The 72089-nt window shown below is 43.4% G+C and overlaps 1 protein-coding gene across 2 annotated transcripts; it reads left to right on the forward strand.

Moving 5' to 3' along the window:
* Positions 1–4732: 4732 nt before the first annotated feature.
* SMYD1 (SET and MYND domain containing 1) lies at positions 4733–56598 on the forward strand. 2 transcript variants are annotated; one of them, XM_044294338.1, is made up of 10 exons: positions 4733–5003; positions 23096–23272; positions 24192–24405; positions 25542–25672; positions 29812–29850; positions 44206–44398; positions 47023–47115; positions 53357–53520; positions 53666–53834; positions 56233–56598. In XM_044294338.1, exons 1-10 carry the CDS (start codon positions 4882–4884, stop codon positions 56389–56391), a joined length of 1461 nt encoding a protein of 486 aa, XP_044150273.1. In that variant the 5' UTR covers positions 4733–4881; the 3' UTR covers positions 56392–56598. The 2 variants fall into 2 exon arrangements, with proteins under 2 accessions (XP_044150273.1, XP_044150280.1); XM_044294345.1 differs by lacking the exon at positions 29812–29850.
* The last annotated feature ends 15491 nt before the right edge of the window (positions 56599–72089 follow it).

Here is a 72089-nt window from a genome sequence, read left to right on the forward strand (position 1 = left end):
GTTGCTTTTCCAGCAGCTTTCAGTCTCAGGGATGAAGGTTCCCTGGACTAGGCCTAGTTGTGAGCAGTTCACGCATACATGTCCTCACTCTAGGAATGCTCACCAAAGAACCAGGGGAGGGGGTGGGGCCAGTCCATCACCCTGGCAACTGCACTAAAAAGCTGGCAGTTAACTATTTGCTTCCTATACATCACCGTTTGGGATTTACAGTGCTCAAGAAAAAGAATACTTTAACCAAATGAGAAACTTCCATGCTTTGGAAATAAATCACAATATTAAAGAGGACCTTTCACAGGGTTTTTGTTTTTTACTAACCTCCTGTTGTTTTAGTGATGCTGCAGATTTTTTTTTAAAGGCCCCTCGGTTGCCCCGCTATCATCCTGTGAACTTTTGGCGCCCCATATGTAAATGTATAGCGTTGGTGCAGGGAGGAGAAAGACCTCAGCTCTCTTCAGTGGGCGTCTTCTTCTCCTTGGCTGTGACGCTGTCCAATCCGCAACCAGGGAGAAGACGGGCTGGGGAGATTTGATATTTACCAAATCTCACGAGAGTAGGCAATGTAAGAAAGTACAGTTCTTGATGTGAAATTTACCAAATCTCACTAGAACAGCACGTCTTCTCCCTGGCTGATGTCACAGCCAAGGAGGGTACACTAGAACAACAGGAGGTTAGTTAAAAAAAAAAATATGAAAAATCATCTTTAACTCTTTGGCAGTGATCCACTGGGTCACTGCAGGTCCTGTGCCCACCTATATGAATAAAGCAGAGCTTGGGCATGCGTGATGCTGCTCCATTCATCTCTATGGGACTGACAGATACGGGGAAAAGTTTAGCTCATGGAATAACCCCTTTAAGCAAACTTTTTGTCAGGGCATCATCAAGGTAATCAGCAGGGAAGTAGCACCAGTTGCTCTCTGATGATTTGCTACAATGTATCAGTGCAATCAAAATGTATTGGTCTGTAGTCCAGGCTGTTTAGTTCACAGAGGATAGTCTACATTGGATACAATTGTACCAACCTTCATCTGTATAGGTTTGTGCTCTCTTTTCCCCAAAATCAGGATTTAGCTATGTAAAATATTCAACATTTTCCAAACTAGCAAATGGATCTGAACACTTTAGTAATTGCATGTACTTAAAAATGTAGCATAGCCACTGAGTTATTCAATACAATCTATCCGAATAGCGCCACCTGCTGTTTGTTCTTTTCCTTACTCTATGTCCACCTCAGTGAGGTGGTTGCACATGCTCAGTTCCATCCTTCAACTGCCACCAACCCTATCTTCTGTTAGAAGCTGTGACAGTTATATGAAGAGAGCTGCAGCAGAAAGGACACAACCCCTGAGCTGTGATAGGAAGAGAGCTGCAGCAGAAAGGACACAGCTTCTGAGCTGTGATATGGGAGAGAGCTACAGCAGAAAGGACACAGCTTCTGAGCTGTGATAGGAAGAGAGCTGCAGCAGAAAGGACACAACCCCTGAGCTGTGATATGGGAGAGAGTTGACGCAGAAAGCACACACCCCCTGTGCTGTGATAAGGAGAGAGCTGCAGCAGAAAGGATACATCCCCTGAGCTGTGATAGGAAGAGAGCTGCAGCAGAAAGGACACACCCCCTGAGCTGCAAGCTTGAAATAAATCTAGCAGGAAATTGGAGCAATGAATGTGGAGATCTCTGGACCCATGTGAGGTACAGGGCTGGTTCTAGTTTTGTTAGAAAGAGCTTGTCACGTACTATATGATGTCTGAGCTGTGATAGGAAGAGAGCTGCAGCAGAAAGGACACACCATCTGACAACGCACACGCCCCCTGAGATTCCAGCTTGAAATAAATCTAGGAGAGCAAATGGAGCAGTGAATGGGGAGATCTCTGGATCCATGGGAGGTCCAGAGCTGGTTCTGGCTTTGGTAGAAAGAGATTGGCATGTCCTATGTGATGTCTGATTTTCATTTTTTTTATTAAATCAATCATGGGATAAATTATTTTTACAAGCTACGTGAAGGACTTCACACACGAGTGCAAAAGTATCGCCTATGATTTCAGGTTTAAAATAACTCTGCCGGTGTTTACTTTCCCATCGGCCTCTGCACTGGATCAGAAATGACTTGTGACAATGGCAGGACGTTAACACAAGACACTTAAGGGGCAGTATGTCTACACAGAGAATGGATCCAACTCTATTATGTCAATCTGGTGCCTGGCAGCTGACTCCGGACACCATGGAATGATATTTTGTATCCAGCGATTATGTAATTTCTGTGGTTTTGCCATCTACCGTATTTTTCGCTCTATAAGACGCACTTTTTTTCCACCCAAAGTGGGGGGAAATTGTCACTGTGTCTTATGGGGCAAATACTAATAATCGCTTCCATTATGGAAGGGCTTATTAGTACAGGATGATCGGGAAGTGGTCCTCAGCCGCTCACTGTGCTGTGACTGCGCACAGCGTGGGGACGTCGGCCCGCTGTGACCTCGCGCTGTGCGCGGCAGGCTGAACTAGAAGAATCTAGATGTGAGGAGAAGAGGCAGTGTCCGGAGCAGGAGAGATAAGTTCTCTGTGCGGCGATCTCTGAGCCGGAGCTTGTGTGCGGCAGCCCCTCTCATAGTGTATGACAGGAGGCTGCTGCCCAGTGCTTCCTATGGAGCCCTTGACTGTAATAGGGCTCCATAGGACATTAGTAAAATTATCATAGACTCCAATACTAAGTGTAAAAAAAAAAAGATTAATAAAGTTTTTACAAATAAAAATATATAAAAGTTCCCCAAAATGAGAATAAAAAATGTAAAAAAAAATATAATACACATCATGGGTATTGCCACGTGTGTAAACGCCCCTACCATCAAAATATAAAAGTATTTATCCCATACAGAAAAAGGCGAAATGAAAAAAAAGCGTCAAAAAGTTGTACAGTACAGATAACCCTCAAAAATAACCCTCATACACATAACTACAAAAAAGTTATAGGGGTCAGAAAATGACAGAAATAAATATATTTTTTTATTTTATTTTTTTCAGCATCAAAACGCAAGGAAAAGTATACATATGCCGGATTCATAGTGACCTAGAGAATGAAGATCACTAGTCAGTTTTACCGCATAATGAACGCCGTAAAACTGTGGCAAAATTGTGTTTTTTTTACAATTCCACCACCTTTGGAATTTTTTCCCCCACCACATTCTATGCAATATTAAATGGTGGTATTAGAAAGTACAACTAAGCCCTCATGCAACTATGTAAATGGAAAATAAAAAAGTTATGGCTCTGGGAAGGCGGGGAGCAAAAAACGAAAAAGCAAAGTCAAAAAAACCTGTGGGGTAGAAGGAGTTAATATATTCAACTGAGCCTCTAGGAGCAACGGGGGCGTTGCTGTTACACCTAGAGCAGGCATCCTCAAACTGCGGCCCTCCAGCTGTTGTAAAACTACAAATCCCACAATGCCCTGCTGTAGGCTGATACCTGTAGGCTGTTCGGGCATGCTGGGAGTTGTAGTTTTGCAACAGCTGGAGGGCCGCAGTTTGAGGATGCCTGACCTAGAGGCTCTGCTCTCTCATCTGCTGCGTCCTCTGCACTTTGAGTGACAGGATCAGGCAGTGTGAATGTGATCGCGCCCGGCCCTGACTTCTCCTAAAGTCAATCAAAGTGCAGACGGCGCAGCAGTTACAAAGAAATCGGAGCCTTTGTATGTAACGACAAGACCTCGTTGCCCCTAAAGGCTCATTTGCACATATTACCTTTGCATGTTCTCGGACATATATTAAAGCATAATTTTTCTCAGCAGTGCGGGCACATATGAACATGGGACCAACACAGATGCCTTCAGCTGCCGAGTGGACATGTAACAGGTCAGCCAGTGTCATAGGTACAAAACTGCTGACAGATGCCCTTTAAAAGTACCGATACCCTCAGAGTACATGTTTATGGTGGAAGCTCAACTTTATCATTGCTTTATCTTCCATTTTAACCAATACATAGCACCCTCAACATCAGTTGGATTGGTGCCTCTAGATACAATATTCTGGTAACTTTTATCTCTTCCTTGAACTTGAAATGAATGTGAATGCAAATTCCCGACTTCCGAGATTTCCCGTTTCCCACAGGTGCAACTTGTACTATGGAGACCTGACTGAGATCGGTCCAGAATCATCTTGTAGTCCTGGCCGGGCACAACGAGTCACACTAACCTAGTGTGGAGATTTGTGCAGAAAGCTGGAGAACCTTCCCGAACGCCTTAAATACCTCCTGACGGTTCCTCCAGGATATTCTGTTACACACGTGGCTATTTTAAGCATTATTACATTGCATGGACTTTGCTGGATGCTCCTCGATACGTTTCTGGTGCTCCTACTACTACCGCTGCTGGGTTACACGATCCTGCCAATAAAACAGCTGCCGCAATAAAAAAATTTCCCTTCTATTATTCAATTAAAAGATCAGAGTAGGACCCAAGAGGGAGACAGACAGGACCTACCCTCTGCACGTTGTGACAGCTGCTGTCTCTTGATGTGGCTGGGCAACTGGTCTCCAGAAATAGACCACAGAGAAGAAAGGTTTCATGGAGCTTTTGTATAAGCAGAATATTGCATTATATCATGAGCTTTGGCAGAGGATACATTATATGAAACAGTGTCCAGGCTCTTTGGAAGGTATTTCAGCCATGTTGAAGGGTGAGGGCTTTTGGGACAAAGCCCTGAGAGAGTCTACAGCCACCTCTGAGCTGTGGGACAGGCAGAGAAGGAGGGGAGGGGGGATGTTCCTTTTATAGGACTGTTCTTTGGGAATGTGAAGGTGCTGAAATAACAGACGTGACTGAAGATTGGGGTAGTCATTCGCACAGCCAGGCTGACTTCACTTGTGTTCAGCTCTGGCTTGTGACACTTGCAAGGATGGAGAACGTAGAAGTGTTTAACTCTGAAGGCAAAGGACGGGGTCTCAAAGCCACAAGGGAATTTTGGGCTGGAGATGTCATCTTTGCAGAGCCGGCTTATGCTGCTGTAGTGTTTGACAAGTAAGTCGTTAGACGGACATTTCTCATGTTTTTCTGCATGATTTTGGTTCTCAACCACATGGACATCCAGCATGGCGGCCAGTTAAACAGAGATATAATTTCCTAGCAAAATATGTCTCTTTGATACGGCTTTCCAAGTTGATGTACAGTCATGGTTGTTGAATTCATGGAGGGGTCAAACATTTTTATTTTAGCTAAGTCAAGTTATTTTTATTATTTTCCTTTCTGATTATAGAGAAGATTTTTATGTGTAACTTCTGCACCATGGAGTAATTTTTTTTAGTGTTTTTTTAATTATATAGCACCAACATATTCTGCTATGCTGTACGGAGATTGACTGTTATAACTTAGTTCAGTAGTGGTCCTCAGAAGGACTCCCATACTAATCTTCCTATGTGTAATACACAGTAGAGCCAATTTCATAGGAAATTAACCTATCAGTATGCCTCTGGACTGTGGAGGGAAACCAGAGGAAACCCACCGGGCATGAGAAAAACATACAAACCCCATATAGGTACTATGAGAAATAGGTGATGAATGTATATATTTTTTCCAAATGAAGGTGATCTACCCTAAAACAATGATTTCGAGTTTCAAAATGGTTGTAATAGATTTGTAATAGACTTGCAGTAAATCTAGGGTGATGAATGGGTTCATTGTAAATGATGGGCGTAAAGGGACAACAAAGGGGTTCATTTTACATTCCCTAGTATAGGTTGTTTTGGGAGGTTCTGTCCTTGAGAACATCATAGGAGATGAGGGCCCTAGGTAGTTGCCCAGTGTGCCATCCTCTAAAACCGTCTCGATGGATCAATAACTGGCTATTGACATTTAAAGTCTAAATGTAAATCTGCTGTTAATTGTGTGATGAGCACCAAAGCCATTATATTATCAGCAGAGCTCACCAAACTTGGCTGGATCTGCCCTAAATATTTCATATCCATCAGCTTTAGGACAAGACTCCAATTACCTTTTTAGTATGACGAAACACATGCATAGAAAAAACAGCATTGTTCACCAATAATGAGCTGTCTGAACCACATAGAAGTGCCAATTGAAAGGATCATATCATTAGGACAACCACTTTTTCTAAAAGCGACAGGTCAAGTTGCTGGAAGCCTCAGCAGTCAGTGGCAGATGAAGCTGCTGGAACATACAGTGCTTTCAAAAAGCCTTTAGATCTTTTCACATTTTTCCCTCTTAGTTATGTTGCGGCCTTGTGCTACAATAAAAAATGTCAAGTTTTCCCCCATAATATACGCCATATAATGAGACAGTGAAAACAAAATTTTAGAAATGGTTGCAAATTTATTGAAATAAATACTTAACATTGTGCATGGACATAAGTATTCAGACCCTTTCCTATGACACTTGAAATTCAGCTCTGGGGCCTCCCGATTTTCGTCATCATATTTGAAATGTTTCTACATCTTGATTAGAGTCCACCTGTTGAAAGTTCAGCTGATTGGACATGATTTGGAAAGACACAGCCCTGTCTATATACTGTCTCACAGCTAACAATGAATATCAGAGCAAAAACCAAGCCATCAGGAGGAAACAACTGCCTGTGGAGCTCAGAGACAGGATTGTGTAGAGGCATGGATCTGGAGAAGAGTACAAAAACATTCCTGCTGCACAGAAAGTTCCCAAGAGCACAGTGGCCTCCATAATTCTTAAATGGAAGAAGTTTGGAACAACCAGGACTCTATCTAGAGCTGGCGGCCCCACAAAACTAAGTAATGGGGGGAGGGGGGGCTTTGTAAGAGTGGTCATTCTGACTAAACTGCAAAGAGTCTGTGTGCAGATGAGAAAAACTTCCAGAAGGTCAACCATCACATTACCAATCTGGACTTGGCAGAGTGGCTAGAAAGAAGTCTCTCCTCAGTAGAAGACACATGAGAGTTTGCAAAAAAAGCATCTAAAGGACTTTCTTAGAGTTTGAGAAACATGATTATCTGGTCTAATAAACCAAGATTAAACTTTTGACCTTAATTCTAAGGTTTTGGAGGAAACCAGGCACTGATCATCACCTTTTTTATACCTTCCCTACAGTGAAGCATGGTGGTAGCAGCATCTTGCTGTGGGGGTGTTTTTCAGCCATTGGGGCAGGAAGACTGGTCAGGGATGAGAGAAAGCTGACTTGACCAAAGTACAAAGTTCTGATTGAGTGCTCTGGACCCCAGACTGGGCCAAAAGTGCACCTTCCAACAAGACAATAACCCTAAGCACACAGCCAGGACAACACAGGACACCTCTGGGAATGTTCTTAAGTAGCCCAGCCAGAGTTCCGACTTGAACCAAATTGAACATCTCTGGAGAGACCTGAAAATGTCTGTCCACCGACAGTCCCCATCCAATCTGACAGAGCTTGAGAGGCTCTGCAGAAAAGAATGGCCCCAAATCCAGGTGTGCAAACCTTGTGGCATCATACCCAAGGAGACTGGAGGCTGTAATCAGGGGCAAACCGACAGGGGGGGTCCAGTGGGTCTGGAGCCCCCCAGCACAATTCATATATATATATATATATATTTTTTATCCCTCAGGACCGCACCGCCAATCGCCACAGGGCTCATCTTCATATTCATCTCAGGACAGCGATACAGATGGCTGTGCTGCGGCGGGGCAGGAGAGGGAGAGGCGTCTTCCTTCCCCGTTCTTCTTATAGGCTCTAGTGCCTGCAGCCTATCAGAGGCTGGCTCAGGCGGAGCAATGACGTCATTATCATCGCGCCGCCTGTGCAAGGCAGCACACAGCAGGAGACACAGGCCAGAAGAGGCCTGCAGCGCATCGCTGCCAGCCTCATGAAGGTAAGTATTAGTGTTTTTTTTTAATATAGATTGCACATTATAGGGGGCACCTGGTGACACTAAGGCATTTCTTACTGGCCCATTTTTTTTCTTTTTGGGGGGGGGGGGGGAATTATGGGGGGCATTTCTTACTGCCCCATTTTGGGGGGGCGCTATGGGGCATCTGGTGGCACTATAGGGGCAATATTTGGGGGCACTATGGGGGAGTGGAGCACTATGGGGGCACCTGGGGGCTCTAAAGGGGCCTTTTTTATTGGCATATTATGGGGGCACTATGGGGGCATTTTTTATTGGCACATTATGTGAGGCACTATAGGGCATCTGGTGGCACTATAGGGGCAAAATTTGGGGGCACTATGGGGCAGTGGAGCACTATGGGGGCATCTGGTGGCTCTAAAGGGGCATTTTTTTTACTGGCACATTATAGAGGCACTATGGCATCTGGTACTAAGGGGGCATTTTTTACTGGCACATGGGAGGCACTATAGGGGAGAGAAGCACTATGGGGCATCTGGTAGCACTAAGAAAGGGCTTTTTTAACTGGCACATTATGGGGGCACTATGGGGAAGAGGAGCACTATGGCGGCATCTAGTGGCACTAATAAGGGGTATTTTTTTTACTGCCATATTATGGGGGCATCTGGTAGCACTAAGAAGGGCGATTTTTTTTTACTGCCACATTATGGGGGGATCTGGTAGCACTAAGAAGGGGGATTTTTTTACTACCATATTATGGGGGCATCTGGTAGCACTAAGAAGGGCGATTTTTTTACTGCCATATTATGGGGGCATCTGGTAGCACTAAGAAGGGGGATTTTTTTGCTGACACATTATAGGGGGCACTAAGAAGGGGCATTATTTACTGGCACATTATGGTGGAGAGGAGCACTATAGGGGCATCTGCTGGGGGCACTAAGAAGGGGCATTTTTTTTACTGGCATATTAATGGAGACACTATGGGGAAGGGGGGAGGAGCACAATGGAGGCATGTTCTGGGGGCGCTAAGAGGGGGTATTTTATACTGGCACATTATGGGGGCACTATGAGGAAGGGGGAGAGGAGCACTATGGGGGCATTTACTTCGGCACTATATAGGGATATTTTATACTAGCATACATTATGGGGACTCAACTGCAGGCACTAAGCTACTGACGGCCACCACAGAGGTACAGCTTTTGGGGCAATATATTGTGCTGCACTGTGGCATATGGTTCTCCTGAGACGGTATTTTGCTCTATGGTATTGCTGACCTTGCCTACTTGTGTTGCCCAGCCTTCTGTCAATTTGGACCCGCCTACAACATAGGGCCACTTTTAAGTTTTTTTCCAGGGCCTCTTGAAGTTCCCAGTCTACTCCTGCAGGTGGGAACTTAGGAATGGAGCATATTAGAGCAAAAGCTATGCAATGTATTTACAAAGTTACTCAAATAGTGTATATACCATTTAAAAGTAAAAGTAAGGTATTGATCGGTTCTCATAAGGTGACCCAGTGGTGCATGGAGACTTATTTTTCAGGAAGTGCAACATTAGAAAAATATTAAGCAAAAATAGCTTATGCTAGCCAAACTCTTCCATGAGGAAGTGACCCATCCATAGAAAGCTGTTTTGGGGTACTTTCCCCTCTTTTCTACAGAGCAGAGTACTGGTTGGCCAGATGAAATGCCTTAGATGCAGCTTAGGAGGATAGGGTTTGTTTTGGTTCTCATTGGAGAGACTCATTTTTCAGGCAATGCTCCATGGGGAAAATATAAGCAAAAGTAGTCATCCAAGAGAAAGAGTAACCCATCTATTGACAGCTGTTTTATGGTTCTTGTCCCTCGATTATTCTAGCCAAACTCTTCCAAGAGGAACACCCACCTACAGACAGCTGTTTTGGGGTTCTTGTCCCCTTATAGACAGCGTTTTTGGAGCTGTTTTCCCTCATTCATGCTAGCTAAACTATTTCAAGAGGAAGACCCATGTATAGACAGTTGTTTTGGGGTTCTTGCCCTTCTTTTTTACAGAGCACTTGTCCTTCTTTTCTACAGAGCAGAGTACTGGCTGGCTAGATGAGATACCTTAGATGCAGCGTAGGAGGAAGCGGTTTGTTCTGGTTTTCATTTAGGAGACTTTTTTGTTAGGCAATGCTCCATGGGAAAAATATAAGCAAAAGTAGTCTTCCAAGAGGAGGAGTAACCCATCTATCGACAGCTGTTTTGAGGTTTTTGTCCCTCGATTATTCTGGTCTAAACTCTTCCAAGAGGAACACCCACCTACAGACAGCTGTTTTTGGGTTCTCGGCCTTCTTCTGTACAGAGCAGGGTACTGGCTAGATGAGATGCTTTAGATGCAGCTTAGGAGGTGAGGGTTTGTTCTGGTTTTCATTGAGGCTAGTTTTTCAGGCAATTCTACATGGGAAAAATATCAGCAAAAGTAGTCTTATATACAAAGGATATAGGTTAGATGAGATGCCTTAGATGCAGTTTAGGAGGAGGTTTTTTTTCTAGTTTTCAGGTTATGCTCCATAGAAAAAATATATAAGCAAAAGTAATCTTCCAAGAGGATGTGTGACCCCTCTATAGATAGCTGTTTTGTGGTTCTTGTCCCTTCCTTATGCTGGCCAAATTTTTCCAAGAGGAAAACCTATCTATTAAAAGCTGTTTTTGGTTTTCTTGTCCCCCCTATAGACAGCCATCTTTGGGTTCTTGACCCTCTTCTGTACAGAGCAGGATACTTGCTAGATGAGATGCCTTAGATGCAGGCTAGGATGAGAGGGTTTGTTCTGGTTCTCATTGAAGAGGCTAATTTTCCAGGCAATGCTTCATGGGAAAAATAAGCAAATGTAGTCTTCCAGGAGGAAGCGTTACCCATCTGAGGGAGGTTCTTGTCCCTCATTTGTATAGAGCAGGATTCTGGTTGGTTAGATGAGATGCCTTAGATGCAGCTTAGGAGGAGGTCTTGTCCAGTTCATATAGAAGAGGCTTATTTTTTTAGGCTATGCTCCACGTGAAAAATGTATACAACGAGAGCAGACAATAGGCTACAAAGTCGTGTAATGTAGGATTATGGATCATTGTATGCCTGTATACCCTTTTATTGATCGCCATTGAGTGAAGTTTTACATTAGAGCTTTGTGAATGTATACAGGTCACATGGAACTGTAGTGACAGATATCAGCAGACAGAGCACAATGTTACTGAGTCGTCTGTCATGAGATACGTCCATTAATATCTATGCGGTGTAGCCCCAGTCAGTCATATGCCAGTATATTAGTTACATCTCCTGTGACCTTGTGCGGTGCTATGAGCATGACATAGAAACTGTATACCCGACACTTAGCTTTACTTACTGTATATATTATTATGTAAGGCAGACGGCATCACTGGATATCTTCCCAATGGGCCTTATAAAAGCACGCTTGGATAATTCATATAATTCATACTATCTCTAGCTCACCTATTTGTGCCAGTCTTAAAACAATCCAATGTCTGTCTTCACTTCTGGAGGTTTATCGATACAGGAGTTGGGTACCAAAGTCCTAGATGGGTGATTGCACTGACACGCAGAGATTTGTGGGCGCTCGTTTTTTATCATACCTGAAGAGCTACATTCCCAGTTTTGACAGCGGCCACGTATCAAAATCTACATGTTGATTAGTTGTATCATATGCATTATCTATATGTGTAAATGCAACCTTGAAGGGAGTCTGTCAGGAGTTTTAACCATGCTGAACTGCTGACAGCACTAGGTAAAGGCTGAGGAGAGCAGGACAATCATACGCTTCGTGAACTTATCTCATCACGAGCAGTGTGAATATATAAAATGTTATTCTTGAATTTTGGGAGCTTCACTTAAAGGGGTTGTCTCACTTCAGCAAATAACATTTATCATGTAGAGGAAGTTAATACCAGGCACTGACTAATGTATTGTGATTGTCCATATTGCTTTCTTTGCTGGCTGGATTAGTTTTTCCACCACTTTATACACTTCTCCTTTCCATGGTTACGACCACTCCGCAATCCTGCAGTGGTGGTCGTGGTTGCAGAGTATAGGAAAAGGCACCAGCCTATGGGCGCTCCCACGGTCTCGGCCACCAGAAAGGCTGGTACTTTTTCCTATAGTGTGCAAGCACGGCCACCGCTGCTGGATTGCAGGGTGGTCATAACCATGGAAATGAGCAGTGTGTAGTCTGATGGAAAAATGAATCCAGCCAGCAAAGGAAGCAATATAGATAATAACAATACATTAGTGTCTGGCTTCTATTAACTTTCTCTACATCATAAATGCCGCTGGCTGAAGCGAGACTACTCCTTTAAGGTGGCCATACACATTAGTCTAAAGTTGATCAAAGCGGACAATTTCAACCAAAACAGCCGTTCATCGGTTCCGAGGGGCGCTGATTTTGGAGCATTCTGCCTCAATCAGCTCCAAAATGCCTCAAAACAGCCTCCCATTCATTTCAATGGAAAGCCGCACTTGCTTTTTATTAAATTTCTTTACACAGCAGCATTTTTTATTTTTTGTCTCAGATCTTCTTCAAAAACTTCAAGCAGAAAATTCAGCTTTGTAAAGTGAACACCCATTGGTTTAAAAAAGCGTCAAACACATTCAAAAACACACACAAAAAAAGCGTGTTTTTTTATTTGTACTGACATAAAACTTGCGTATTCTGCGCTGATTTTTTTAAAGCATGCTTTTTAGAAATCAGTCAAGTGAACTGGCCCTGAATCGGGTAAAATTTAGCTGACCAATGACCGACCACTATTGGCTGAAAAGTAGTCAACTGTGTTTAATATTTACATTCAATAGTCAGACGAAAGATCTTTTGTTCAAGGAAAGATCATTCTTAGAGGAAAGTTCTTTCTTTGAAAGATGGTTCCCAGAAATATCTTTTGTCCATCGTTCAGTTTCTCCGAACATGTATGGTCAGTTTGAACAATATAGACTATAAAGTGTATGGCTCTGTCTGTGAGAGGAACGTTCACTACTAGATGATTGTTTGGTCAACTTCTGGTCAGCCATCAACCAACTGCTGTCTAATGTTTGTGGCCAGCTGAAGTGTCTAAAAAGTTTACTGAGTGTTTCAATAATAACCCGGAGAAATAAGACTGAAGCTCTAGAGCAAGGATCAACAACCTTCGGCACTCCAGGTGTGGTGAAACTACGACTCTCAGCATGCACGCCTGCTTGGCTGGTCTCAGAACTCCCACAGAAGCGAGTGGAGCATGGTGGGAGTTGAAGTTTCACAACAGCTGGAGTGGCGGAGGTTGCCGACCCCTGCTCTAGAGTAAAATACACTTGTACAGATCAGTACAAGATAATGAATGCACTGGATTTACAAGGTTAAAGGGGGGTTGTCTCACTTCAGTAAGTGGCATTTATCATGTAGAGAAAGTTAATACAAGCCACTTACTAATGTATTGTGATTGTCCATATTGCTTCCTTTGCTGGCTGGATTCATTTTTCTATCACATTATACACTGCTCGTTTCCATGTTTACGACCACCCTGCAATCCATCAGTGGTGGTCGTATTTGCACAATATAGGATAAAGCACTAGCCTATGTGCGCTCCCACGGTCCCGGCCACCAGAGAGGCAGATGCTTTTTCCTATAGTGTGCAAGTACGACTACTACTGATGGATTGCAGGATGGTCTGTAACCATGGAAACGACCTGTGTATAATGTGATGGAAAAATGAATCCAGCCAGCAAAGGAAGCAATATGGATAATCACAATACATTAGTAAGTGCCTTGTAATTATTTCCTTTACATAATAAATTACTAGAGTGAAACAACCCCTTTAAGCTGGATTTACATGGACCAGTGTTTGTGCCGATAATGGGGAAAGAAAGTTCCTATGAACGCTCGTTCCCGATAATCTGCCCAGATCACCTGATGAACGACCAAAATGCTTGTCCACTGGGTTAGATGATCTGAAGTTAAACACCTCAGTCATCGTTCCAGGGCAGCAGATCTTGCTGTCTAAACAGTACTCTGCTGCACAGGAACAATTATTTTTTATGGTGACGAGCGATAGCAGCAGCTGTCACTCGTCTTCATAGTGTAGAGGGGATCTCTGCATGTAGCCGTTCACTTCCACTTAAAGAGGCTCTGTCAGCATGATCAACCCTATTAAACCAGTCATACTGCCTGGTAGTATTTATCATACTGATTAATACGATACCTTTCTTTTGCCTGTATGCTGAACAGCTGAAGAGATATCTGTATAACAACCCCTGTGTTCTCCACAGTCCCCTCTCCTCTTGATTGACAGGGCTAGACATCATCATGCTGAATTCAGAGCTGTGTCCTAGCATGCACACATATCATATACAGTATACTACATACTGTAGCCTTACCACATTGAGATATGCTTAGAAAGCTAATATACATATTACTGCTTTATTCACAGGTGCAATATGCAATTATAAACACATCAGTAATATCTTTTTACTTTCTATGCATAAAAAAACATGATTCTCTACGTGGTAATGCTGCAGCTTAGTAGTAAGTAGGCAGTCTTGCATGTAGACATCCAGGTTTGAATCCTGGGAGAGAATTACAGATTGTTTTCTTCAAATATATTTTTTCCCTCATTTAACACGTAATAAAAGTCTATATCCTACTGATAATAATGTTTTTTATTCTTAGAAAGCTAATATATATTGCTCGTTTCTTTATAATAATATATTGTACTTGTGTATAAACCAGTAAAAGGTTTTAGGTTTCTAAGCATAAATCTTTTTTGGGGGGTCCTTTATTAAGACCCGCATTTCAGACGCAGGCCTCTACATAACTTCGGTGGATCCACCGCCGCTCCTAAATATATGCCAGCTCCCTTGCTAGGATAGATTTAGGCTATTTTCTATGCCTAAAACAGGCATAGAAAAGGGCCCGTCCTCTTTCGCCACCCACACCACACCCACTTTTGTAGACCTGGAGTGAGCGGGGAAAAGTTACAGATTGCAGCGCAAAGAACTTGCACCAGAAATGAGCCTAATTTAGACATATTTCTGTAAGTAAATGACCCCTTAGATTCTTAATATAGTAAAGCCTTTTATATTATTATTATTATTGTATATATTATTTATTATAGTATATCCTTTTATTATGGGTTAAATGAGAGAGAGAAAAAACTGAAAATATATATATAAGTCTCTCCTGGGACTTGGACTTAGAATCTCTACATCCAAGGCTGACCACTTATTACTAAGCTATAGGATTGCCATGTAGAGAAAGGTTTTCTATGCTTTGAAAGCTAATACAAATTACTGATGTCTTTATAATTGAATATTGTGCCTGTGAATAAAGCAGTAATTTGTATATTAGCTTTCTAAGCATATCTCAATGTTGTTAAGCTAGTGTATATGATAGGTACATACTAGGGCACAGCTCTTCCCTCAGCATATTGATATCTAGCCTTGTTAATCAAGGGGAGAGGGGAGTATGCAGTACACAGGTGCTACAAAGCAGTGCTCCAAGAATTTAGGCCAGCCCTCTGGTGCTCATCATTTGCAAATGAATAAAAATGCAGATATCTCTTCAGCTGTTTAGCATACAGACAAAAGAAAGGTATCTTTTTTAACCAGCATGATAAGCCCTACCAGGCAGTATGTCTCTGACAGTTGCTCCTTGCAGCATCTAAAGGAACAGGATAGAAAACAGCATAGAATGCTGGACCAGAGTCAGGCCCCACGCTAGATATAACATAGTCTATCTCTTTTGTATTGAGTGCTCCTCAGGTTATGGGAGATAAAGACAAGTGAATGTCCAACTATAAAAAAAAATCTGACTTGTGAAGGGGAAGAAGAAAGAGATGTGTTATGGAGATGGATAGAGAGTTTGCAGTAGCTGTCAGTGGGTCATTCACTATGAAGCCAGACTGTCTATGTTTGACTTCAGAAAAATTCAGGGAAGGAGTCGTCCAAGCCTTCTGTTCAGCATCCAAACATGAGCTAATTCCCTGTTGTGTCACGGGACGTGTTGCCAGACTGAACGTTACAGCTTATACTTCTAGATCTTTTTGCATACTGGTTATATATTGCATTAAAGCAATATTTCAAGTTACAGACCACATTGTTTTCAGATACCTCATTACAGAGGAATCCTCATTCAGGACCTCCATAAATTACATAGAGCGGCTACAACGAGCATCAGTCACTCTCCTGAGGACCTGGCATAATCAGTGCATTATCCTCACCGTCTATTGCAGGCATGGCCAGCGTGAGGCTCTCCAGCTGTTGTAAAACTACAACTCCCACCATGCCCTGCTGTAGGCTGATAGCTGTAGGTAGCCTGGGCATGCTGGGAGTTGTAGTTTTGCAACAGCTGGAGAGCCTCAGGTTGGCCAGCCCAGGTCTATTGAATGCAATGGAGTCCTGTAATGCTTCATTTCCCCTATGGAGGCGCTGTTTAGGAAGTGAACACTTGCTGCTTTCTTCCCCAACTTAGTTTCCCACAGCATAGTTTCCGGTGAGCATTCTTACCAGTAAGGATTTTCCCGAGTGAATGCCCTCTTTAACCCTTTCCTGCAGATGGAAATGCTGTCATCTGATTTGCTGGTGCTTTGCTGCAAATGGACGTCAAGTGGATAGCAGAGGTGCAAATGCTGAGCCCATGCCATCAGCACCGGGTGCAACAACTGGTCGGATCCCGCAGAGGGGCAAGCGCCGATGAATGTACTGATACCTTTCACTTAGCGATCTGTTGCTTCAGTCTGGCGAAAGAGTACTTTTTATCCATATGCAATGGACATCAATGATGATGGTGGTTATAGTACTCATCTTCTCTAAAGACACTTTGCAGTCTCTCAGCAGAATCTCAGGCATGCAATAAGGTTCTTGTTAAAGGGGTTTTGCCATCACATGCAATGGGGACATATCACTAGGATATGGCCCCATTGTCTGATAGGTGCGGGTATCACCTCTGGGACCCGCACTTACAACGAGAATGGAGTGAGGAAATTAATGGTGGGCGCACTAAGTGTCTAGTGATATGCCCCTATTGTCTGTGATGGGAATACCCCTTTAAGTCCTTGTGCAGTTCCCGGACTGAGGGGTGCAGGACTGAGAGATGGGTGGCCAATCCGTCTCAAAGTATTGAGGGTGCTTTTGCAATATTCCCTTTCCACTGCATCACTGATTAAGGTTCTCCGAACTTGAGCCTAGTTTTGAAGGGGGTTGAACAGACCTGCCTTTACTCCAGGCTGCTTCAAACTAGACTTTCTCAACACTAACTAGTCAGGGGGGCGGACTTAGTCAATCTCCTGACAACGCAACGCAATTTATAACACCAAAAATAAGAACACCACACAGTATACTCAAAATTCCAAAAAACATGATCTTTTTTAAAACAAGTTCAAATAAAAATGATAATCCATAATTCAAAACGAAGACAGATCCATACCCACACAGATCAGAAAACTTTGCGGATCCGCAAAACACGGATACCAGCCCTGTGCGTTACGCATTTTGCCCTATATAGAAATGCCTATTCTTGTCTGAATAGGACATGTTGTATATTTTTTGCAGGGCCATGGAACGGAACCACGATGTGTTGTCCCCATGAAATGAATGGGTCCGCACCCTTTCCGCAAAACTGTGGAACAGATGCGGGCCCATTCATACGGTCGTGTGAATGAAGCCTTAAGGTAATGCGTTATCCATGCTGCTCGGTGAACAGCGTGAATTGAAAGTGCAAATACAGTGGGACAGATATATAAATGTCACTGCGTCTGGAAGGTGCCCTGATTTGCGACCTAGTTTGTCACACACTCTTTCTGCACCAAATATATGAAGTGTTCGCGACACAAGTTTCTGACACGCTAGACAAAAGATTTTTTACACTTTTGCACCATATTTTTGTCTGTGCCTACTTTGCGCCTTGTTTGGGTGCAGACAGGCGGTTTTTGGTGCATGTTTTGGAAAAAAAACGATATTAAGAAATCCCCAGGTGCTATAAAAAGCGGTGTAACATTATGATATAAAGCCCTATGGTGCATTGTGTCACATCCTCCCTTCACCACTCCCTAAAACAGCATCATGCAAGAAAATGTGGTTTTGGTCCGCCTCCGATACGCAAAAGATACGGACAACACGCCCATGTGCTATCTGCATCAGCAAGTCCGTTCCGCAGCCTCTTGTCTGTTTTGCGGACAAGAAGAGATCTCGGCCGGTATCTGTGTTTTGCAGATTTGCCATGTAAAGGGGCCCGTAGACACATTTAACACTCCAAATCATAAATATGGCACAAATGAAACGGGACAGGCACAATATTCTGGTGCAAAATAAATCTTTCTTAATATATCTGCCCATTGTTTTTTTTTCTCTGCACCCCCTATAGGTATTCCTGCGACTATATCTCCCAGCATGCTCTGTAAGCTGCAGGACATGCTGGAAGATGTACACTGAGCAAAAATATAAACGCGACACTTTCGGTTTTGCTCCCATTTTGCATGAGCTGAACTCAAAGATCTGAAACATTTTCTACATACACAAAAGACCTATTACTCTCAAATATTGTTCACAAATGTGAGCACTTCTCCTTTGCCGAGATAATCCATCCCACCTCACAGGTGTGGCATATCAAGGTGCTGATTAGACAGCATGAATATAGCACAGGTGATCCTTAGACTGCCCACAATAAAAGGCCACTCTGAAATGTGCACAGTTTTGCCTTACTGGGGGGGGGGGGGTCAGAAAACCAGTCAGTATCTGGTGAGGTCACCATTTGCCTCACGCAGTGCAACACATCTCCATCGCATAGAGTTGATCAGGTTGTTGATTGTGGCCTGTAGAACGTTGGTCCACTCCTCTTCAATAGCTGTGCGAAGTTGCAGAATATTGGCAGGAACTGGAACACAGTGTCGTATACGCCGATCCAGAGCATCCCAAACATGCTCAATGGGTGACATGTCCGGTGAGTATGGTGGCCATGCAAGAACTGGGATGTTTTCAGCTTCCAGGAATTATGTACAGATCCTTGCAATATGGGGCCGTGCATTATCATGCTGCAACATGAGGTGATGGTCGTGGATGAATGGCACAACAATGGGCCTCAGGATCTCGTCACGGTATCTCCGTGCACCAGTGGTTGTTGTCCATAACATACGCCTTCCCATACCATAACCCCACCGCCACCATGGGCCACTCGATCTACAACGTTGACGTCAGAAAACCGCTCACCCACACGCTGTCTGCCATCTGCCCTGATCAGTGAAAGCCGGGACTCATCCGTGAACAGAATGCCTCTCCAACCTGCCAGACGCCATTGAATGTGAGCCTTTGCCCACTCAAGTCGATTACAACGACAATGAACTGCAGTCAGGTCCAGACCCCGATGAGGACAACGAGCAGATGAGCTTCCCTGAGACGGTTTCTGACAGTTTGTGCAGAAATTCCTTGGTTATGCAAACCGATTGTTGCTGCAGCTGTCCGGGTGGCTGGTCTCAGTCGATCATGGAGGTGAACATGCTGGTTGTGGAGGTCCTGGGCTGATGTGGTTACACGTGGTCTGCGGTTGTGAGGCCGGTTGGATGTACTGCCAAATTCTCTGAAACGCCTTTGGACACGGCTTATGGTAGAGAAATGAACATTCATTGCATTGGCATCAGCTCTGGTAGAACTTCCTGCAGTCAGCATGCCAATTGCACGCCACCTCAAATGTTGCAACATCTGTGGCATTGTGCTGTGTGATCAAACTGCACATTTCAGAGTGGCCTTTTATTGTGGGCAGTCTAAGGCACACCTGGGCAATATTCATGCTGTCTAATCAGCACCTTGATATACCACACCTGTGAGGTGGGATGGATTAAGTGCTCACTAACACAGATCTAGACATATTTGTGAACAATATTTGAGAGTAATGCGTCTTTTGTGTATGTAGAAAATGTTTCAGATCTTTGAGTTTAGCTCATGCAAAATGGGAGCAAAACCGACAGTGTTGCGTTTATATGTTTGTTCAGTGTATGTTTGTGGATTGTAGATGTTTTGAGTGATTCTTTTTTGCTGTGCGTATTTGAGGCAGTGGGGTGACAGCGTTTTTTTTAGCTCTGACCATGTAAGGACATTCCTGGAGCTCATGTAATCCACCTTCTGCTGATTGTTTTATTGTCTTATCTACTGATAACACTTATCTGTGTCTTGAATTTATATTAGTGAAAGTGACAACCAGCAAGGGTCCCAGTTAATAGCCATGCATGGAGGACCCTTTATCTGAATTAGAGCTGCTCCAAAGTAGACAATCCCTTTAAAGGGCGCCGGTTATGTAGAAATGTCCCATAGGCAGGGCAGGTAATAAAGCCCCACCACACACACTTCTTGGATAGTTTTGCTTGCAAAAATCTACTCATACAGGGCAAATAATATATAATTTAGCTACTTTCACACTAGCTTTTTTGCGTATCTGTCATGGATCTGCAAAAACGCTTCCATTACAATAATAGAACCGTATGCATCCGTCTTTAACCGGTTGTATTATGTCTTCTATCGCCATGACGGATCCGTTGAAAGTCAATGGGGGATGTATCAGTTTTCTATTGTGCCAGAGAAAACTGATCCGTCCCCATTGACTTACATTGTGTTCCAGGACAGATCCGTTTCCTCTGGCACAATGGAAAACGGATCCATCCCCCAAAATTATTTGTGGGCTGAAAACAAAAATGCAATTCTGCCATTGTATGTTTGGGTTTTGCTTTTTTCGTTCATTATTCAGTAACAATGGGTCAGTACGATTGCAGCTATAGGAACTTTATGTAGATTTTATTATGTTTTATATCTACTTAAAAAAAAATTAAAACTCTTTCCAAAAATATTTCCATATTCTAACCGCCATAACTTTTTTTTTTCCTTCAAAGGAGGTGTGTGAGGGCTCTTCTTTTTTTTTTTGGGGGGGGGGGGGGGGCTATAGTTTTCATCTGTATTACTTTGGGGTACATGCAATTTTATAATATTTTTTTATTTCATTTTTTAGGGAGGCAAGGTGATCAAAAATTGTATATATATTTTTTTTAATGGCATTTATTGCACATGACAAATAAGATAATATTTTAATATGATGGGAGTGGTAGTGGCCCTGATGAGATGTTGTGGCACAGTGTACTCCATCAGACCAGAAGGAAACGTATAAAAGTCTTTCTTTAAGTAATGCTAAATATAACTTGTGGTACATCCAGCAGTATTGAATGAAGTGCAGTTTCTCTGGCACCAGGTGATGAGGTACGGTGGCTGGTTGGATGGCAATTTAATGGCACTTGTGGATGTAGGTGTCCATTGTGATACAGGCTTGATGTTGATCAGTAGTGATGGGTGTCTGAGCAGTAGTCCCTAACCTTACAGCAGTGTTTGTAAAGCTGTGGTTTCGCTGATCACTCTGCTGTCTTTTTACCATGTAGCTTCTTGACTCTGATGATCTCTCTGGAGTGACAATCTCACAGAAGTAATACGATTTCTTGGAGTAGGAGCTACCTATGTCTTTGCTGTATACTAAGGAACTCTCTTTCCTGGCAGGAAGTCGGATCAGCCAACTCCTAGCAAGAGAGGAGGAACAGGGTGGTTAGCCCTGTTTCTGCCAACCATTGCCAACCACACCTTCTCTGCTGGAATAAACAGCATAAACATATACAGTGAATATAAAAAGTCTACACACCCCTGTTAAAATTGAATAACCAACGGTCTCAATTAAATGGTACACTCCCAAAGCATATGATGTATCACAACAAGAAAGGAGTGCATAACACACCAAGTATCGGTAATAAAATATCAAGTTTATTAATATTGTTTAAAAATGAACATTACTTCACAGTACATATATGTAAATCAGTGGGGACTAACCACAGATGCTCATCACCTTGCTGATAACCCCAAGACAATGGTAATAGGCAATAGTACAAAAAATGACCAAATAGATGTTATAAATAGGTCCCAGGATGGGTACAACAGGTCATAGGTTTTATAACAGGTCATAGATTTTTAAGTATGAGTGCCAAAATACATATGCCCAAAGAACAAAAAATGGTCAAAGCGACACAACCATAGCCAAGATTAGCCAAGTCTATTAGCCATGAGGTGCAAGTAACATGTAAGGCAACATACCGGAAAAAGCTGGGGCTGACAGCTGGGTGAACGCGCTATGCGCTTCCTGTTCCGTTCCGCCGGGACCGGAGAGTGCAGGAGCTGTGTGAGGTCTTTCAGAGACCTCGATCAGCCCTGCACTGAGGCTGTACAGCGCAGTATTGCGCTGTACAGCCTCTCTGGGGGGGGGGGGGGGGGTGTATCTCTCCTGTAACTGGGGCTACTATGTCAGCCCCAGTTACAGGAGAAATCAACAGTGAAAAAATAAAATAAAATGAAGTTTGGCTGTTAACTATCGATGTGTTAAAGAAAAAATTAGATTAAAATGGAAAATCTGCCCAAAAAGTGAAATTTTAAAATTTGTTCTCCATTTTTCTTTAATTCTTGTGGAACGCCTAAAGGGTTAACAAAGTTTGTAAAATCGGTTTTAAGTAACTTGAGGGGTTTAGTTTCTGCAATGGGGTCATTTATGGGGGTATCCACTATGTAGGCCCCACAAAGTGACTTTAGACCTGAACTGGTCCTTAAAAAGTGGGTTTTGGCAATTTTCTTAAAAATTTGAAGAATTGCTTCTAAGCCTTCTAACGTTCTAAAAAAAAAAAAAAATTTCCAAATTGATGTCAACATAAAGTAGACATATGGGGAATGTTAAGTAATACATATTTTATGAGGTATCACTTTCTGTTTTAAAAGCTGAGAAATTGAAATTGAGAAAATTGCTAATTTTTCTACATTTTTGGTAAATTTGGGATTTTTTCATAAATAAAGGTGAAATATATTGACTCAAATTTATGACTATCACGAAGTACAATGTGTCACAAGAAAACAATCTCTGAATGACTTGGATAAGTAAAGGCGTTCCAAAGTTATTACCACATAAAGTGAGATATGTCAGATTTGCAAAATTAGGCCTGGTCAGGAAGGGGGCAAATGTCCCGGATGGGAAGTGGTTAAATGAGTTTTTGGTGATTGAGAACGATCCATTACCAAATGAGTACTGTTCACTTGGGCCTTCCGTAATAACACATGAAAGTGAGAGATATAATTTACTTCTCCTTTTGCAGATGACTCCATGAAGCTTTTACATGATAGTTGAGATACAAGTAACATTCAAGGAGCAAAGTAATAGAGGACATGTCAAGGAAAGAGGAGAGTTAAAGACAAGTAGCTGTTGAAGAACGTGTTGATGGCATTGTGGGTATATATAGTATATGTCATGCTATAATTGTCTTTCCAGCCTTACACATTGTGTGTGCCATTCATGCTTCAAGAGGCAAGAAAAGCTCCAACGTTGTGGACAATGTAAATTTGCTCATTACTGCGACCGCACCTGTCAGAAGGACTCCTGGGTAAACCACAAACATGAATGTGCAGCCATCAAGAAACTTGGCAAAGCTCCTAATGACAACATCAGGTAAGAACTGTGGGGGGGGGGGATTATTTACTATCCAGAAATACGCCTATTTATCATTTTCTACGTCTGTTTTAGACATAGAAAATGGTCTAAATGTAAGCCAGCATGGAAGCTGGCTGACATTTAGACCGGCGCTGGATACACAGAAGTTATGTAGAGGCCGGCAACTTTTCATAATTTCGGCACTTCCAGTGCCAGTCTTAATAAATGACCTCCTGTGTTTTTATTGCAAACTCCTTGTAGATCCTGATTAGCTTGTGGTCCACCATGCTTATATGTACTCATTTAGGTTTCTTAAGGCCTCTTCTGTAGATTTCTTGATGTTTGCTATTCATGGGCCAATCCTGCTCCCTGAATCAAGGATTCAATATCAAACATAAGGTCTAGAGTCAGATCTCCTTCAGCTTCACTATTACTTGTCAATGTGGTCTGACCTGGACCTACCACATAGAGATTGTTGGGATACTTTGACTCTATTCCTGGAAAAATGTTGTGACCTATATGTATGAGAGAGTTGGAAGGGAGTCAGGAGATAGTTGTCGGTGGAACATGTGTCTGTGTATATCCAGCTTTGAGGTGACCAAACAATTTATATTCCTGCCTAACAAGCTATTGCAAGTGGCAAAATCCATAGCAGGCCCAGGGCAAGTCCTTGTCCAAATTTTCATGTAAGATGTGTATTTTGCTATGGATTTGTCTGTGTCATAAAGTTATGCCACATGCAAACCCATCTTAAGGAGTACTTTTATGGATGCACCTTATATGTCTGAAGTTTTTTGTTAATTTCCATAAACCGTTGATCTACAATGTAGGGTCAGTAAACAGTAAAGCCATGAATACCTGGCACAGTGAAAATGTATGGGTATTGCACATTAACTTACCTGCCCTAAATAATAAATAATATCTGTGGCATAACCAGGCTGGCGGCTAGGATCCTGTGGAGAATAGAGAGAGAAGGAGGTGGCCTGACAGAAGGATGCTTAGTCTCCGTTGATGACCTACAAAACCACATTGACGACTTTGATTCGGTGGAGAAGGATGGACTGATGGAAGATGTTCAGACGTTTCTCGATTATTGGCGCAGCCCGAGTAAACAGTATGGCATGCAGTATATCTCACACATCTTTGGAGTGGTAAGTCTTCATTGTAGAACCAAAGGTATTGTTTATCTAAAGGATGAATTGGACCAAACAGTGGAAGGTACATCATCCAGAAGACCTCTTTCACTGTAGAAGCTAATTTGCTGAAATATAGATATAGCAAGCATCAAATCAGGACTTGGGGCACTTCTCAGTATGGGCATCTATGAGTTAGGACTTGTCTTAAGTCTCATGCACACAACCATATTATACATTTGTGTGCTACAGATTCTTAGTCTTCCATGGACTCATAGGGGGTAATTTATCATGTGATTTGTGCCAAAAAGAGGATAAATTTTACACTTTTGGTGCACATCATTTTTGCACAAACGTTTGCACCTTTTTGAGATTTTGCATGGCGATAGCCGCTTGGAAGTCAAGTGGATATGGTTAGCTATATTAATTAGGTACATACTAGATTTATCAACTGTAACTCCAGTAGGGCAGGGTGGCATACAAGACTGAAGTAACTGCCCTATACAAAAGTGTTATGCTTAAAGATGTGCAAAATTTATCAAATAATATGCAGCGGTCCAAATTGTCCAAATTATGGCATTACAGACTTAAGAAAAACGGACTTTAAAAATTCCTGTTATGATAAATTACCCTCCATAAATGACCCCATTGTGTATGTCAGATTTTATGGAAGGCTCAAAGAGATTACCGTATTTTTCTAATGAAGTCTTTAAAAAACTGTTATAGAAAATGTGGCTTGACCCATCAAATGCCATATTAATTGAAGTATACCCCCTTAGAAGCAATGCTTGGTGGACGGTGATTCATGGTGGCACCATATGGTTTTACATAGAGTGGTTTTTGTGGACAAGTAGGCACTGCCATTGGATTGTAAAAATAAATTAAAATCACTACATATAAAACTAACCTATGGTGATTATAACACAGTTTGGGCTACTAGAATGTTATCAGGAGCTCAACACGAAGGAGTATAAGTTCATTTCAGTGTTGGCTGTTTGGCAGTTGCAGTAATTTTTTAGGCCGGACGGTGGGTATGTTGTTCAGCTTAGACTTTTTTTTTATTGGCCACAATAAAGTATCAGGTCACACATTTACTCACGGACGTTTCCCTTTTGTGTCTTCTTATCTCCCCCCTGGTGTTTTTACATGGAAAGATAAGCTGTAACGGATTTACTTTAAGTGATCAAAGAGGCCTTCAAGCTGTTGGGGTTGGAATATTCCCAAATCTCTGCCTCGTTAACCATAACTGCTGGCCAAACTGCACTGTGATATTCAACAATGGCAAGTAAGTGGAAGATTTCCTGGTGTTATCCATGTTGTAGATGTGCCTCTGTATCTTATCCCAAAAAAATTCACAAACATTTACTAAAAGTAGGGGCAATCCCTTTAACTACAAAATGAAAATTAGGCACTCTCTATGTCTCCATGAGCCACCATATTGGTTGCTTGTAGAGATGAATATCCCTGTACTGTATAATTGGAGGCACAGAGTAGTACAGATCTGTACAGCATTGACCCATAATCTGGTCATCTTTCTTTTCCCCCAATGACAGATGTTGAGGAGCAGTCAGGTTGCTCCCTCATATTAGGTAACTGGCCAAACCGGTTTAGGCACTAAAGCCTCAGACATGAGGGACATGAAGGAATAGGCATCTAATTCATTAAACACCAGAAACTAGGGCACCAACAGAAGCTACAACTATGGGCGCCAAACCACTGGACATAAGGTATTTGAGTTCAATACTGCTAGACACCAAACCTTTGGGCATTAGGGACTGGGCCACTGAACAACAAAGGGACACCAGATAGTGAGGCACTAAACCATTGGAAACTGATCATCAGAGATTAGAAGACAAAGCCATACTCATGGGAATTTGGGTCATGGGGATATTTCAGTATTGTGTTTAGATACTTCAGCAGGGCAAAGTCATTTAGTATGGAGTTATATTCTTTTTGATAGCAGATTTATTAGAAAATGGCCCTATATGTTACATACACTACTAACAAAAAGTTTGCGATATTTGGCTTGTAGGTAAAATTTCAGGATGAACCTAAAATGCACTCTAACCTTTATAGGTGAACTTAATGTGACCTTCTCTAAACTTTTGAATGCACATGTCCAACTGTTCAATGTCTCAGTACTTTTTGCACAACTTGCTGTTCTCTAACAAGGAGCTTAACAGCAAAATAGGTGTGTAATCCATGAATTGCCCAATACATTTCCCAGTTCAATTAGACTTGGTATTTAAACAGTCCTCCTCATCATGCTGTTCACATTTTGACATCAGGAGACCAAGACGACACCTAACAATTGATCAACAGTACCTCACCATTGCGAGGCTTCAAGCAGGATGCTCTCAGACGGAAGTGGTCACTAGGCTTTGAGTGTCACAGAGTGTCATCAGCAGGTTGCAACAAGGGTACAGAGAGACTCGAAGAGTCACAGAAAGGCATAAAAGTGGACGTCCTCTGGCCACATCCCATACTGATGACCGCTTTATTGTGAACAATGCCCCGCGGAACCGGATGATGAATGCCATACAACTTCAAGCACATTTAAGGGAGGTGAGAGGCACCCAAGTGTCATGTAAGACCATTTGAAACCATTTACATCAGTGTGGTCTTCGTACTAGCCGACCTGTAAGGAAACCTGACGGCTTCATCTTGTTGTATGGGCCAGGGAGCATCTACGCTGGACAAGGGACCAGTGGGCCTTAATACTATCCACTGATGAAAGTTGATTCACACTGAGCAGAAATGATGGCCAAAGTCAAGGAGAGCGCTATATATCAGCCACAGACGAGCCTTTGGTGGTCAATACAGTCAATACAGAATTGCCCTACACTTTGTGAATGGTCCAGTGACAAGCGAATACTATCTAAATAACATCATTAATCCAGTCATTGTGCCTCTGCATGAACAACACAGGCCTAATTTCATCTTCATGGATGACAATGCACCAGCTCATCGGGGTTGCATCATTAGGGAGCGGCTGATGAAGACTGGGCTACTTAAAATGTAGTGTCCTGCACTTTCTCCAGACCTGAATCCAATTGAAAACCTTTGGGATCAACTGAGTCACCATGTAGAGGCTGGTAACTCTGTACCCCAGAACCTCAATGACCTGAGGGCAGCCATTCAAGAAAGGATGCCATGCCTCAGTAGACAATAAGTCAACTTGTGAACAGCATGAGACGTTGTTGTCAAGCTGTAATTGATGCTTAAGTTCACATGACAAGTTATTGAGACACTGACATTTTTTGTGGGGGTATACCCACCACTGGTGTGGGCTTTTGTTTCAATAAATTGGTTGAGATGAGGAAATCACCATTTCTGCTTCTACTTAAATGCCCGACTTTCATGATATAATATCACTGAAACGTGAACTTTTTAAATTTCCATAAATTTCACCCGAAAGCCAAATATCCCTAACTTTTTGTGAGTAGTGTGTATATGCCTGTTCCAGCAGAGAGTACAGTAAGGCAGTGTGGAAGTATGTTCTGTCATGAGCCAGTTCTTTTTGGCACGGTCCAATCCAGGGAGCTGTGATATATGAATATCTGTTCCTCTCTATTAGTGGGTTAGTTCAGAACATGGACATAAAGCCAATTTATGAGAAGAACCCTTCATGCTCTAATCCTGTGACCTTTATATGACATTTCATTCACAGAGATGCACCTACACAGCGAAACGACCTCTGTTTCTAGCTAATAGGGCATGGCAGGTGGTGAGAGCATAAATCATACCTTTGCTTTTGAACATAATTTTACTACTGAAGTATAGTGTTGAGTGTTGAGTCATGTATAGTGTGGACAGGTCATCAATATTAGATCAGCAGGGGTCCAACTTCCCCGACGATCAGCTCTTTAAAGAGAGTGCGGCGTTTCGTTTGAGCACTGTGTTCTCTTCACTGTTTACTTGCAATGGGACATTGTAGTTATAGTTACTGCCGCAATGTTGTAGTCATGCAGGTAAACAGTGAAGAGAACGCAGCACTCGCATGAGCCCTCTGATATTAATGATCTATACTGAGGATAGGTCATTTATACATCGATATGGGAAAACCGGACAAACCCTCAAAGGTTCACCTCAGTTCTTGATGGCAGGGGTGGACTGGGAAGTTAAAATGGCCCTGGAAAAAAAATAAAAAATTAGCCCAATGTTGTAGGCAGGTCCAAATTGACAGAAGGTGAGGCAACACAAGTAGGCCTGGACAACAGAAGGAAGGGGTGCCAACAATGCCTTAGTGCAGCACAGAATACCTCCCTAGCAGAACCCACAGTACAGCACAATGTACTGCCTCAGCAGAGCAAAATACCACAGTGCAGTGAAAAATACTGCCCCAACAAAACCATATACCACAGTGTAACACAAAATACTGCCTCAGCAGAACCAAATACCACAGTACAGTGTGAAATACTGCCCCAGCAGAACCAAATACCACAGTACAGCATGAAATATTGCCACCCCCACTGCAGTATTCAACTGTATTACTGTCCCAAGGACAGTGATACAGTTAAATTCAGGAGGGAACGGCCAGGTGCATAAGTACCTGATGCTCCTAGCATTAATTGATGCTGACAGCATCAGATCTTTATGTACCCGGCCGGTGGACACGAGGAAGACTCGGCTGGCCCCCTGGACAGTGGCCCACCAGGAAATTTCCCTGTGGGGTCTATGGCCAGTCCACAGCTACTTGTTGCTCAAGTATTATCGGTGATCTTCTGTGCTGTGTTGGAACTGTAGTGTTTACACCAGGCCTGGGTAACAGTCTGTAATACTAACTATACCAGAATAGTGAGGGATCACAAGGGACAGAATTTTGAATGCAGCTCTGAATATGAATGAAGTATAAGGAAAAGATAGAACTGAAAACCAGTTCAAGATAAAGTATCTCAGCTCCTCCTCCGTCCCACTGCGCAGTGATTACCCCCCTTGTCACAGAGCTTGCGAGCTACACTCTCACTCTCCATTAGAAGGCAATTTTATTCTCAGATGTTTGTAACAGAAAAGAAAAAAAAGTCCTTTCCCCGAACGATCATCTATCCCAGTCTTAAGTAATGCAATTGGTTCAACCTATAAAAAAGAGCAAGGGATGGAAAATGTGCTCTGGGCAATTACGACTCCTTTTGACCATATACCATTATGGTGTACCATAGATTTAATGCATTCACATTTGGGGGGTGTACAGATTGAAATGTTACAGGCTATGTATCAAACTTGTAATGATTTGATAACTGTTATTGACACATCCAAATTTACTATAAAAATATAAAATTAAAATATTAAATAGCGAAATTTTACTCAACTTATGCTCCAACTGGAAATTGATGCATAGCCACTATTTGCATTGTGATCCCAGAATCTCCCACCCTTTCGATGGAATTTCTTGTACCCATTGTAGACTCTTGTTTTGTTTTTCAGTCATGAGGCTGTTAAATCAATGTATCATACACAGATGAGGTGGGTCGGTGTCACAAGCATCATTGTGAAATCCCTCACTCTTCCCCCCTCTTGTTTCTCATGGAATCAGTAACCCACACAACGTCTCCATTCCCATATCCCATCGAATTCTACCAGTATCTTCCTCCACGTATAACTTCACACGTGTATGAGACCTCCATTAATACTGACCACCCCATTCTAATCCCATCCCCTGTTCTGTGTATTCCACCTCCCAGCTCAATGAATAATTTTTTGCACAATGACGTGCTATGTGGACCTCTGAAAGCATGGAGCATTGTGTTGGAAGTCGTCATTAGACAAGTTTTTAGTAATGTGGTTCTGACCGACTAATTTTTTTCTAACAAAAATAAAAATACTAAAATCTAGAAGAGTTATTTTTTTTTTAATTTTTACACACACTAATGATGCCAAATTTAACAGCTATATATGGTGACAATTTTCAAGTAATGAAGGTAGAAAAGACCTATTGAGGTCAACCTCTCCGGAGGAAATCTGCAATGTCAATGAACTGGTCATCTGTATCCCATATAATCCCATGCACAACTGTGTGTTGATGACCGGTAGCATAGGATTATAGGGGATGTATTATTTTTGATGTAAAAACGACATATCTTAACGCTCGTTTTCCACAAGCAGGTTCTGTCCGGGAAATACACTCTGCGAGAAACCGGTATTTCCCATACCGACCGATGCTCATCCGACCCGACTTACAGCATCATGTGAGTACAGTGCAGTAGACCTGTGGTCAGGCAGGAACTCACAGCATCATAAATCTCTCTGATGCAGCAAGTTTGGGACAGATGAGCCGTGGTTGGTCCAGGAAATGTGGTCATCACACATAGAAAACATAGAAACATAGAATGAGTCGGCAGATAAGAACCATTTGGCCCATCTAGTCTGCCCAGTATACTATCTCTCCTGTCCCCAACACACTCATGTGAAACCAACACAACACTTTGTGTTCTCTCAGGCTGTGCTCATCATTAAAATGAATGGACACACAAAGGGTATAACTTTATGTTGCTAGATCCTCTTTGTAGTTATAGTGAGTATTAAACCACAGTGCAGGAGTGCCTTTCCCTCAAATGGGTTGTGTCACCATTAAATGTTATTTTAATATAATTCAGCATGAAACCCTAGGTACTTTCTGTTACAAAAATTCTCCAGTTGTTATTCCCTTTACTTCATATATAACGATGCCCCCTAGTACTTAATCTGCATCGTAATGCTTGTCAACCTACTGAGGTGGTCGCACATGCTCAGTTCAATCCTTCAACTGCCACCAGCCATATCTACTGTTAAAAGCTGTGACAGTTACAGAGTGAGAACTGCAGCTTAAGGGACATGCCCTCTGAGCTGTGATAGGGAGAGAGATGCAGCAGAAAGGGCATGCCTCCAGAGAAAGGACATGCCCTCTGAGCTGCCAGCTTGAAATAAATCTAGCAGAGCAATCAGAGCAATGAATGGGGAGATCTCTGAATCCATGTGAGGTACAGGGCTGGTTCTAGCTTTGTTAGAAGTAGATTGTCATGTAATATATGATGGTTGATTTTAAGTTTTTACATCAGTCAGCAGTCATCTCATTATCATCATATAAATGATTACATTGAAAGATTATATATATATATATGTTATATATAAAAAAACACAGGCTCTGCTATTAACAATGGGCTACAATTGATCTATTCCCCACCCTGCGCAATTGACCTCTCCTCAGGTCACAAAGCATGCGTAGAAAAATCTCTTATAGAAGTCAGTGAGGGCCCCTCCAGTCCATTGTGTCTATGGCCCATTTGGTTCTTGTAAAGGATATCTCTAAATGCTGTTAGCACCAGCTCAGGAAAGATGGCCTCCACCGTAATCATGTTTAGGAAACAGAATGAAAAAAAAACTACAGTCAAAATAAATAAAAAATATATATTTACAGAATAGATGATGTATGTTAGATTGGTGGTTGACGGACTCCAGCCAATAGCCTGCAGTATTTCTGCATAAGGTTGTATAGATATGCTTGAGCACCACTGTATACAACTTCTCATCAGGCTTGCCATCCTGGTTAGAAGGTGTGATGATCTTCCATTGGTGAAGGTCCCAGCAGTCAGTCTCCCACTGTTCTAAAATGTATCACCTATTCTGTGGTATACAGTTTACAGTTGACATACTTTAAAAAATGTGACTAACCTGGTCTCCTGCCAGTTGGATCTTACTGTAACTAGATCTTCCAGAAACGGACTCATTGAGACACATCAGTAGGCAGAGATGTTTTTGGGACACTACAGAACATGTGTCAGGTTATGGTGGAATTTAGTGTTTATCATCTTGTTCATCCTCTGATCAAGAAGGAGATTAAGAGTAACCTGTAAAAGTAGAATTTGATGAGTGATAAGCAAAGGGGCTGGGGGTTATCAGGTCCTTAAATAGGCTGTCCAGCTTTGGATAGCTGTCCTTGTATGCCTTTTATAGGTATGGTTACTTGTAGGAAAAGCCAAATCCGAAAAAAGACCCTTAGTGGACCCAGGATTCATCAATAGGGCATGGTTCCTGATTCTGGTCATATTGTTTTATTTAAAACATTTATTATTTTCCTTAAGATCATTAATCAGCCCAAAATAGTTGAAAAAATAAAAAATGGTCATATGGTGCAGTAGAGATTAAGGCCTTGTATTTCCCTTATCTCAGTATATATTCTTGTCTTTAATTTTACTAGAGATTATTTTTTTTGTGTGTGGGAGGTCTCATTGGGATATTATCTTCATAGATACTGTGCTATGGCAGTATTGTATCATATTATTGCTTTTACAATAAAAGTAGTAATTGCAGCGACAAAGTATCCAGTTCACTACTAAATTGCCATCACACTCTGATGGATTAGCGGTAGGGTATTGTCACTGATAGTAGATTGTATCAGTTGTATCTGGATACTTTTCACTTTCCCTAGGTAAATATCCCTAGGCTAATAACCTCTCCTTTACAGCAATACTGATCGCTGTCCCTAGTCGCTAATGTCTCCCTTACTACACTGTTTCTCTATCTCATACAAATGTTCAGGGTGCCTGCAGCACACCCCGTTCCTACATTTGTATTAACATACGGCCATTTAATTAAAAAAATAGAATCGCAGCTCCCCCGACATGTTTTGCAGCAAACGTGGTGTCCACAGGGGTAATGGAGCTACTACTAACACGAGCGCTATAGCGAGTGCTAATTTCAGCATGAGGGGCGAGTTTCCCTTCTACCTTATCCAATATGTTCTCACCGCTCGTGTAACATGCAGCCAATAAGCTCTTGCAGCTTGTCATACTCCAATGTATTAGGTGGAGGTCCGCTCGCCTAGATGCATTGTCATATTATTGAGTCTAAATATGATTAATATATCAATCATTTTATGCAAGATTCTTATGTTAATGTTGAGTTATTTTATTAATTACATTAGGCAACCAATACAGGTTTTATTTTACTCATTCTTAATTTATTTAGAACCTTATTGTACTCAACTCTCCATTTTATCAATTATGTTTTCTTCCCCTTAATGCTATTGTGTCACGTACTTATTCTTCAATCAAAATTGTGAGCTATGGCTTAATGAAAGTGTTGTCCCCCTTATTGAGTTAAAAATGTTCGTAACATATTTCCATCTGATTTTTAAGAAGATTGATGGAGAGAGTTTTTTGGGGGATTACTAGTAAGTCTTGCTTTTCCCCTTTATTTCAAATAAATGCAGTGAAGGGAAAATCCTTCATTTAATCCATTCGGGCTCATGGTATTGAGCCTGTGGATCAAGCGAGCCTCACATTGTAGAAGTTTTTTGTCTAAATTACCCCCTCTGGGTCCCAGTCTCATCCTCTCTACTCCCCAGACGCGTAGCAGACTAATATTTTTACCATGAACATATTTCATGTGCCTTGAGATGGACGTGTCCTTATCTGTCTCTATTGCACTTAAATGACCCGAGATGCGACGTCTTAGTTCTTGTGTCGTCTTTCCGACATACAGGTGAAACTAAAAAAATTAGAATATCGTGCAAAGTTAATTTATTTCAGTAATGCAACTTAAAAGGTGAAACTAATATATGAGACTCATTACAGGCAAAGCGAGATATTTCAAGCCTTTATTTGTTATACTTTGGATGATTATGGCTTACAGCTTATGAAACCCCAAAGTCTCAATTTTGAGGTCCCCTTTCCTCAGGGGATATGGATTAATCAGCTGACTAGAGTGTGACACTTTGAGCCTAGACTATTGAACCTTTTCACAAAATTCTAATTTTAAGCTGCATTAATGCAATTCCTTTTAATTTGCATTACTGAAATAAATGGACTTTTGCACGATATTCTAATTTTTCGAGTTTCACCTGTTCAGCTTCGGGCATGGATATGCAGCGATATAGATTACCCCTTGGGTTTTACAAGTTATTAGCTGTCTGATCTCATATTCCTTTTTAGCGCTTGAATTGATGAATTGCTTAATTGATGAATTGCTTAATTCGAGGAATATATCTACAAAAGGAGCAATCTCCACATGGTGCTGAACCTTGATATTTTTCTCTAATCTCCATACTCACGGTTTCGGGCTCCTAAAGTAAGCTGTGGATGAAATTTGGACCTCTACAGTAAGTAATACTGGGGTTATCTGACTGTATAATGTGCCAATGTTTTTTCAAGATTTGGTATATCTCTTTATTGTAGCCATCAAAGGTGCCGAAACATCTCATGATGTTATCTTTTTTGGAAGGGGTTTTCAATAGGTCCTCACTCTTGATGGTTCTGGCCCTATTAAAAGCTTTCTTGAGAGGGCGTGTTGGGTATCCCCTGTTTCGAAACTTTTGAAACAGTTCACCACTTTCTTTGATAAATGACATCTCGTTTGTGCAATTTTGGCATGCTCTCTGATATTGGCCGGTCAGAATTCCCCTTTTAAGGGGAGATGTCCAATGCAAATAACGATTTGGTGTTCTATATATCTCAGTATCAAGGTGACAATCTTCCACTTTCATTTTTTTTTTTGGCCAGGAAATAAATCTCCTTTTCTTGGATCTCGTATGTATATTTCATTCCTATATCATTATTGTTTAGTGCTTGGGCAAATTCGTGAAAAAGAGAGTGACCCCCATCCCATAGGACGAGGATGAAGTCAGAAAATTATGTGGCAGACATATGATAACATCTCGTCCGTGAATACCAAGTGATCCTCCCACCACCCTAAAAAAAGATTTGCATGGGATGGGGCGCAATACGTCCCCATTGCGGTCCCCTTTATTTGCTTGTAAAAGTGATCCTGAAAAATAAAATAATTGTGTTCCAAAATAAATTCCAACATGTGCTGTTGAAAATTAGTGCTTTTTGTGGTCAAGAAATATTTAACTGCCTGTAAACCTAAATGGTGCTGGATATTGTTGTATAATGATTAGACATCCAAGCTTGCCAGTATAGTGTTTTGCATCAGTATGATGTCATTTATCTTGAGGAGGAGATCCTTAGTGTCTTTGATGTATAAAGGTAAAGAAGTGACAAAGGGCCTTAATATTTGGTCCGCGTATTCACTGATTCCCTGTGTTAGACTATCATTCCCGGACACTATAGGCCTCCATGGGATCAGTGTTTTATTCTTGTGCACCTTGGGCAGGGCATAAAAAGTTGGGATAGTCAGATTTTTATTGAAGAGATGCAAGAATTCATCCTTTGTTATTAGGTACCTCTGTTTAGCCTCGGAAAGAAGATATTTTAATTCTTCCAAGTAACTGTTTGCAGGGTTTTCCTGGAGTGTTTTATATGTTTTTTTTTTTTATCCATAAGTAATCTTAGGAACATATCTACATAGTCTTCTCTATTTGGGATGACTATGTTGCCCCCTTTATCGCTGGGTTTTATTAGAATCTCTTCATTAGTTTTTAGTTCCTCCAGAGCGACAGACTCTTGTGCACTTAGATTGGATGCGACATGATCCTTTCTAATTTTTAATGGTTTTATGTCTTGTGTTACAAGCTGCACAAAGGTGTCTATTTCCTTCAATTGTGCAAAAGACCACTTTCAACAAAGATAACATTAGCTGTGTCGGCACCTTTGATGGCTTCAATAAAGAGATATACCAGATCTTGAAAAAACATTGGCACATTATACAGTCAGACAGAGAGTTGAGACCTGTCCTTACCTCTAACCAGGGGCGTTGCTAGAGTCTGAAGAGATCCGGGGCACGAGCCCACATGAAGTCATGCCCCCACCCCATAAAGCCACGCCCTCATCACCACTGGGGGGGGCCTTCACAGTAGTTATTAACCCCTTTCAGCAGTTCCCCCTTCAGTGAATGGGGGACTGCTGAATGGGGTTAATAACTACAGTGAAGGGCCTAGCCATCTGGACAACCCCACGAATCATCCATAACAGTGTCATCCACAGATCCCCCATAAGTGTCATCCACAGATCCCCCATATGTGTCATCCACAGATCCCCCATAAGTGTCATCCACAGATCCCCATCAGTGTCATCCACAGATCCCCATCAGTGTCATCCACAGATCCCCATCAGTGTCATCCACAGATCCCCATCAGTGTCATCCACAGATCCCCATCAGTGTCATCCACAGATCCCCATCAGTGTCATCCACAAATCCCCCATAAGTGTCATCCACGGATCCCCATAAGTGTCATCCACAGATCCCCATAAGTGTCATCCACAGATCCCCCATAAATGTCATCCACAGATCCCCCATAAGTGTCATCCACAGATCCCCCATAAGTGTCATCCACAGATCCCCCATAAGTGTCATCCACAGATCCCCCATAAGTGTCATCCACAGATCCCCCATAAGTGTCATCCACCACAGATCCCCATAAATGTCATCCACAGATCCCCCTGTCATCCACAGATCCTCCCCGACCAGCGCCGCCTCATAGCTAATTTATTTACTTAACTTGCCTATGTGTAATTTCGCGCAGGCACACTGGCAGAGGCATCGTCGAACGAGGTGCGCTGGAAGACGGCGCATGCGCACTTCGCTCGACGATGCCTCTGCCAGTGCGCCTGTGCGAGATTACACAGAGGCAAGTGAAGTGAATAAATTAGCTAGGAGGTGGCGCCGCGGGCAGGGGGCTCCTGCCGGCCCTGCATTCGGGGCACTGGTCAAAACATCCCCGAATGTTTTGACAGAACGACGCCCCTGCCTCTAACCCCAGTATTACTTACCATAGAGGCCCAAATTTGAGGGACCATTTAGTCCACAGCTTTCTTCAGGAGACCAAAACCGTGCATAAGGAGATTAAAGAAACATATCGAGGTTCAGCACCATGTGGAGATTGCTCCTTTTGTAGATATATTCCTCGAATTAAGCAATTCACCAATTCAAGTGATAAAAATGAATATGAGATCAGACAGCTAATTACTTGCAAAACCCAAGGGTTAATCTATATGTCCATGCCTGAAGCTGTGTGTTGGAAAGACAACACAAGAACTAAGACGTCGCATCTCGGGTCATCTAAAGGCAATAGAGACAGATAAGGACACGTCCACCTGAAGGCACATGAAATATGTTCATGGTAAAAATATTAGTCTGCTACGCTTCTGGGGAGTGGAGAGGGTGAGACTGGGACCCAGAGAGGACAATTTAGACAAAAAACTTCTACAATGTGAGGCTCGCTGGATCCACAGGCTCAATACCATGAGCCCTAATGGATTAAATTAAGGGTTTCCCTTCACTGCATTTATTGGAAATAAAGGGGAAAAGGGAGACTCACTAGTAATCCCCCAAAAAACTCTCTCCATCAATCCTCTTAAAAATTAGATGGAAATATGTTAAAAACATTTCTAGCTCAATAAGGGGGACAATACTTTCATTAATCCAAAGCTCACAATTTTGATTGAAGAATAAGTACGTGACACAATAGCATTAAGGGAAAGAAAAAATAATTGATAAAATGGAGAGTTGAGTACAATAAGGAATGAGTAAAATAAAAACTGTATTGGTTGCCTAATGTAATTAATAAAATAACTCATCATTAACATAAGAATCCTGCATAAAATTATTAATATATTAATCATATTTAGACTCAATAATATGACAATGCCTTTTTTATGACTAATGCATTTTGAATGTGACTAAAGGGTCTATATAACAGTCCAAATAAAAAGAAAATATTCAGCTTACCCACAGCTCGCCGTGCACGGAAAATGACCAAGGCAGGTTCTTCGCATAGCAATGTATAAAGAAATATTCCAGCACAGGATCACTTCTTAATTGGTTCGTCTTTATTGTTCGTGTTGCGCATTACATGTTCAGGACATCACCTCCCACCACCACCGGTTGACCTGTTTCCAACTGAAGCGTTCTTAGTCGTAACCTTGCGGTGTGTCCAGCCTCAGTGATTCAAATAGATCGACCCCTCCGATAGAAAAGATAAATAAAATCTGGGAGGGACCGGGAAAAAGAAGAGAGGGAAGGGGGGGAGGAAGAACAGGTGTAAAAAATAGGAGGAATCACCCTCATTAGGTCAGACACACCGCATTCAAGCTTAAACCACATCCCACACATGAATATGAACAAACATTTAAAATCACTAACCCACACCAATCCTACAAAATTGTGCATATATCATAAAAAGTCCTTCAAAAATATACTAGATTATTTCGGAACTAAATTACTTATTAAAATTCATATGAAAACGCATATGCAAGGTAAATGGGTTTAGTATCAGTTCACATGGAAGGAGGAAAGAAAGAAGCAGAGACCGCTCTGCAGAGTTGTTTCCTCCGATTATGTGTGGCGTTAACATGGTCCTTTGTAGTAATAAATTTAAAATGTAAACATTGGGGCCCCTAATAGCATCACATTAATTATTTTTCTAGATTAAGACCAGAAGGGAATCTGGTGTTTAGTCTAAATATCCAGTAAGCCTCACGTAAGAGAATTTTCTTTTTAGTATCACCACCTCTAGGTGGGACACTCACCTTCTCAAAGGCATAAACTATTCATATTGCGACCTAATGAGGGTGATTCCTCTTCTGTTATTTTTTCCACCTGTTCTCCCTTTTCCCTCTCTTCTTTTTTTCCGATCCCTCCCAGATTTTATTTATCTTTTCTATCGGAGGGGTCGATCTATTTGAATCACTGAGGCTGGACACACCGCAAGGTTACGACTAAGAACGCTTCAGTTGGAAACAGGTCAACCGGTGGTGGTGGGAGGTGATGTCCTGAACATGTAATGCGCAACACGAACAATAAAGACGAACCAATTAAGAAGTGATCCTGTGCTGGAATATTTCTTTATACATTACTGGGTCTATTCCTTTGTCATTTCCACCAAGCAACTACACATCATGTTAGTATATCTTACAACTGTGATTATTATATTGGCTCTGAGTAATAGACATTATAGACTCCCTTTAGACTAAATCTTAAATTATTCTTCCAATCTTGATCAACTCAGTGTATTGTATTAGATAGCACATCTATTCTCCCACATTATAATAAAGAACATGGAAAAGTCCAAACGCTAGCGCAGTTGAAAGCTAAAAACTGAAGTCCCTGATTATGCTCATTGAGTAGAAGGGAATGAAAATCCAACTATTTCCCTACTCATGAGCATTGGTCCATCTAGGCGAGCGGACCACCACCTATAACATTGGAGTATGACAAGTTGCAAGAGCTTATTGGCTTCCCCCTCTACATGTTACACGAGTGGTGAGAACATATTGGATAAGGTAGAAGAGAAACTCGCCCCTCATGCTGAAATTAGCACTCGCTATAGCGCTTGTGTTAGTAGTAGCTCTATTACCCCTGTGGACACCACGTTTGCTGAAAAACATGTCGGGGGAGCGATTCTATTTTTAAAATGAAATGGCCGTATGTTAATACAAATGTATCAACCCTCAACATTTGTATGAGATAGAGAAACAATGTAGTAAGGGAGACATTAGCGACTAGGGACAGCGATCAGTATTGCTGTAAAGGAGAGGTTATTAGCCTAGGGATATTTACCTAGGGAAAGTGAAAAGTATCCAGATACAACTGAAACAATCTACTATCAGCAACAATACCCTACTGATAATCCATCAGAGTGTGATGGCAATTTAGTAGTGAACTGGATACTTTGTCGCTGCAATTACTACTTTTATTGTAAAAGCAATAATATGATACAATACGATACAATACTGCCATAGCACAGTATCTCATAGGGATATGAAGACAATATCCCAATGAGACCTCCCACACATGAAACAAATAATCTCTAGTAAAATTATAGACAAGAATATATACTGAGATAAGGGAAATACAAGGCCTTAATCTCTACTGCACCATATGACCATTTTTATTTTTTAAACTATTTTGGGCTGATTAATGATCTTAAAGGGAACCTGTCATCATCTTTGTCCTGCCCATACTAATGGCAGAATAAAGTAGAGACAGGTGAGTTGATTTCAGTCTGTCATTTAAAAGTTAAAAGTAAGTGGTTGCCGAGAACCCACATCACAATCATTGCAGACTGGGCCTGGAAAAGAGTCACGGCCACCTGAGAAGAGTCCTGGTTATCCATGAATTCCTGCTGTCCTGCCCACCTGCTGATGACTGACAGTCTTCTACCTAGTTTTCTCTCTTTATCTCTAGGAGAGATCTGCTAACCATCAGCAGATGGGCGATAGAGCAGGAGATTCTGAATAACCAGGACTCTTCTCAGGTAGATTTGACTCTTCTCAAGGCCTGGGCTGCAATGATTATGATGCTGGTTCTCGGCAACCACTTACTTTTAGCTCATGAGTGACACATCGCTGAGATCAGCATTTCTGTCACTATTTTATGCTGCCCTCAGTGAGGTTAGCATAAAGTTGATGACAGGTTCCCTTTAAGGAAAATAATAAATGTTATGTTTTAAATAAAACAATATGACCAGAAACAGGAACTAGATAGCCTCGGGCTATTGTAGGGAAAGCAGTAAATGTAGTTGAAGAGCTAAATTCATCTATTGGCTCATCAGAGTATCTCTCAGTGGAAACAGTGCCCAACCTCACTAGGGCCCAGAGTAATTCGCCCATCTGAAGTTGACAGTAGAGCAGATCTGCTGACGTTTCATCTTTTGGTTAGTCATGGAGCGCTACAAATCTTTGACTTTTCTTTTTTTGAATGGCATATTCCTTTGACCTCTTTACTTTGTATAATTTTCCATTTTGGTCATATATTTGGCATCATAAAGGAATGCCTTGTGAAATATAAAAAGACCACTTACCATAAAATGCTAATTGGCTGCTTGAGAATGACTATTTATTCAAAAATATAAATGTTGCCCAAATAAGATATCTGAGGTAACATGAGGATTGATCATGTTGTCCTATACACAGATGACTTCTTGCCCAGGTATTCTTGTACAAGACAAATGAGATGAACTTTGTCTCAATATACAGCATATTACATCTTTTTTAACCCAGAAAATTGGCATTTGTTAATGTTTTTCACATAAAGCTATTTGTATTTCTGGTATAGTGGTCTTTTAAATGCATGGTTCATAGAAACTGAAGGGAATTTTTTTTGTACAATGCATTCAGAAAGTCTTCAGAACATTTCATTTTTTTCACATTTTGTTAAGTTGCGACCTTATTCTAAAATAAAATTAATAAATAAAATCATTCTGCACTCAGTACCCCATAATGAGAAATTGAAAACAGAAATTTTTATTTTTTTCTAATTTATTGTAAATGAAAATTTTGCATGTACATTAGTATTCAGGGCCTTTGCTATGACACTTGAAACTTGACTCTGGGGACCTCTCATTTCTGTTGATCATCTTTAAGATGTTTCCAAGTCTTGATTGGAGTCCACCTGTGGCAAATTCAGTTGATTGGACATGATTTGGAAAGACCAAGCCATGAGGAGGAAAGATCTGCCTGAAGATATCAAAGACAGGTTTGTGTGGAGGCACAGAAGAATACAAAAAAATGTATTCTGCACTGAAAGTTCCCAAGAGCAAAGTGGCCACCATAATTCTTAGTGGAAGATGTTTGGAACAATCAGGACTCTTCCTAGAGCTGGATTCCCCACTAAACTAAGTAATCATGGGAGAAGGGCCTTGGTAAGAGATGTGACCAAGAACCTAATGGTCACTTTGACTCAGCTCCAAAGATCCTTTGCAGATGGAAGAAACTTCTAGATGGGTCAACCATCACTGCAGCACTTTAGCAAGCTTGGCTTTATGACAGAGTTGTCAGAAAGACTCCTTTCCTCATTAAAAGACACATGAAAGTCCATCTGGAGTTTGCAAAAAAGCACATAAAAGGTTTCTCAAACTGTGAGAAACAAAGTTCTGTTGTCTGAGAAAACCAAGATTTAACTTTTTGGCCTCAATTCTAAGCATCATGTCTGGAGGAAACCAGGCACTGCTCATTCTCACCAGCCCAATACCATCCCTACAGTGAAGCATGGTGGTAGCAGCATCATGCTGTGGGGGTGTTCTTCAGTGGCTGGGACAGGGAGACTGGTCAGAGTTGAGGGAAAGCTAAATGGAGCAATGTACAGAGATATTCTTAATGCAAACCTGATCCACAGTGTTCTGGACCTCAGACTGGGTCGAAGGTTCACCTATCAACAAGACAATGACCCTAAGCACACAGCCAGGACAACACAAAAGTGGCTTATGGAAACTCTGTGAATATCCTTGAGTGGCCTGGCCTGAGCCCTGACTTGAACCCAATCAAACATCTCTGGAGAGACCTAAAAATGGCTGTCCACTGATGGTCCCCATCCAACTTGACAGAACTTGAGAGGTTTTGCAGAGAAAATGAAATCTAGAAACTTCACAAATCCAGGTGTGCAAACCTTGCATCATACCCAAGAAGACTGAAGGCTGTAACCACTGCCAAAGGGGCTTCAACTAAGTAACATAGTTTGTAAGGCTGAAAAAAAGCTAGCAAAAAAACATGTGAGGTAAAAGTCATTTTTCCTCATTTTAGGGGGAAAAAATCTTTACCGAATCCAGTCAGGCAATCCGAATAACTCCTTAGAGTAAAAACTTTGAATACTGATGTCAATGCAAAATTTTACTTTTTCATTTTCAATAAATTAGCAAAGATTTCGAGCTTTCTATTTTTACTTTCTCATTAGGTTATTGAGTGCAGATTGATGGGGAAAAAAATTGTGAAAGAAATGAAAAGGTCTGAAGAATTTTCAGAATACACTGTGTAGCAGTCTAAGCCTATGTCAATAACATGCAATGGATGCAGCTACTGTATTTCATGGAAGAACCATATGCACCAACCAAGGCGTAACTTGAAACTTTTACTTCTGTATACCAGTTCTTGACATTACTAAAGATTGGTGTATCTTGGATAAAAGTTCCCCAACCAGTGTTTCCTAAAACATTGATTTTCATTGGAAACTGGTCAAGGCCTCCAAAGAATCAAGAGCTTATGTAGTGATGGAAACTGTCTTCAACTTGCTCAAAGATGCTTGGCGTGGGGTCAGACGGAGTAGTCAACAAATCTTGGCCCTAATAAAGAAAATCATTTACTCACCATTATACTAAGATGTTATGAAGTTGGAACAGGTGTGATGGTTTTACGTGAGCCTTCCTCTTTGGTAGTAAGGTTTCTGCCACTGTCCTAAATAATACATCAAGGTGCCTCCATTGAATGTGATGAGACGTTGAACTTCAAATCTGACATTCCTTCAATTACCAGTCTTTTCGATAGCTGTTGGCTTGGCAGGGTTGGAAAATGATGAGAAGACCAGATGTTAAAAGTAGAAGTACTTACACAAAATGTACTTATGCAAATTTTGCACATCATTAATCTTCTGTATTGAAAGAATGCATTACCACATGCACAATTAATAATAATAAAAATTATAACAACAATAATAATGTACAGTATATAAGATAACATTGGTTTTAATATGAAACATTTTGTAAACTGATGTCACAGTAATGAGTACTAATTATCTCACACTGTTTTTCTTTTGGTTAATCCTTTGTATTTCTGGACTCTTCTTATATTATATAAGAGTGAATGTATTTTTCATCCACCTCCTATGCTTTTTGAGCATGGTTAGTGTAAAAATTTTTGTGAAAAAAAACTATAAGAATTTTGCAAGACACAAAAGAAAATATCAGTTTCAAAGAAGTTCTAACCTATGCAATGACCTGAAGATGATGATGACTAAGATGATGACGATAATGGTTATGGTTTCGTCACATCGATGATGCATGGGTATCGAAGCATCAGACTAATACTCGTAACCTTGGTGCAGGGCCAGGAAACCTTTAGCACTCTAAAAGTTGTTGAAAGGTCAAGGAGTGTCAAACATTGCCTGGCCTGCACTGGGGGCATTTTCAAAACCTCTTTTTGAAATACTAATTGTTTTTTGCTTAATCAATGACAGAATTGAGCTTCGTTCCCTTGGAAAGATCAACAAAGGAGAGGAGCTTAGCGTCTCCTATGTCGACTTCCTAAATCTCAGTGAAGAGAGAAGGAAACAGCTGAAGAAGCAGTACTATTTTGACTGCACTTGTGAACATTGCACTAAAGGGACCAAGGATGATCTGTTACTGGCTGCCAAAGATGGGGAGAATAAGGTAAGTAAGCAGTCTTATTATTTATTTGGATCAGGGCCGTTTTAATGCATAGGTGTGCCCAGTCCAGAAATTGCATGACTCCCCCCCTTAGTGCCATTACACTGTAGTTATGTCCCCTTAGTGCTTCCTCACAGTAGTTATGCCCCCTTAGTTCCCCCGCACAGTAATTATGCTCCCTTACAGTAGGTAGGCCCCCTTACTTCCCCATCACAGTAGATACGCACCTTTAGTTCCCGTTTACAATAGTCTTGTCCCCTTAGTATCTCCTTACAGTGGTTATGCCCCCTTAGTGCCACCTTACAGTTGGTATGCCCACTTAGTGACACCTGACAGTAGTTATTCTCCTTTAGTGCCCCCTCACAGTAGTTATGCCCCACAAGAGTTACGCCCCCTTAGTATCCCTCAAAGTAGTTATGCCCCCATAGTGCCCCCTCAAAGTACTTATGCCACCTTACTTGCCTCTTACATTAGTAATGCCTCTTTACTGCCCTTCAGATCAGTTATGACCACTAAGTGCTCTCTTCACAATATTACTGTCCCCTTTTGTGACCCCTTACAGTAGTCCTCCCCCATTAATGCCCTTCACAACAGTATTACCCCCTTTGTGCCCCAGTAATGATGCCCTAATTTTAATAAAATAAAAAAGCACTACTCACCAAGCCTCATTTCCATGGTGAACAGAGCACATTCTCCCCTTACATGTGCTTCTCCTGCTCAGTGTACTTCATCCTTACTGCTGGGAAATGCACAGGCAAGGGAAATGGGAAGCAGGGAGCTCATGGTTCTTTGCTTCACTCTTATATTCAACTGTATCTGCATCTTCAGGGCGCAGATATAGTTGAAAGTGGGACATGCTGCATCCCGCGTCCCGCCGGATCCAAAATGATTGGGAAGAAGGTGTCATGTGAGCTGCCGCTGGTGGGTCCGGTGTAGTTGCACCATTTGGCCTTGATTTTCATTAACAATTTATTATAACATGATGGTGTAGGGTCAAATGTTGCAGTGCTGTCTGTGCCTGAGGTCACCTAAATTTCATTCTGCCACATATGTGAGAGATATACAGTACATACCATATAGGCAGCCAGTACCACTGTTTGGGACCCCTTGAGAGAAAGAAGGCCCATTTCTGCTTGGTGTCATCTGATGAGTGGTGAGAACTTGCATAGGGATGTGATTACCACAGATGGCACAATGTTAGGAAACATACGTAAATAGCTAGCTAGCTTTGACTTGATCCTGTGGAAGGCAAAAACACCTTTGAATGACATGTCAAAAAGTGGAAAAACATCCATCCGGTTCTCTGCTGGAAATCAGACAGATTCCTGGAACAAACTAGAAAGTGCTTAAATCATGAAAATGACTGAGTGACTGAGCAGCAATCCCATCCTTTCCTGCCATTTCGAGGAAGGAGGTAGACAGCAGTGGAGACCCAGGAACCATTGGAATGGCAATGGAGGGGTATTGGCAAGTTGAGCATAAGCTAATTAATTTTTTTAATAATTTGCAGGCCATTCCCAAGCTTTTTTATTGTTCTGAAATACCCCTTTAAAGAGGTTGTCCGGGATTGAGGACTTTGTTACATTAGTACAAGACAGACATACATATAACATACATCCATGTCCTACCTTTTCCACATGTTTCTGAAGCCTCATTTTCTTATAGGAAATTCTTCGCCGGAAGTGAAGTTTTCTTAGACTCAGTGACGTACCGGCTCCCTTGCAGGAGCGCTGAAGCCTCTTCTTCTGGCTGCTCAGGGAGCCTGGTGACGTCACCGGCACTGATGGGCGGGCTTTAGCGCTGTTCTAGCCAGTAAAACTGCTAGGGCAGCGCTAAAGCCCTCCCATCAGAGCCGGTGACGTCACCAAACACACTGCCGGGCGGAAGCCTCCGCCCGGCAGTGTGTTATTGTAAATAAAAGAGCCTTTGCCCTGCGCGATTTAGCACAGCGCAAAGGAGAGCATCGGAGCATGAACTGCTCCAATGCTCAAGTCAGGGGGGCTGTCGGGGTGAAAATAGAGGTTTGTCCGGGTTCAGCTCTGAACCCGAACAACCCCTTTAAGCTATGACAACTTCTCAAAAAGTTACTATTTTCTATGTTACAGCAGTTGGTTTATTGGGGTTGCCGGCAAGTATCCCAAGCTTAAATTGGACTATTTTCTGACATAATTGCAGTCTGTTGAGTCAGTGTCAGACTAGGGTTCCTTGGTCCCATCAGAGGAAATCATTCTTGGGGCCCAACCCCTACAGTATATCATCAATAATATCTAACGGTTTTGGAATCAAAGAATAAGACCTAAGTGGGAAATGATTATCCCAAAGGCATCTACAAATGTTTTCCTTCTCCTGGACCTTTGGGGTCTACTATTGAATCAGAGCCTGGGCCACCAGAGGATCCTCTGGTGGGCCAGACTGACCCTGGACTGAGTGGGCACAAGACACATTCTGCTGCATCCATTTTTCATTCTAAAAATGTAGCCTAATGAATTATGTGAGAATATTTATCAGAAAGATGAACTTATTGTAATGAATGGCTACCAAATTAGGGACATTTTTAAAAATTCTACATTTCCCAATACAGACTTTTACTGACAAGATAACTTACAGGATCTAATTTTATTTTGTAGCCTGCAGAAAATGTGGTGAAAGAAGTCATACAATTCTCAAAAAGTACCCTGGAGAAGATAGACAAAGCTAAGGCTGAAGGAGCTTACCATGAGGTGTGTATGATTTTTCTTATCGTCACTAATTTCATCTTCATTATGAAAGCATGAGTTACAGGGAAATTTTACTTAAAGGGGTTGTCCCATCTCATCATTGCCACTACAATGGGAGTTACGAAAACAGTAGAAGGCCGGCGTGGAGATGGGACAACTTCATAGTTGTCTAGCGGTGGGTGAAACCTTGTTATTTCCATAGTCCTGTGGAGTTATATGTTGTCACTTAGCATAAAACAGAATGCTGGAAACCCCCGTAGATGGGGGTAAGACTGTCCATACTGTGGGGATGTGCTCGTGGTAGGCTACGGTAGCGGCGGCAGTATTGAGGCAATCATAGACAGTCTTTGTGATACACTGTGACTTTATTCACACCAACGGCATAACAGGCAATGTGCAGACCACACAGGTGCATATCCACATAGTGCATAGAACAAAAGTCCTTCCATAGAAAATAAACAGCAGGTTTGAGTCACCTTGTTTTGGACAGACCACAGCAGTTCTGCAGGCTTCTAGGCTATCTGCCTTTGTCTCCCTCAGGCCAGAGCCCCTTCGGCTCGTAGCACCACAGGTCCCAGGGCTATCCTTCAATGTGTGCTGCGCCCAGACTCTCCTTCACCAGCACTGACTCTGTCTGTGTAAATCTCCAGCACAGCAAGACACACCCCACCCCCATCATCAGCAGGCTGGGTTCTTTAAAGGCCCAGCTCCACCAAAAACCTGGGCTGGACGTGGGGAACAGTAAGAACCGGCCCGGACACGCTGCGCCAGCAGCATTCGCCGCTGTAACCGCAATGATCCGGTTCTTACTCCACCGAGGCCAGGACCTCTGGTGGCACGTATCGTCCGTCCATTATTATTCCGGGGACTCTCCTACATATCCCCCCCCTTTGTTCAGCCCTGAGGGCTTGAACATACCGTTCAAGCCTGAGGGGGTGAACACACGCACAGCAGTGTACCCGGGACAGGGCATCTGCGTTCCCCTGTAAGCGGCCGGCCCTGTGCTCAACAGTGAACTTAAAGTTCTGGAGGGACAAGAACCACCTGGTAACCCGAGCGCTCCCCTCCTTAGCCCGACTCATCCACTGGAGAGGGGAGTGGTCGGTCACCAGACGGAACCTTCTCCCCAGAAGGTAATATCTGAGAGACTCGAGTGCCCACTTGATGGCGAGGCACTCTCTCTCCACAATGCTATACCGGGTTTCTGCTGGGGTAAGCTTGCGGCTTAGAAAAACCACGGGGTGCTCTTCCCCGTTGAGCTCTTGGGAAAGCACAGCCCCTAGTCCTACTCCCGAGGCATCCGTTTGAACTACAAACTCCCTCTTGAAGTCGGGCGTCACCAGAACTGGGGACTCACATAGGGCCGACTTCAAACGGGAGAACGCCTCCTCCTCCTTCTCCCCCCAGCGAACCATCACCGACTTTCTACCCTTCAAGAGGCCGGTTAACGGGGCTGCCAAGGTGGCAAAATGGGGAATGAACCTCATGTAGTACCCAATCAGGCCCAAAAATGACCGTACTTGCTTGGACGTACGAGGCCTGGGCCAATTCCGGATTGCTTCAACTTTATTCACTTGGGGCCTAATGACTCCGCGTCCAATCACATACCCAAAATAGCGAGCTTCCTCTAGTCCCACCGAGCATTTTTTTGGGGTTGGCAGTTAACCCCGCCTTCCTTAGAGAATCTATCACTGCCTGAAGTTTTGACAAATGACCCTCCCAGTCTGGGCTAAACACGACTATATCATCCAGATACGCGGAGGTATACTGGTGATGGGGCTTGAGGACGACATCCATCAGACGCTGGAACGTAGCCGGAGCGCCATGCAACCCAAAAGGCAACACCCTATACTGAAAAAGCCCCTCCGGGGTGACAAAGGCCGTCTTCTCCTTTGCCGCCTCCGTCAGAGGTACCTGCCAGTAGCCCTTCGTGAGATCTAGGATCGAAAAATACCGGGCTTTTCCCAGCCGCTCTATCAACTCGTCTACCCGAGGCATGGGATAGGCATCAAATTTTGATACCTCATTCAATTTCCTAAAATCATTACAGAACCGTAATGAACCATCCGGTTTGGGAATAAGGACAATCGGGCTAGCCCACTCGCTCTTTGACTCTTCTATGACCCCTAGACGTAGCATCGATCTTACCTCCTGCGAAATGGCCTGTCGCCGAGCCTCCGGTACTCGGTATGGTCTTAGGCGGACTTTCACCCGGGGCTCAGTGACAATGTCATGCTCGATCAAGGTGGTACGTCCAGGAAGGTCAGAGAATACGTCCCTATTCCGACTAACAAATTCTTTCACCTCTTGTGCTTGTTTGGTCGACAGTCCGTCCCCTATCGTCACCCCAGCGGCGTTCTCCGGAACACCTGGTGACCCCGGGTCACTCCCTGACGTCCCGACAGAGGGCGGGCTGTCTGCAAACAAATTCTCTCTGTCTCTCCAAGGTTTTAGTAGATTCACATGATATACCTGTTCGGGCTTCCGCCTCCCTGGCTGGTATATCCTGTAATCAACTGGGCCCACCTTCTCCTTAACTTCATAGGGTCCTTGCCACCGGGCCAAGAATTTACTCTCGACCGTGGGCACGAGTACAAGAACTCGGTCCCCCGGGTGAAATGTCCTTACCCGGGCGGTTCGGTTATATACCCGACTCTGGGCCAGTTGTGCCGCTTCCATGTGCTCACGGACGATCGGCAACACGACCCCTATTCGGTCCTGCATTTTTCCTATGTGCTCTATCACACTTTTATGAGGCGTAGGCTGTTGCTCCCATGCTTCCTTAGCGATATCCAGTAGCCCACGGGGATGTCGCCCATATAACAACTCAAAGGGCGAGAACCCCGTGGACGCCTGGGGCACTTCCCGTACCGCAAACAAAACATAGGGCAACAGTAAGTCCCAATCTCTCCCGTCCTTAGCCACGACTCTTTTTAGCATGGACTTCAGGGTCTTATTAAACCGTTCTACTAACCCATCGGTTTGGGGATGGTAGACGGACGTGTGCAGGTGTTTAATATTTAATAGCTTACACAATTCCTTTGTTATTTTGGACATAAAGGGTGTCCCCTGGTCCGTCAGAATCTCCTTTGGTATCCCCACCCGGGCAAACATACTCATGAGCTCTTTAGCTATTACCTTGGCCGACGTATGGCGCAATGGGACCGCCTCCGGATAGCGAGTGGCATAGTCTAACACTACCAGGATGTGTTGGTGACCTCGGGCTGACTTAATAATGGGGCCTACCAGATCCGTGGCGATCCTTTCGAAGGGCACCTCTATAATGGGCATAGGTACCAGTGGACTGCGATACTGAGGTTGGGGGCTAGTCAGCTGACACACTGGACAGGACTGACAGAACCTCCGGACTTCCTCATATATCCCAGGCCAATAGAACCGTTGTAGAATTCGCTCCAGCGTTTTCTTAACCCCCAGATGACCACCCAACACATGCGCATGCGCTAAATCCAAGACCATTCGCCGGTAAGGCTGGGGCACCACCAGTTGTTCCACCACCTCCTGCCTCACCTTATCTACCCTATATAACAGGTCCTGGTTATAGGCCAGGTGAGGAAATACGGTATCGGCGCCGGGACGCTGGGCAACACCATTAACCACCGACACACCTTCTCTAGCCCGCAATAACGTCGAATCCTGGAGCTGTGCGGTCCCGAAGGTTTCTCGGGGTACCTCCAGATCCAGGATGGACAAACTTTCTACTGTCTCACCCGCCAATACTTCTAGGGGAAACCGGTCAGGGTTACACTCTACCTCCTCTACGGTGACCCCTACAGCTGGGGCCCCTGCCTCGGGGTCCTCGGGCTCGGGACCTGGACATTTTCCTTCCCCATAGGTAGGCAACCCGTTCCTCCACAAAGTCCAGAACAGGGGAAAGTCCCTCCCCAATATTGCGGCATAAGGGAGCCGTCTCCCCACCCCGACGACATGTGGTACCTCCTTTCCACACACTGCCAGGGTAACCTTAGTGGTGGGATACTCCCTGCGATCCCCATGTATACAGACAATTGTAAGGGTTCGCCTTTCTGGGAGTTTTTCCGTTACCAGCGACTCATGGACCAGAGTTACCAGGCTCCCAGAGTCCAGCAGGGCCTGCACGGAGTGTCCATTAACAACGACATCACACACCGGAGGGTTGTCCGCCGCCAGCAGGGGGTCAGCTATATACACCGGTTGGGCATAAAAAGAGGACCGGCGAGCGAACCCGCAGTCCATGGGTTCGGATGCCCTAGGGCAGTTGGATGCCACATGTCCCCAGTCCTGACAATGCCAACATCTGATCCTCGCAGCCTCCCTCCTCCCCAGGACTGGAGATCCACTCCCCTCCTTATGTGGTGGGATCCCTTTTTCAGGATCCCGGGTCGGCAGCGGGGGCTGACGTGACTTCGGTAGTACCGCTGAGTCCCGCACCAAATCCTGAGTGGCCATATACCTCTCCACCAGGCTAACCAGTTGTTCCAGGTTGCCTGGATCGCCTTGTCCCACCCAGCGCTGTATGGCTCTCGGGAGGGTACGCACGAACCTGTCGACCACGACCCTTTCAACCATCTGAGAAGTGCTCAATATTTCAGGCTGAAGCCATTTTTTTACTAGGTGAAGTAAGTCATAGGCTTGTGACCGGGCGGGTCGGGACTCGGCAAACACCCACTGACACACCCTGTGCGCTCGCACATAGGTGTTTACCCCCAACCTGGCCAACACCTCAGCTTTTAGCCTCTCATAGTCCTTGGCCTCATCGCAGCTGAGGTCAAAATAGGCCTTTTGAGCGTCCCCCACCAGAAAAGGCGCCACCACCTCGGCCCACTGCTCCAACGGCAGCCTCTCTTGCTCCACGGTTCTTTCGAATACCATCAGGAATGCCTCTATATCATCTCCCGGACCCATTTTCCTCAGGGCGGATCGGACTTTGTCCCTGGCGGTAGACCCAGTCGGGGTTGTCGCAGTTGAAACTCCTTGCAGGGATGTTTGCACCGACTCTTGCATGGCTACCAGCTGCTGCATTAGGAGATTGTTTGTTTGCTGCTGTGCACACATAGCCTCCCCATGTCTTTTTTGCTGTAGCTCATTACTTTCCCTCTGAGCCTGCAATGCCTGTTGCTGCTGTACATTACTCTGAATCAGGTGCTTAATGGCCTCCTCCATCTTGTCAGGAACCATAAAACTTGCAGGCCTGATATATGACATGCAGTCCAACACAACTCTTGCCTCAGGCCTGCCTCACTGCAGGAATGCCCGCTCCAAGCCACCAATTGTGGGGATGTGCTCGTGGTAGGCTACGGTAGTGGCGGCAGTATTGAGGCAATCATAGACAGTCTTTGTGATACACTGTGACTTTATTCACACCAACGGCATAACAGGCAATGTGCAGACCACACAGGTGCATATCCACATAGTGCATAGAACAAAAGTCCTTCCATAGAAAATAAACAGCAGGTTTGAGTCACCTTGTTTTGGACAGACCACAGCAGTTCTGCAGGCTTCTAGGCTATCTGCCTTTGTCTCCCTCAGGCCAGAGCCCCTTCGGCTCGTAGCACCACAGGTCCCAGGGCTATCCTTCAATGTGTGCTGCGCCCAGACTCTCCTTCACCAGCACTGACTCTGTCTGTGGAAATCTCCAGCACAGCAAGACACACCCCACCCCCATCATCAGCAGGCTGGGTTCTTTAAAGGCCCAGCTCCACCAAAAACCTGGGCTGGACGTGGGGAACAGTAAGAACTGGCCCGGACACGCTGCGCCAGCAGCATTCGCCGCTGTAACCGCAATGATCCGGTTCTTACTCCACCGAGGCCAGGACCTCTGGTGGCACGTATCGTCCGTCCATTATTATTCCGGGGACTCTCCTACAATACACATTAGAAAGCTGTCAGCTGAGTGGTCAACAGCTATCTCTCCAGACCCCCCAAATGACTGACTGTACATGTGTTCCAAATGGGAAAGGGGGTAAGTCGCTATCAAACCTCTGGTAGTGGCTTATACCCCATGAGATCATGTTGAATTCTAACTGCCTAATCCTTCTATCTTCTAACATCTACCATCAGGGCAGAGTAAGGAGGCCACCATAAACACTGTATGGTCTGTCAGTCCAACCAAGATCAGCAAGTTTATAATTAGTCTAAAGTGTATGACCAGTTCAAGTTCTCTTGTGCATGGCCACTTTAAAGGGTATTACAGCTTTTAGATATTTATGATCTATCCTCCAGAAACATTTCTATATTTTGGTGACAGGTGGTGAAGCTTTGTCGTGAATGTCTCAAGAGGCAGGAACCTGTCTTAGCAGACACCAATATTTACATGCTGCAAATCCTGAGCATAGCCTCTGAGGTACTGTCCTATCTCCAGATGTTTGAGGAAGCTGCCGAGAATGCCAAGAAGAAGGTGGATGGTTACTTGTAAGTAATTAAAGTTCAAGATACAAGTAAATAAGGGATTGACAGATGTCAAAAGAAACCTGAAAATGTTTACAATATGCTATTTTATAGTATACAAGCAGATAGAGAGAGGTGTTATAATTAATGATCCCCCATTTTCCAACAGGAAAATATACCATCCAAACAATGCCCAGCTTGGGATGGCGATAATGAGGGCTGGAGTCACACACTGGCATGCCGGACTCATTGAAGTTGGTCACGGGATGATCTGTAAAGCTTTTGCTGTCCTCTTAATTACTCATGGACCTACTCATCCTATTACCAAAGATCTGGAGGTAAGTAGAATACATCTTTCACTAAGTTCTATATACAATTTAAGGATTGAGGAGCAAATCCTTGTACATAGGAGCAGTATTATAGTAGTTATATTCTTGTACATAGGAGCAGTATTACAGTAGTTATATTCTTGTACATAGGAGCAGTATTACAGTAGTTATATTATTGTACATAGGAGCAGTATTATAGTAGTTATATTCTTGTACATAGGAGCAGTATTATAGTATGTATATTCCTGTACATAGGAGCAGTATTATAGTAGTTATATTCTTGTACATAGGAGCAGTATTATAGTAGTTATATTCTTGTACATAGGAGCAGTATTATAGTATGTATATTCCTGTACATAGGAGCAGTATTATAGTAGTTATATTCTTGTACATAGGAGACAGTATTATAGTAGTTATATCCTTGTACATAGGAGCAGTATTATAGTAGTTATATTCTTGTACATAGGAGCAGTATTATAGCAGTTATATTCTTGTACATAGGAGACAGTATTATAGTAGTTATATCCTTGTACATAGGAGCAGTATTATAGTAGTTATATTCTTGTACATAGGAGCAGTATTATAGCAGTTATATTCTTGTACATAGGAGACAGTATTATAGTAGTTATATCCTTGTACATAGGAGGCAGTATTATAGTAGTTATATCCTTGTACATAGGAGCAGTATTATAGTAGTTATATTCTTGTACATAGGAGCAGTATTATAGCAGTTATATTCTTGTACATAGGATCAGTGTTATAGTAGATATATTCTTGTACATAGGAGCAGTATTATAGTAGTTATATTCTTGTACATAGGAGCAGTATTATAGTATGTATATTCCTGTACATAGGAGCAGTATTATAGTAGTTATATTCTTGTACATAGGAGACAGTATTATAGTAGTTATATTCTTGTACATAGGAGCAGTGTTATAGTAGTTATATTCCTGTACATAGGAGCAGCATTATAGTAGTTATATTCTTGTACATAAGAGCAGTACTATAGTAGTTATAGTCTTGTACATAGGAGCAGTATTATAGCAGTTATATTCTTGTACATAGGAGCAGTATTATACTAGTTATATTCTTGTACATAGGAGCAGTATTATAGTAGTTATATTCTTGTACATAGGAGCAGTATTATAGTAGTTATATTCCTGTACATAGGAGCAGTATTATAGTAGTTATATTCTTGTACATAGGAGCAGTATTATAGTAGTTATATTCTTGTACATAGGAGCAGTATTATAGTAGTTATATTCTTGTGCATAGGAGCAGTATTATAGTAGTTATATTCTTGTACATAGGAGCAGTGTTATAGTAGTTATATTCTGTACATAGGAGCAGTATTATAGTCGTTATATTCTTGTACATAGGAGCAGTATTATAGTAGTTATATTCTTGTACATAGGAGCAGTATTATAGTAGTTACATTCCTGTACATAGGAGCAGTATTATAGTAGTTATATTCTTGTACATAGGAGGCAGTATTATAGCAGTTATATTCTTGTACATAGGAGGCTGTATTCTAGTAGTTCTATTCTTGTACATAGGAGGCAGTATTATAGTAGTTCTATTCTTGTACATAGGAGCAGTATTATAGTAGATATATTCTTGTACATAGGAGCAGTATTATAGTAGTTATATTCTTGTACATAGGAGGCAGTATTATAGTAGTTATATTCTTGTACATGGAAGCAGTATTATAGTAGTTATATTCTTGTACATAGGGGCAGTATTATAGTAGTTATAGTCTTGTACATAGGAGGCAGTATTATAGTAGTTATATTCTTGTACATAGGAGCAGTATTATAGTAGTTATATTCTTGTACATAGGAGCAGTATTATAGTAGTTATATTCTTGTACATAGGGGCAGTATTATAGTAGTTATAGTCTTGTACATAGGAGCAGTATTATAGTAGTTATATTCTTGTACATAGGAGCAGTATTATAGTAGTTATAGTCTTGTACATAGGAGCAGTATTATAGTAGTTATATTCTTGTACATAGGAGCACTATTATAGTAGTTATATTCTTGTACATAGGAGGCAGTATTATAGTAGTTATATTCTTGTACATAGGAGCAGTATTATAGTAGTTATATTCTTGTACATAGGAGGCAGTATTATAGTAGTTATATTCTTGTACATAGGAGCACTATTATAATAGTTATAGTCTTATAGATAGGAGCAGCATTATCATAGTTATATTCTTGCTCATAGGAGGCAATTTAGGAGGGTTCTGTTATGGCTATAGGTCATATATCATATATCCAAACCATGGGACTATCCTCTGACTATTCATTTTGCATATTATAGAAAGCATTGCGTTGGTTGTTATAGGGGAGAATGTTACCCAATGATTTCTTGTGCATACTCAGTGGTAACATCTGTCTCTCTATAGGCGATGCGTGCACAGACAGAGATGGAGCTGAGGATGTTCCAGGAGAATGAATTTGTCTATTACAAGATGAGAGAAGCCGCTCTCTCCAACAAACCCTTTCAAGTTATGGAAGAGCCAAATAACGAGGCCGCACCAAACATCTTCCATAAGAAACCATAGACAGGCATGATAGCCTCATTCCTCTAACCCTTCAATCCACCCCAACCAGAGCCCAGTAATTTCCAGTCCACAGTGAAGAATGTATCACAATGAGAAGATATATATTTATAATGGCTCGATCTGTTTGAAGTTTTATGATATATCTGAAGCCAATGTCTGTAAATGATAAATTGACGTATTCATCTCTGAATAAAAACTGTGTGTATATTTCTAGTCTCGGGAATAGCTTCTGGTTGTATAACAGATGCAAACTAGGCATCAGCCTAGGGGCTGGCAGTGCACCTGGGCTGCACAGAAGGGAGTGTGTTTATTTTATCTACATTGCTGCTATGGGCACTAAGAGTACCTGTCACTATGATGGACCTATAAAATAGAGGTTAATTAAGTATACTAGTGGGCGCAATGGGGTGCCATATGAGTCAGAGGCCCAGGAAAGTATCGTATCCATGATTCTGTTTCTAAGGAATCACAGAACGTATGTCATATGATTCCTTTGAGAACTGCCAACTGGCTAAGAGTGACATCATAGAACCAGGAAGAGGTTTCTTTGTTGCCCCTTCCACCCTCATCTGACCCTTTTGGGGGCTGTTTAGCGGATGTCATTATACTCACTTGTATAGTTCTCTTATAGAGTACTATGCTCTAATTTTAAGAAGTCTGTAATAGAGTATGGTGCCCTTTAAGAACCATACATTTCCTCATAGGAAAAAGGGATATGGGTTAACGGTTAGATCTACAAAGACTGAGCAGACTGGCTTCACATTATGGGACAAAGCACTAACATGAGGATATAAGAAACTATTAAATGGGTATTCCAGTGCCTGGCTGCACAGGGTTAAAAAAAGAGTAGAAATTATAGTCATATTTCCGATCCCCTGCCGCTGTTCCGACTGTGCTGTAGTCCCTGCTGCTCTGCACTTCCTGCTGACATTTCGACACAGCAGGGAATGGCTGGGAATGCTGCTCCGCCAATCACTGGCTGAGGCAGGTTATCACTGCCGTCGGTGGTCGGCTGAGCAGCATTCCCAGCCATTTCCTGCTGTGTCCAGACGTCAGCTGGAAGTGCGGAGCAGCGGGGACGCCAGCACAATCAGAATGGCAGCAGCGGAGAATTGGGGAGGTGAGTATAAGCTCGATTTCTTTTTTGCACCATGCGCAGCAAGGGGAAAAGGTTTGTTTTGCACTGGAGTACCTCTTTAATTTATCTTTGGACACCTTTTTAAAAGGGGTGTCTCCAGCGTGCTACAGTGCGTCCATAGTTCAGGAAAGTCAATTTTTAATAAGAGCTTATCCAGTTAAGAGGGTCCCAGACATTTATCCAATCAGATACATCAGTTAGGTTAGGTGTTCATCGCCACTTATCAAAATGCTCTGAGGGACATTTATTAAGCCTTTTACTCCACTATTGCATTAAAAAAGTTGCACATTATGGCACACACCATATATGCACCATAATGGGCGACTTTTGAAGCTTCGGAACACTTTTCTATAGTAGCGAGAAAAAGGGGTGCGGCTTAGAGGAAGGTGTGGGGCTTCACGCGGCCCACCGGATTTACTATAATTTGCCTCAGAAACTGGTGTAAGTTATAACTGAAGTGTGCACCAGCCCTTGGCTGTCATAGTCTGCAGCTTCTGGTGTACGGCAGGGCAGAGATGCGCCTTAATAAATTAGGTGCATCTCACGCCAGCTCTTTGTAACTGCTATACCCTCTGCACTTTGATTGACAGGGCCAGGCGCCTGGTCCTGTCAATCAAAATGGAGAGGACACGGCAGTTGCAGAGAAAACAGAACCTCTAGGTGTAACCAACGTTGCACCTAGATGCTCATTTGCATATATTAAAACATATTTCTCTTCAGTAATATGGGCACATATGAACATGGGTGTAACAGTCCGGGACACTCTGTTTGTATAAGTGATATTGCTTCTGAGGATTCTGCTCCACAGCTTCTATTCAGCCCTGGACACAGCCTATGTTCGTCTGGTGTCATGTTACCCTGCTCTAGGGGCGGCACTCATCACTCCCTGGGCGGGTGGGATTAGGTCAGGTGACCTTGCTGACCAACCCTGGCTCTTCTGCAGGTATTTAAATGGTTCAGCCCTTTTCCCAGACACCTCAGTGTCAAGGTCCTAGTGTTTGCTAAAGAGCCTGATAACCACTGGTGCTTCTGATCTTGTTCTTCGTTCCTGCACTCTGCTTGTCTTCTCATCCCTGCCTGCTTTGATTATCCTGTTGCCGACCCGGATTGCCTGCCCCGACCTCCTGCCTGTCTGACGACGCCTCTGCCTCATCCTTCGGTCCTGCACCGCTGGTCCTGGTTACGTCTCTGCTTATACTTCAGGTACCTGCTCAGGTACTCCCTGGTCCGCCTAGACCAGCTGCCACTGACTCGGTGGTTGCTCTGGAGTAGTCCCTGACAACTACCCTAATGGCTCAAGTCCATCCTCAGCATCTGAGGCTCTGGTGAATACTAGGTAGTTGCTTAGACACGCCCCTCTAGAGCATAGCCAGTCAGTGGCATAGTGGGTTCACATCTGCTGATCCGTGACAATGGGACCAACACAGATGCCTTCAGCTGGCAAGTGCATATGCAACAGGTACCGTCAATGCTCACACAACCAAGGTAGTGTCCCCTTTATTTTTGGTTCTGCTGCAGAGTATATGTAGAGACAGGGTCACATTAATACTGGGTGGCATTTCCCCTTGCTGTGACACACACTGCCACTTGGACATGGTAATGGTCATACAGATGTTGGATCTCCTCCTGTGGTCATTACAAGACCTTTCAACTTTGATCTGTTGTTCAGGCAAGGTGGTGGGCAGCTGCTGTACATGGGAGATCAATTACCGCATCCAGTCCCAGACATTTTCTATGAGGGAGAGATCTGGTGATCAAGCTGGTCAGGGGAGCGTCTGGATACCCTAAAGATCACGTTGTGTAGTGCAGACAGTGTGTGGACGGTTCTTATCTTGATGGAACAACAAATCCTTTGAGTCATAAAAGGCAGTTGGACTGGTTCCTCAATGTCCTGGACATTCTAAAGGCTGGTCAATGTTCCCTCCACAAATAGCAGACAGGAACATCCATGGTAGCTAATGGCGCCCGACCTGGTGTTGGCCCTGTGTGCATGATGGCAGTCGGCACTCTCCAGCCCTCCTGCGAACGCCATTTATCAATTAGGCTCCTCTCCTAGAACAAGCAGTGTGGCAAACCATGAAAACATTCACACTCTGCATGACCTCTGACGCCCTGTTCTCACACAGCATCCCAGTTAACATGTACATAACAGCTCCAGTCGTGGTAATGCTTAGAGTGTATTGACTGTCTGGAGGTTTAGGTCTTGTTAAGGGCTCTGTCACGGACGGTGTACAGGAAACAAGGCAAAGCAACATGTATAAACGACTCGCTGGATCCAAAAACTAAGGAACCAAGGGAGACCCCTGCAGAAGACCTGGCACTTTCCCTGGCTGCTCAGCCTATGCAAAGATCCGAATGGTGGAGGTTTGCATATCCACGAACCTTGACTATAAAGCCCTGAGCACCCTACAATAGTGAGGGGACACGACCACCGGCTCCCTACACAAGATACTGAGGGAGTCAGGGTCACCTGGGATCCAGCAAACAGAAAATAACAGATAAAGGTACAACACTTAGCTTTGAAGCAAACAGGAGGACAGAGTCAGCGTGCACACACACTCCAGGAAGTAGTATAAGCCGCCCAGAAAAGCCTTCTGGGGAAGAATTTAAAGGGAAGCAATTAGTCCAACACATGACAGCTGAGAGAGGCTAACGAGAGGAGGAGCTGAATACCACAACACAGAAACTCAAGGAGGAGGTTCTGAAAGGCCTCTGTCAGAGCTTCTCAGCTGTCTGGTTGTGACAGTACCCCTCCCTCTACGAATGGACTCCGGACACTCAGAACCCACCTTCTCAGGATGGGACCTATGGAAAGCCCTGATGAGACGAGAGGCCTTAATGTCCGTCACTGGGACCCACATCCTCTCCTCAGGACCATACCCCTCCCACTGAACAAGGTACTGAAGAGAACCGCGGACAAGACGAGAATCCACAATCCTAGAGACCTGAAATTCAAGATTCCCATCAACCATAATCGGAGGAGGAGGCAAAGGCGAGGGTACAATGGGTTGAACATAAGGTTTCAATAAGGACTTATGAAAAACATTATGGATCTTCCAAGTCTGAGGAAGATCAAGACGGTATGCAACAGGATTGATGACAGACAAGATTTTGTAAGGCCCAATAAACCTAGGACCCAACTTCCAGGAGGGAACCTTCAATTTGATATTCTTGGTAGACAACCACACCAGATCACCAACATTCAGGTCCGGACCAAGCACACGTCTCTTATCAGCCACACGCTTATATCTCTCACTTATGCTCTTTAGATTATCTTGAATCTTTTGCCAAATAGATGACAAAGACGAGGAGAATCTGTCCTCATCAGGTAAACCAGAAGACCCCTCTCCCGAGAAAGTCCCAAACTGTGGATGAAACCCATATGCACCAAAAAATGGTGACTTATCAGAGGACTCCTGACGACGGTTATTTAAGGCAAACTCAGCAAGGGACAAAAAAGAACACCAATCCTCTTGATTCTCCGCCACAAAACAACGCAGATATGTCTCCAGATTCTGATTGACGCGCTCTGTCTGGCCATTCGATTGCGGGTGGAAAGCAGAAGAGAATGACAACCGAACCCCCAAGCGAGAACAGAAAGCCTTCCAGAATCTGGAAACAAACTGCGTGCCCCTATCAGAGACTATGTCTGAAGGAATACCGTGCAATTTGACAATGTGATCAACAAATGCCTGCGCCAGCGTCTTAGCATTGGGCAAACCAGGAAAAGGGATGAAATGCACCATTTTGCTAAAACGGTCCACCACCACCAGAATCACAGTCTTCCCCGAGGAACGAGGCAGGTCCGTTATGAAGTCCATGGACAGATGTGTCCAAGGACGGGAAGGAATGGGTAAGGGAAGGAGAGGACCTGATGGCCGTGAATGAGGGACTTTGGCACGAGCGCAAGTCTCGCAGGCTGCCACAAAACCCTCAACCGACTTACGAAGCGCAGGCCACCAGAATCTCCGAGCGATGAGATCCAGTGTGGCTCTTACCCCCGGGTGCCCAGCAAGGACCGTATAGTGGTGTTCTTTAAAAATCTTGTGTCTTAAAGCGAGAGGCACAAACAACCTCCCAGGAGGACAAAGATCAGGAGCCTCTGACTGGGCTGCCTGCACCTCTGCCTCCAATTCAGGAAAAAGAGCAGAGACCACCACACCTTCAGCCAAAATGGGACCCGGGTCTTCAAAATTCCCGCCTCCCGGAAAACAACGTGACAGGGCATCTGCCTTCACATTCTTAACTCCAGGGCGGAACGTGACAACAAAATTAAACCTAGAAAAGAACAACGACCATCGGCCTGTCTCGGGTTCAGACGCTTGGCTGACTCCAAGTAGGCCAGATTTTTATGGTCAGTAAATACGGTAATAGGGTGTCTGGCTCCCTCTAGCCAATGGTGCCATTCCTCAAAAGCCAACTTGATGGCCAACAATTCCCTATCTCCCACATCGTAATTTCTCTCTGCGGAGGAGAGTTTTCTTGAGAAAAAGGCACACGGTCGCCAATTGGCAGGAGAGGAACCCTGAGACAAGACCGCCCCCACACCCACCTCAGAAGCATCAACCTCAACTATGAAGGGTAAAGAAACATCAGGTTGCACCAAGATGGGAGCGGAAGCAAAACTCTCCTTGATATCAGAAAAAGCCTTACGCGCCTCTACTGACCAAGAAGAAAAATCTACCCCCTTTCTGGTCATATCAGTGAGTGGTTTAACAATAGAAGAATAATTCAAAATGAACTTCCTGTAATAATTGGCAAAGCCCAAAAAACGCATCAGCGCCTTTTGATTCTCAGGAAGCTCCCACTCAAGCACAGCGCGGACCTTCTCGGGGTCCATGCGAAAACCAGAAGCGGAGAGAAGAAACCCCAGAAATTGAATTTCTGGAACCGCAAACACACATTTTTCCAGTTTCGCATATAATTTATTCTCCCGCAGGATGAGCAAGACCTGACGTAAATGTTCCTTATGAGTTTTGAAATCGGGAGAAAAAATCAAAATGTCATCCAAATACACCAATACAAATTTTCCCATCAAATGATAAAAAATGCTGTTCACGAAATGCTGAAAAACGGCTGGGGCATTCATCAAACCAAAAGGCATAACCAAATTTTCAAAATGGCCCTCAGGGGTATTGAAGGCCGTCTTCCATTCATCTCCTTCTCTGACCCTGACCAGGTTGTATGCCCCTCTTAAATCTAATTTGGAAAAGACTTTAGCCCCAACAACCTGGTTAAATAGGTCCGGGATCAGAGGAAGCGGATAAGGGTCACGAATTGTGATATTGTTCAGCTCCCTGAAATCCAGACAAGGTCTTAAAGAACCATCTTTTTTCTTAACAAAGAAAAAACCAGCGGCAACAGGTGACTTCGAGGGTCGTATGTGTCCCTTTCTCAGACTCTCAGAGATATAAGCACGCATAGCGATCCTCTCAGGTTGGGAAAGATTGTATAAACGAGATTTAGGCAGCTTGGCGTCTGGGATGAGATTAATAGGGCAATCGTACTCCCTGTGCGGGGGCAAATCCTGAACTCCACTCTCAGAGAAGACATCCGAAAATTCAGAGAGAAAAGATGGTACAGTCTTAGTAGCAACCTCAGAAACAGATGTCATGAGGCAATTCTCTCTGCAAAAGTCACTCCAACCATTTATTTGCCTCGCTTGCCAATCAATGGTGGGGTTATGCTTAGTGAGCCAGGGCAGCCCCAACACCAGAGGGGTGGGTAAACCGCTAAGGACGAAACATGACACATCCTCAACATGAGCATCACTCACAATTAAATGGATATTGTGAACTATGCCCTTTAATGATTTTTGAGAAAGTGGAGCGGAATCGATAGCAAAAACAGGAATATCCTTTCCCAAAGTGCGCACCTGGAAACCATGAGTTATCGCAAATTGATTATCAATGAGATTAACCGCTGCTCCACTATCCACAAAAATCTCACAAAAAATGTTCTTGCTCTCTAGCGCCACCCTAGCCGGCAGGACAAAACGGGAACTACAAGCAAATGGAAAACCTTCAATTTCCGCCTCAACCCTGCCAATAGTAACAGACGGAACATTTTTAAAATATTTTTTCCTGTTTGTTTCTTTATTACTCCCAGAAAACTGCCTGAATCTCCTAGAGGGACAAATATTTGCCAAATGATTTATACCTCCACAACAAAAACAAACCCTCCCATGCGAGCTGAATCTTCTATTGTCAGAAGCAATCAACCCCAGCTGCATGGGCTCCTGCTCAGAAGGGGCTGACGGCGACTGAGACCCCTGCGCAGAGAATGGGACCGCTGCACAGTCCTGGGACCGAGTATGACAGGAAGGAGAGATCTCTCCTCTCTCTCTAAGACGCCTGTCAATACGAACGGCCTGAGACATAGCAGAGTCCAAAGAAATAGGCCTCTCATGAAAGGCAAATGCATCTTTCAATCCCTCTGAAAGACCATGGCAAAATTGACTTCGGAGCGCAGCATCATTCCAACCAGTATCAACTGCCCATCTCCGAAATTCTGAGCAGTATATTTCTGCGGATTGTTTACTCTGGCATAATAGACGTAGTCTAGACTCAGCCAGAGCAATACGATCCGGATCATCATATATCTGACCCAGGGCTAAAAAGAATTCATCCACTGAACGGAGAGGCCGTGCCCCCTCCGGCAGCGAAAAGGCCCAGGACTGAGCGTTACCTCTGAGCAGCGATATAATGATCCCCACCCTCCGTTCCTCATCACCAGAGGAGTGGGGAAGAAGGCGAAAATGGAGTTTGCAAGCCTCTCTAAAATGCACAAAATTCTCACTACCCCCGGAGAACGTATCCGGGAGCGAGATCTTAGGCTCAGAACAAACTCCATGAACGCAAGCTGAACCGGTCACTTGAAGCTGAGAAAAAGTCTTACGGAGATCAGCTACCTCCAATGAAAGACCCTGGAAGCGTTCAGCCAAAAGTGAAACCGGATCCATGCTTGAGACGGTTATGGCGGCTTATAATGTCACAGACGGTGTACAGGAAACAAGGCAAAGCAACATGTATAAACGACTCGCTGGATCCAAAAACTAAGGAACCAAGGGAGACCCCTGCAGAAGACCTGGCACTTTCCCTGGCTGCTCAGCCTATGCAAAGATCCGAATGGTGGAGGTTTGCATATCCACGAACCTTGACTATAAAGCCCTGAGCACCCTACAATAGTGAGGGAACACGACCACCGGCTCCCTACACAAGATACGGAGGGAGTCAGGGTCACCTGGGATCCAGCAAACAGATAATAACAGATAAAGGTACAACACTTAGCTTTGAAGCAAACAGGAGGACAGAGTCAGCGTGCACACACACTCCAGGAAGTAGTATAAGCCGCCCAGAAAATCCTTCTGGGGAAGAATTTAAAGGGAAGCAATTAGTCCAACACATGACAGCTGAGAGAGGCTAACGAGAGGAGGAGCTGAATACCACAACACAGAAACTCAAGGAGGAGGTTCTGAAAGGCCTCTGTCAGAGCTTCTCAGCTGTCTGGTTGTGACAGGCTCATTTGGCTTTGATATGTGTGAGTATGAAAAGTAGCATTTAGGACATTGTGGTGGTGGGGGGGGGGGGCATAGTCTCTTAGAAGCCCATATATTCTAGGCACAACCTCTCAGTCACACAGTCATCCCACTTCCTGTCTGGCAGTCTCTTGCGTCACTTCCTGCTGCTGCAACAGGGACAGCTAGTGTCCAGAACAAAATATTGCAACACATTTAAAGGCTATGTACACCTTTATGGTTTAATTTTTTTAAATTAGTGCACCGTACTCATTATGAGCTAAAAATATTTTTTTTCAATTGGTCTTTAGTAACTCCTTAGAGACCAGCCTGTTTTGGGCCTTACTGACAAAGCGTTTTTTCTTCCTTTTTTCATCGTCACGTTTTTATTTTTCCATCTATATAGTTTTATGAGGGCTTGTTTTTTGCGGTACAAGTTGTAGTTTTTATAGCGATATTTTGGGGTGCACATAACTTTCTGATTAACTTTTATTAACTCTTTCTGGGAGGGAGATGGGAAAAACAGCAATACTGCCACAGCGTTTTTACGTTATAAATTTTACGGTGTTCATTTTCCGGTATAAATAACATAAAATCTTTATTCTCTGGGTCATTACGATTACAGTGATACCAAATACATATAGTTTTTTTTACATTATTATATTTTAATGCAATAAAACCACTTTTTTAAAAAAAAAGTTAAAATGTTTTTGCATTGCAGCTTCCCAAGACCTATAACTTTTTTATTTTTCTTTCTATGGAGTTGTGTGAGGGCTTGATATTTGCGGAACAACTTGTATTTTTCATTGGTATCATTTTGGAGTAAATGGCGCTTTTTGATTGCTTTTATTAAAAATTTTCGGTGGCAACTAAGAATAAATTAGCATTTTTTTTTACGGCGTTCACAGTAGGGGATAATTTACATGATATGTATGTAGTCCAGTTCGTTACGGACGCGGCAATACCAAACATATGGGGAAGATTTTTTTTGCAATTTTTTTCATTTTTGTGGGATTTTTTTAAATTGAATAAATGTGTTTTCTTTACCACTTAAAGGGAACCTGTCACCTCCAAAAACCATCCCAAGCCGCCAGCAGTACTTGAGAGTAGCCAGCAGTGTGTTTCTGACGATCGTTTTAGTCTTGAAGGCAGATGAAGCAAAAGCTCAGGAAACGTTTTATCCCCTGACTGCGTGATTTTCTAGTCATGCTTCAAGTCAAGGGGCTGCGGCCTCCTTGCTTTAAGTCAAGGTTACTGCGCCCCATTCCCTGCCCCTTCGCCTGTGACTGACAGTTTGGCAAAGGCAGCCGAACTCTCGTGCATAAGCGCTGTCAGTCACAGCGAAGGGGCAGGGAAGGGGGCGCAGTTACCTTGACTTGAAGCAAGGAGGAGGCAGCCCCCTTGACTTCAAGCATGACTAGAAAATCACGTGGGCAGGGGATAAAAGAACATTTTCTGAGCTTTTGCTTCATCTGCCTTCAGGAAGAAAACTGCTGGCTACTCTCAGGTACTGCTGGTGGCTTGGGATGGTTTTTGGAGGTGACAGGTTCCCATTAATAACAGACAGCTTTTTGATTGCTTTTAAAGTGCAATGCACTATCTCTGGAAATTACTGAAGGCTGGTCTGAGGCCTACATCAGACCCCATGCAGCCTTCACACACATTGGCACCCTGCGATCGCATTTGCGGGGTGCCGATGGGAGACAGAGGGAGTCCGCTCCCTCTGTCAGCACTTTACATGCAGTCCGCTGACAGAGGGAGCGCATCAGCCCGCATCAGCACTCCTGCCAGTCCAGGCTGTTAAAGCAGGGCCGCAGCTCTCGTGTGAGAGCCAGGTCCCCACTCCCAGCTGCATGGGGGACCCGTGCAGCGCTTAGACTGGGCCGCTGTAATAAAGTGGCGGCCCACCCTAAGGCCCCTTAGTGACCCACGTAAAAACACGTATGGGTGGTCGCTAAGGGGTTAAAAATATGGAGTCCTTTTCTCTGTACAGAGCTGAGATGCTCTTCTAGCAGAATCTGAATTTAATGGCCCCTTATCTCTGCTCTCAGAACTTATAAACACTAATAAAAGTTCAATCCCTATCTTACTGATAAGAATGTGGCTTAAAGGGATTCTGTCATGACATTTTAGGCCTATAACCTAAACATATGGCCAGGTCCGTACTAATAACCTGAAAAGTGAAAGTAAAAGTAGGATGCACATGGTTAGAAGAACAGTTAGGCCCCTTTCACACGGGCGAGTATTCCGTGCGGATGCGATGTGTGAGTTGCACCCGCACTGAATACCGACCCATTCATTTCTATGGGGCTGTTCACATGAGCAGGGATTTTCACGCATCACTTGTGCGTTGAGTGAAAATCGCAGCATGCTTTATATTGTGCGATTTTCACGCGACGCAGGCCCCATAGAAGTGAATGGGGTGCGTGAAAGCCCTCATACTTTTTATTTATTTTTTAACCCCTCCAGCGCTATTTTACTATGCATTCTGTATTCAGAATGCTATTATTTTCCCTTATAACCATGTTATAAGGGAAAATAATACAATCTACAGAATAACGATCCCAAGCCTGAACTTCTGTGAAGAAGTTCGGGTTTGGGTACCAAACATGCGCGATTTTTTTCACGCGAGTGCAAAACGCATGACAATGTTTTGCACTTGCGCAGAAAAATCGCGGGTGTTCCCGTAACGCACCCGCACATTTTCCCGCAACGCCCGTGTGAAAGGGGCCTTAACCCTTTGTGACAGAAAGGCTCAATGTTTGTTTTTTTTATTATTTATTTTATTTTCAAAAAAGAGATAAAAATTTACAATATACCAGTTCAGTATCAAAAGCAGTACAATACAGCATATTCTTATCATATATTAAATCTCCCTCTTATTTTATACCCACCCAACTCTCCCTCCAACCCCCCTTTTATTCCGCGGATCTACCGTCATCACACCTAATGTTATTATTTTCAGTTACCCCATATCCGCTGCCAGGCTGCTTTTTTTCCTACTGTATGGGCAAGACTATATTCGTACAGCTTTACCCTGTTCATATGCTCTATCCATTCCTGGAAATTGGGGTATTTAGTGGAGCCCCAGTATTTAACTATTGTTATTTTAGCCAAGGCAAACATATGGCCAGGTCCGTACTAATAACCTGAAAAGTGAAAGTGAAAGTAAAAGTAGGATGCACATGGTTAGAAGAACAGTTAACCCTTTGTGACAGAGCGGCTCAATGTTTTTAATAAACACCAATTGAAAAAATGACTTTTAGCCCCAAATGAGTAAAATGCAATCATATTAAAAAAAAATGTCCCCAAAGGTGAACATAGCCTTTAACATAGACATAGAGTTTTTTCAGTAAATTAAAGGGGTTGTCCAGGGTTTTTTAAATGATATTCTATCCTCCGGAAGGATAGATAGTTTGACTTTAATAGGAGCAGTGCTGTAATAGCGAGATGACGTCACTACAGAACTACACAGACTATCTGATTGGCAGGGGTGTGGGTTGTCCTGAGGACAGGCCATCACTTAAAGAAACTCAGACAACCCTTTTAAAGGCACAGTACATTTATCAATATATATGTGATTAAACACCATCTTGGCACCTAAAATCCTCGTCCGTAATCGTCCAGTTTATTTAACAGTGTTGTGACAGCACCCATATAAACTACCCACATCATATAGGTGGGATGGCCACTGGCTTCACCCAAGAAAGCCAGACCTCACAGGCTATGTCCCCATCTCCGACCGGAAAAAAAACGGGGGAAGGAGAGGGAAGAAGGGAGGTGAGCTGGGGGCAGCCGGGGTGCTTCTCTCCCCCTCAGTCAGCCACAGGGAGCCATGTCCGAGGCTCTAGTGACTGACTAGAGGTGAAAGAAGCCTCAGTCAGTTGCTGCAGCTCACACAGCGCAGTGCTGCTGTCTGAGTGTGAGCTACTGAAAGGGTGGACATCCCTGTGTCCGTCCAGGCCCTGCGCCGGACGGAGGACAGGGAGCCTGAAAACCGAACTGTCCAGCCTAAAACCAGACGTCTGACCACCCTACTATAGGTGCCTTATGAACGGTATGCTACACACAGTACGCACCCAAAATCGCGTGACTTTATGTCATAAAATTGTCATAAAAAGTGCTACAAGAGTATAACCTGCCCAATACTCTCTTAAAGGAGCAGAGATTCATGTTTCAAATATGTCTATGGAGCGGTATAATCTTGCTTGATAGATAGCACTGGTTCCCGGGGTCCTAGGTTTGAATCTGCCCAAGGACTCTGCTGGATTTCAAAAACAGACCAGTTTTGATTACACATCAGGATGCATCCGTTCCGTTAGGATGCTGCTGGGTTCAATCCTGTTCCTGCACTAAATACATTGTAAGTCAATAAGTGACGGATCCATTTTTTTAAGTTTCCGTCTCCATTGACTTACATTGTTTTTAGTGTTGATTCCGGTTTGTCCCGTTTCGCAGACTGGACACAAAACCGCAGATTGCAGTGGTTTTGTGTCTGGTTACAAAACAGAATGCTGATGGAACAGAAGGCAACCTGATGCATTCTGAACAGAGCATACTCCATTCAGAATACATTGGCCCATAACAGAATCTTTTTGGCCGGGTTTTGAGATCTCAAAACTAGAATGCCAAAGCACAGATGTGAAAGTAGCCTTAGATAGATATGTCGGTCATTACTGAGTCTGCCAGCAGGTGGCAGATAGTCACCTAAGTCTGTCCTATTCTGAGCAGATATCAATGCAGTAGCCGACACTATAGTCTACCTCATATCTACACTATAGTCTACCTCATATCTATTTATCTATCTATTGTGAGGCAGTGACAGGCTTCATATATAAAGGAAGGTATGTATCTCCGAGAATGGTGCAAGAAACCTATTAACGAGATACATATTGTGGTTTGTTGTGGTGCACCTGAGACGTGCCACCAAGGTACCCGGCCTGGTGGAGTGGAAGCCAGAAGCTAGAAAGTCCACTAAGATAGATAGTGGACACTGTTGTTACCTAGTATAGCTGGTAACAGCTAATCCGGGCCTGGCTTTTACTGGGAGTAAGCAAAGTGCTGGGTGGGTACTTACTCCCCAGGATCCACTCTGAGGTTTATACGTGGCTCATGTCCAAGATTGTGTTTTAAAAGTGAGCATCAGGAAGCTGGGTGTGTCTGTTGTGTGAGAGGCTGCAGATCACACCCTGCAAGGCACGTGTAGGGTGGTCAGACGTCCGGTTTTAGGCCGGACAGTCCAGTTTTCTGGTTCCCGGTCCTCCGTCTGGCACAGGGCATGGACGGACACAGGGATTTCCACCCTTGGAGTAGCTCACGCTCGGACAGCAGCACTGTGCTGTGTGAGCGTGAGCTGCAGCAACTGACCGAGGCTTCTCTCACCCCCAGTCAGTCACTAGAGCCGCAGACATGGCTCCCTGTGGCTGACTGAGGGGGTGAGAAGCATCCCAGCTGCCCCCAACTCACCTTGCATTCAGAAAGTTCTTCCCTCTCCTCCCCTGTTTTTTCCCTGGCCAGCGATCGGGGTGTGGCTTCACAGTGGCGGGAGCGCAGCTTCGCTGAGGTGGGCGTGGTTTATCAGTTGGGGGCGTGGCCGGGAAGGTCCGGCTTTCTTGGGTAAAGCCAGTGGCCACGTGTGAAGTCAACACTGGCCTGTGGGCGGATCTAGAGGAGACCCGAGCCTGCAGTACTTTATTTTGAATGTCTTGGACTGATTACCTGACCCGGCTGTAACTGAACTGTAAGTTTGCTGGAACAAGCAATAAACTGTGTTGAAGTGACTTTGTTGTGTCCCTGCCTTTCTTCAAAACTGGTTATAGGAGCCCACGGCATTACACTATCTATCTATCTATCTATCTATCTATCTATCTACCAGATAGGTGCAAGGGGGCTCAGACAAGGGACACTATATACTGTATAAAATGGGCAGAGGAGACACTACTTACAGGGGGCACTATATATTAGTTTCACAGATTATGGAACTATCAGGAGCAGACTGGCCATAGACTCTACAGGGAAACTTTCTGGTGGCCCCATGCCCAGGGGGCTGCCTGAGCCCTCCTCAAGGCTTCTGTTCAGACTCCAGATACATAAGGATCTGATGCTCTCAGCATTAATTAATGATAGGAGTATCAGGTACTTATACATCTGGCCAGCAGCCACTCTCCTGAATTCAACTGTACCACTGTCCTCAGTATGGTGATAGGGCAGTATTTTATGCTGCACTGTGGTATTTAGTGTTCCCTGGGGTGGTATTTTGTGCTGCACCATTGTATTGCTGGCCCCGCCTACCTCTGTTGTCCCTGCGGCTTGTGGTGGCCCTGCCTACTTGTGTTGCCCAGCCTTCTGTCAATTTGGACTATCCTACAACTTGGGGTCCACTTTTAGTTTTTTTTTCCAGTGCCACTTTAAGTTGCCAGTCTGCCCCTAGGCACTATCTACAAGGGGCTCCAAGTATATAGCACTATATACAGAAGGCAGGGGCACTGTGTGGCACTTTGTCAGGGGGCATAGTATGTGACATGATTAAATTCAGAAGTAGAGGGTATGCTGCTATTATATTTATGGGCATGCTTGTGGCACTAAGAGGAGTTTGTGTTAGTATGTAGGGTGTGATGTGTTGGTAAAGTGAGAAGCTTAAGACATCTGCAGAGACAAGTCATGGCTGGCAGTAGTCATCATGGTGATCTGAACTAGTTGGAGAAGAACTCTGGAGGAGACATCACTCATAAGTCTCTAAATGCAAATGTTTATTCTGCCGCTGACTGTGTCCGATCAGTGCTGTAGTCAGTCATATGGTCTTCAGCTGATGATGGGTGGCACCATGCTCTTAGCGTACCTTTACAACTGTTTAGGCCATACTGCAAGCTTTAGTTTCACACCATACAAGCTTGTATGGCAAGGCCTGACCTAACTACTCCAATGGTGTCTGTACTGAACTTTTTAAGCTGGTGATGTATATATGACCTTGCTTCTGGTGCTGTATCTGACTCAGGGGCTTGCTTCCGGAGCCATATTTATCTAGTGAACTTGGTCCTGGTGCTG

Source organism: Bufo gargarizans, chromosome 1 (assembly GCF_014858855.1).
Source record: "Bufo gargarizans isolate SCDJY-AF-19 chromosome 1, ASM1485885v1, whole genome shotgun sequence".
In the NCBI taxonomy this organism is placed as follows: Eukaryota; Metazoa; Chordata; class Amphibia; order Anura; family Bufonidae; genus Bufo; species Bufo gargarizans.

Coding starts and splice junctions, on each gene's coding strand:
- SMYD1 (XM_044294338.1), top strand. CDS start 4,882: ATGGAGAACGTAGAAGTGTTTAACTCTGAAGGCAAAGGACGGGGTCTC. Junction 23,273..24,191: donor GCTCCTAATGACAACATCAG/GTAAGAACTGTG, acceptor TGGCATAACCAG/GCTGGCGGCTAGGATCCTGT. Junction 47,116..53,356: donor CTGAAGGAGCTTACCATGAG/GTGTGTATGATT, acceptor TTTTGGTGACAG/GTGGTGAAGCTTTGTCGTGA.